Genomic DNA, 70,049 nt, shown 5'->3' on the forward strand with positions numbered 1-70,049 from the left:
AAGCAGAGGCTTGACAACCATATGTCAGGAGTGCTCTGATGGTGTTTCCTGCTTGGCAGGGGGTTGGACTCCATGGCCCTTGTGGTCTCTTCCAACTCTATGATTCTATGACTCTTCGTGACCCCATGGACCAGAGCATGCCAGGCACACTCTTAGTAATGCTACTAAAAGAAAGCCAACTAGTTTTTACTTTATTTCGCTTTTCTTGACTGGCAACAACCTTGCAGTCCAGCTTCCGTAACCTAGACATTAGGTGGTTTTAATCTGCCCTGTCGGCTACAGCTTTCAGGCGAGACCTTTTGGATTTACAACAGCAGCCTAAACTTTGTAACCTTAATGTAAGAACATGAGAAGAGCCTGCTGGATCAGGCCAGTGTCCCATCTAGTCCAACGGCCCACCCAATGCCTGTGGGGAACCTGCAAGCAGGATTCAAGCACGAGAGCAACTCTCCTTCTCCATGAAATTGTCTAATCCTTTTTTAAAGCCATCTAAGTTGAAGGCCATCACAGCCTCTCGTGGGAGAGATTTCCATAGCTTATCTATGGACTCAGCTACAGTAGTCAAAAAACAACGCTTTGGATGTGTTACAAGCATGCAACACCAGATGGTGCCAGAGAGCAAACAAAATTTCTATGTGATTTTTACATAGGGCTTCCCCCCTTTCATTATAACAATTTAGTTTCTGACTTATGTATAGCATTTCCCCCCCTGTGTGTAGATCCACCCTACGTGCTGCATGAACAAGTCTTTTATCCATCCTGAATCTTTCAATATTCAGCCGCACTGGATGTCCACCAGTTACGAGTGTTAGGAGAGAGGAAGAAAACCTTTTCTCCATCCACATTCTCTGTGCCATGCAGAATTTTACAAACTTCTATCGTCCCCTCGATCATTTTGGTGGCCCATTTCTGAACCTTTTCCAAGACTACAATATCCTTTCTGAAGTGAGGCGACCAGAACTGTATGCAGCATGGTCTCAACATAGGCTTGAATAATGGCATTACCGCAGTGGCGACTTTATTGCCAATTCCTTGCAAGGAATCTGCCTTTTTTTTTTTACAGCAGGCGCACACTGGGTCAACATCTTTATTGAGCTATCTCCTACGCCTCCAAGGTTGTCGTCAGCTTCAAGAGCTACACTTCCCCTGTTTACCCTGTTTAATGAATGCCAGAGACTGTAGTAGATGAACAGTGCCTCCTTTATTGCCTAAAAGTGACTTTTGCAACCTATGCACGATGCTGTGAGCGAGGATCACAAAGTGCGTAGGACCAGATTAAAAACAGCTAAATCTCCCAAGTCATCAGATGTCTTATTAGGGCTCTCTCCACTCGATTCTTCCTTCTGCTCACAGTTTCCCCAAGTGCTGAAGCAAAGCTTTTTCTGCGGTGAAGAATGATGGAAAGCATTATGCCCACTCAGGCCTCTGAAACAAACCCTGACACACACTGTCTTTCCATATGGGAGTCCAAATTAAGCAGGGGAGGGGGGGCAGGCTGGAAGAAGATAAATCACCCCCCCCCAACCTTTGCAGTTTCTTCAGCTGTGCAGCTTGGTTTTTTTCTGATTCCAGGCTGAAATTTAGAAACATGTGAGATGGACTCAGGAGTCCATGTTTGTGGTTAGAGGGGCAGAACGTTGAGCCTGCTGCTAAAAGTGTCCTTGTTAAAAGTGAGAGCCAGTGTGGTGTAGTGGTTAAGAGCGGTAGACTCGTAATCTGGTGAACCGGGTTCGCTTCCCCGCTCCTCCACCTGCAGCTGCTGGGTGACCTTGGGCCAGTCACACTTCTTTGAAGTCTCTCAGCCCCACTCACCCCACAGAGTGTTTGTTGTGGGGAAGGAAGGGAAAGGAGAATGTTAGCCGCTTTGAGACTCCTTAAAGGGAGTGAAAGGCGGGACATCAAATCCAAACTCTTCTTCTTCTTCTTGGATGAAGGGGGCTGTATACAGATTTGATGATGATGATGATGATGTTCACTGAGTGACCTTGAGGGCCAACCACTCTCTTTCAGCCTTACCTACTTTGCAGGATTGTTGCGAGGGTGAAATGAGGAGGAGGAAATCCATGTGCAGCACCCTGAGCAAATTGGAGGAAGAGTTGGCGTACAAATGTAACAAGCAAACAATAGCTTGGCTCTTGCACAGTCCTGCCCTCTTTCCCTGGCAACCCAGGAGAGCACTCTCACCTACCAGTCTTGCTCCACGATGCTGCCATTCATCATTTCTATCTAAGGCTGCCATTCCCAACTCTTTCCACTGAGTGATCATGAATGACCTCCCCCACCCCCACTTAAGTGTTGTTGTTTAGTCATGTCCGCCTCTTCATGACCCCCTGGACCAGAGCACGCCAGGTCCTCCTGTCTTCCACTGCCTCCCGCAGTTTGGTCAAACTCATGCTGGTAGCTTTGACAACACTGTCCAGCCATCTCGCCCTCTGTCGTCCCCTTCTCCTTGTGCCCTCCATCTTTCCCAACATCAGGGTCTTTTCCAGGGAGTCTTCTCTTCTCATGAGGTGGCCAAAGTATTGGAGCCTCAGCTTCAGGATCTGTCCTTCCTGTGAGCACTCAGGGCTGATTTCCTTCAGAATGGAGAGGTTTGATCTTCTTGCAGTCCATGGGACTCTCAAGAGTCTCCTCCAGCACCAGAATTCAAAAGCATCAATTCTATGGCGATCAGCCTTCTTTATGGTCCAGCTCTCACTTCCATACATCACTACTGGCCCCCCTTAAGCAGTCCCTTATAATTTGAACAATAAGAGGCCAAAGTTTTTAGGTTAACTGTTGTCTGTGTCTGTCTTACCCGTCCTGGTTAGCTGAGCCAAATTCTTCTTCGCTTGCCTGCACTCATTATCATACCAGCCCAATTTTCCAAAAATCTTGCTGGATGAGTGACCCGGTTTAGTTGAAAGCGGTCTTAGATCTTGTGGACAGAATGCCTTTAACAGGTTCTAAATGTCCATTAATTATGTTCTGATGCACACTCTGGCAGCAAGAGCTCCTCAAAGTGGGCTTGTACTGAGTGTTCAACCAAGGGGGGTTACTTTAAGCGTTTGCCCACAATTATTGTTCCCTCCCCCAAATCATTTGATGGGATGGGCAATTGAGGGCCTAAGAGGGAAATGGAGAGGGAGGTAAGTGATGCTGATTTCATTTATTATGGTCAAAATTTCCCAGCAGTCCAGGCACCTGTTTGCAAGGGGATTTACGCTTCCGGAACCGCGCGGTGGGGAATGACACTTGGAAATAATGTTGTGGAAGGAAACTGACAATGGGGGAAGAAGAATTAGACAAATTGATGGAGAAGAGAGCTATCATGCCCTGCCTCCACGCTTGTAGAAAACAACGCTTCCAAGGACCAGCTGTTGAAAACCACAGGAAGGGAGAGTTGTGCTTGTGCTCGAATCCTGCTTGTGGGTTTCCCATAATAGGCATCTGCTGGGTCCCTGTGAGAACAGGATGCTGGACCAGATCATAGCTGTCAAGCGTCCCTTATTTGGCGGGACAGTCCCTTATCCCAGCACCATGTTCCGCTGCTGTCCCTTATTGATGAGGCTTCGTTTGGCTGCTGGCTGGGCTTTCTGCCTTTGGCTTAGAGGGGCTCAGAAGTTGAACATACCTGTGCCTGGAAAATCCCTTATTTTGGCTACTGATCCCTTATTTTCGAGGCTGCTGGTCCCTTATTTTCAAATCTGTAAGTTGACAGCTATGAACCAGATGGGCTATGGACCTGATCCAGTGGGCTCCTCATATCTTCTTAATTAAGTACCCCCTTTCTCCACACCCAGCCTGCTCCTCCGTTCGAAATCCCAGTGCACCATAAATGCTGCTTTTCATTTTAAAACAGACCTCCTAGAACTTCATCGCCCACGTTTGTGCCTAAAGTGTAGCCTCCCCGCATTTTTCGTATTTGGTCTCCCAATGTGGCGAAGTGTATGCACAATTTTTTTTGGTAACCAAAGCAGAAGACCATTTGGTTTTTCTAAATTCCACCAGTCAGCAAGCCAGCAATAACAGCCTTCCTCGGGACATAATATTTGAAGTGGCAAGAGGAGAAAGGCTCCCTTGTGTTTTAAAATATAAGGCCCCTTTGGTTAGAGGCTTAGCATTCGCTCAGCAGAATCCCAGGTGTTTAAAGTTTATGAAAACAAAGACCGCCCGTTAGTGAAATATTTCCATTAAAGCAGTAGTCTTCAGCCTTTTCCAGACCCGGAACCCACATTTAAAAGCAATCAGGCATTTGGGGACCCTTTCCTTAATTTTCTTTTTTTAAACCACATATTTGTACGGTGGTAGGTGCTGCCGTGGCTCCTCACCTTAGATCAGGTTATGGCTTGCTAGTGGATCCTCTTGTCCCTGCAAGTTAGAGACCAAAGCATTCAAGGTATGCTGGGCCCTGGCCAGCTGGGTGGCATCAGATGCAGGAGGGCACACCCGACTGTGCCCCTAATTCCTCCTCCTTCGGACAGACCCTTTCCCTGGGCCTTGGACTTATCATAGAGCACAAATACAGCCCCTGAGCCTCTTCTGACAGACCTTTGGGACTCTTCACAAACCTCACCCCCTCCTGCCTGTGCTTTGCATTGATTTATCTATTTATAAAAATATTTAATATATCAAAGTGGTTTATAGTGACCAGTTTATACATGAAACTGTACCATAAAAGCTATATTTAATCAGTTAAAAGCAGGCATCAATTAACCATCGTTGTCAGGGGCAGGTGGGACGCTGTTGAGTGTGCCCCTGGGTAAGGGGGCCTGGGGTCGGTAGAGGGGGTCAGTGAACTGGAGGTGAGAGTTGGAAGCAGGAGAAGTTTCAGAGCTGAAGGGTGGTGTTAAGTTGTGGGTGAATCCGTGACCAGGGAGAAGAGTCGGCAGAAGAAGATTGGAAAAAATTTAAGGACTATTTACAGAAATATTGTAAAATTAAGGAAAGTTAAATGGTGTTGGATTGAAATTAAGTGGTTTCTAGCTGTAATGATACAAAGGAACATAGATGAGAAAAAAAAGGGTTTGGAAAATAAGGTAATATTATAAGCTGTAATGCTTTAAGTGAAGGATTTGCTGAACAAATAATTTTAATTGGAATATGAGGAGGAGAAGTATGAGGAGGTCTGAGAAATTTGTTATTGGAAAGTATGTTTTATGAACTATATGTCTTTTTTAATTTTTTGTTTGTTCTGTTTTCGTTTGTTTAAAAAAAAAAGGAAAATTTAATAAATATCTTTTTAAAAAAAAGTTGTGGGTGAACATATCAGACGACACAGCGATTTTTCAAACAGTTCTTGTTTATTCACAGGCCAGGACAGAACTGAACTGAAGGGCTCAGTCAGCCTGCTTATATAGAGCTCCAGTACCACGTTACTGTAACAACTTTCTAAAACTATCCAATCACTGAACGTCACTTTCGATCCTTCATTTGCATAACTATCTACAGTATCCCCCTGCTGGCCCAGGGTGAGAACTTCAGTACATAACAGGTGGAGCACAAGATGGTTTGGAAGAAGAGGAGGGAGAGGCAGGCGAGGCAAGGGAAGGGTCAGGGGCTGACCCCCTCTCCTGTACCACTGTCTCCCAGATCCAGCCTAGGAGTCATTCTGGACTCCCAGCTGTCCATGGAAGCGCAGGTCATTTCTATGTCCAGGGCAGTTGTCTCCCAGCTCCATCTGGTACGCAGGATGAGACCCTCCCTGCCCGCTGTCTGTCTCGCCAGAGTGGTGCACGCTCTGGTTATCTCCCACTTGGACTACTGCAATGCGCTCTATGTGGGGCTACCTTTGAAGGTGACCCAGAAACCACAACTAATCCAGAATGCAGCAGCTAGACTGGTGACTGGGAGCGGCCGCCGAGACCATGTAACACCGGTCCTGAAAGACCTACATTGGCTTCCAGTACGTTTCCGAGCACAATTCAAAGTGTTGGTGCTGACCTTTAAAGCCCCAAACGGCCTCAGCCCAGTAGACCTGAAGGAGTGTCTCCACACCCATTGTTCTGCCCGGACACTGAGGTCCAGCGCCGAGGGTCTCCTGGCAGTTCCCTCACTGCGAAAAGCGAGGTTACAGGGGACCAGGCAGAGGGCCTTCTCGGTGGTGGCACCCATCCTGTGGAACACCATCCCTTCAGATGTGAAGGAAATAAGCAGCTATCTTATCTTTAAAAGACATCTGAAGGCAGCCCTGTTTAGGGAAGTTTTTAATGCTTGATGTTTTATCGTGTTTTTAATACTGTATTATTTCATTTTTTTCCCAAAAAAACCCCACTGATGAGGACCATCTTCAGATACCGGAAGGCCTGTCTCATGGAAGATGTTCTTTGATGCTCCAGAAGATAGGACCCAAACCAATTAGTTCAAATGAGAAGAAAGGAGATTCCGACTAAACAGGAGGAAGAACATTCTGACAGTAAGAGCCATTCAGCTGTGGAATGGACTGTCTCAGAAATTGGTGGACTCTCTTTCATTGGAGACTTTTGAGCAGAGGTTGGATGGAGATCTGTCATGGATGATCTAGTTGAGATTCCTGCATTGCAGGGGACTGGAGTAAATGAAACTTCCAGATCTACAGTTCTAAGATTCTGTGAAACAGGGTCTTCTTGACAAGTGAATGGGGTGCAGCCAATGGCAGTGGCAAGAATACCTTGGACTGGGTGCTGGTTTCTCTATATAACTAAGGTTCAGGTGCAGGCTTAAGAAAGAATCCAGCACACCTGGACTGTAGGTGGGGGGGGTCAGCACTGCTCAACAGCACAGTCTCTGTCTCCAACGCTCTAACCACCCAGATGAGCCTGCTGTGTTCCTAAAATACAGCTGTCTAAAAAGTTTCCACGAAGTGGTTTAGTCTCAGCCACCTCATGCAAAAAGAAAAAGAAAAAAAGGAAGCGGTTTAGAACCTGCCAGATATTTCCTCTCTGATTCTCCCTGATTCAGTGGTCACAACTCTGCTTGTAATATCCCTGACATGTTCTCTGGCACCCGGTCGATGATTGGGCTCTGCTACTTTGATCCTTTAAACTGTAAAAGGTAAAGGTAAAGGGACCCCTGACCATTAGGTCCAGTCGTGGCCGACTCTGGGGTTGCGGCGCTCATCTCGCTTTATTGGCCGAGGGAGCCAGCGTACAGCTTCCGGGTCATGTGGCCACCATAACTAAGCTGCTTCTGGCGAACCAGAGCAGTGCACGGAAACGCTGTTTACCTTCCCGCCAGAGTGGTACCTATTTATCTACTTGCACTTTGACATGCTTTCAAACTGCTAGGTTGGCAGGAGCAGGGACCGAGCAACGGGAGCTCACCCCATTGCGGGGATTTGAACCGCCGACCTTCTGATCGGCAAGTCCTAGGCTCTGTGGTTTAACCCATAGTGCCACCCGCGTCCCTCCTTTAAACTGTAGAGGCCTATATATATTTAAAGGGCATAGCAAGCCCAAGTCCAGGGGTTGCTGGTCAATTTCCCCCATGGAACGCTTGACAATTGCAGGCAGACATAGAATCAGAAAACAAGCTTGCTCCCTCTTTTATATGACAGCCCTTCAGATGTTTGAAGATGGCTACTGCGCTAAACATACCCATTTCCCTCAACTGTTCCTCATCAGGCTTGGTTTCCAGACCCTTGATCATCTTGGTTGCTTTCCTCTTAATACCTTCCAGCTTGTCAACATCCTTCCTAAATTGTGGTGCCTAGAACTGGACACAGGACTCCAGGTGTGGTCTGACCAAGGCAGAACAGAATGGGACAATTACTTCCCTTGATCTCTAGACACTATAGTTCTGCTGATGCAGCCTAGAATTGCATTAGCTTTTTAGTTGTTGCTGCTGCATCACACTGTTGACTCAAGCTTAAGCTTGTGGCCTTGGCAGACCACCTAATGTTTTTTCTGCCTCCTGTAGTAACTGCGCTGTGCCAGACACTGTCGTGTTTTGAACTGTATTTTTATAGACAAGCCATAGCTCACCTGAGTGCAGCTCGCAGACCACTGGTCTGCAGGCCTCCTCTCCTCTCTGCCCCCTCAACGTATAGAAAGACCACAAGAGGACTGATTTCTAATTACCGTATTTTTTGCTCTTTAAGACTCACTTTTTCCCTCCTAAAAAGTAAGGGGAAATGTGTGTGCGTCTTATGGAGCGAATGCAGGCTGCGCAGCTATCCCAGAAGCCAGAACAGCAAGAGGGATTGCTGCTTTCACTACGCAGCGATCTCTCTTGCTGTTCTGGCTTCTGAGATTCAGAATATTTTTTTTCTTTTTTTCCTCCTCCAAAAACTAGGTGCGTCTTGTGGTCTGGTGCGTCTTATAGAGCGAAAAATACGGTATTCCTTATTGTGCCTTGGAATGTAGAGCCGCCTTATGCAGAGTTGGACCTTTGGTACTCCCCAGCATTGTCTATTGTGATTGGCAGTTGGTGCTACAGGTGTCTTTCCAGGCTCTGTTTGAAGATGCTGAGGCTTGAACCCGGGACCTTTGGATGCAATGCATGTGTTCTACTACTAAGTGTCAGAACCAGGTCAGCAATAACTCACACGGCTTCAGTGAACTCTTTCTCCAAAGACGCATGACAGCTCAGGAGGCCAGGCCTAGACAGCACAAGAACTATTCCCAGTAGATCTTGCCGCAATGAGGCAGCTGTGGGGACTGAAGGTCCCTGCCTTAATTGTCTAAGTCTCCTCTTCCCCTGAGTCCTTCCCAAGCAATCTGAGACTCCGTAGACTTGTCTACCTCTGCCCTGCCCTCTTCATACCTCTCCTGGTCCTGTGTGACCGTGGGTGGTGGAGAGCTGGTTGCAGCCGGAGGGAGAGACCCCCTGGCTTCTTCACCAACGTGATGCATCTCTGCCTTTTGGACTCCCTTCCTCTCCAGCCTCTGCCTCTGCTTCTTGACTGTTCTCTTCCCCAGCCATCTTCCCCTGGGGGTTCCCCAGATGCTGGCTCCCACCCCTCCTCTGCTTCCAGCCAGTCCATGACACTAAACTATAGGCCTTGCAATGGTGCAGAAAAGGGCAACCGGAATGATTAGAGGATGGAGCCTTTTTGCGAGAAAAAAACCAGCTTGCTTTTTTCCTCCTCCCTCCCAAGCCCCTTTCCTTTTGTGTCGTGTCTTTTACATTATAAGCCTGACAGTTGGGACCATCTTATTACCCTTTGTAGCACAAGGCTTAGGAAGCATTTATTTCTTCAGCTGAAGAGTAAGCTAAAGGAAACAGCAAATAAACAAATGAATATTCCCTACAATGAAAGGGTCAAGTGTCTGCATGTTTTTAGGGGCCATGTGAGGGACCTGATGGTTCGTTATTAAATTGTATATATTGGCGAGAATAAAGGGATTTTCACAATTCCACGAGAAGAGGGATTGTAAGACCACTCTGGCAAGGGCTCAGCTCATATCTTCTGGAGTAAACAGTTTTCAAGGATGGAACCAGACGCGGGACAGTTAGCAAATCTGTCTGCGATCCGGTGGTCATTCGCTGCCCACTGAGCTAGCACTGCCAGGTGCCTTGGAAACAAACAAAATCACTTTCCAGCTGACCCAGCTTGGTTTTAGTGTACCAGGGCTTGTTGCTGCAGCAGCACTGGCTGGACTCACAGAGAAGACCTCCTCTCTGAGCATGTACTGAGCTCAGCACAAGGAAACAAAGGGAAAGATGCAGCAGGAGGTGGAAGGCAGGAGCCAGCAAGGCCTTCTTCTTCCTACCTGTTATGACTGCGTCTTTCAGCAAGATGATGCTCTCCAAATGGTCTCCAAATGGTCATAGAATCATAGAGTTGGACAAGACCCTGAGCGTCATCAGTCCATTTCCCTTCAATACAGGAATCTCGACTAGATCATACGTGAGGGGTAACCATCCAACATCTGCTTAAAAACCACCTTCCGAGGGAGTCCATTCCATTGTCGAACAGCTTTTACCTCCAGAAAGTTCTTCCTGATGTTTAGAATCTCCTCCCTTGCCACTTGAATCCATTAGTTCAGCTCCCACTGTGCTGGGCCCGGGGGTAACCCGAAAAACGCAGTCCAGGACTGGTGCAGGAATTGAAGGTTCCGCTAGGAGTCAGTCCGACAGGGTCAAGGCAGGACACGAGGCAGGAAACCAGGCAAGGGCAGGTGCAGGATCTGGCATACAGCAATGTTGCTCCCACAACCTGGGGCAAGGTTCGACAGCCTTTATCTCTGTTGGGGGTAACGGAAGGTCCTGATCCCCCAGTGACTCACCTCCCTGTTTCGCCCCAAGGTGAGCACTCCTCCTGTGAGTACTCAGGTCTCTCCTCTCAGACCTTAGTCTCTGCAGCTCGGTGGGTTGCTAGACCCAGGGGCCGCGTTAGCCTCCCCTGACCCAACCGGTAGTGGAGCAGCTGTAAGCGATGGCCCAGCTGGAGGCAACAAGGTCATTCCCACATCTGGAGCCAGGGCAGGCTCAGGCCCCGGACTCGGCCCAGCTGGTGCTTGTTGCAAGGGAACCTGTGCAGACTGGGGCTGTTCAGGATCAGGCCCCAGACTTGTTCAGATGATGCATGAGGCAAAGGATCTGGTGCAGACTGAGACTCCTCTGGTTCCGAGTCCGAGCCTGAGTCCCAGGCCATCACACTCACCAGCTGGAGCAGCAAAAAACAAGCCTGCTCCATCTTCCGTGTAACAGCGCTTTGGATATTTTAAGATGGCTCTGATATCCCCTCTCAGTCTTTACTCTTCCAGGCGAAACATACCTAAATCTCTCACCTTCCACCTTGTCAATATCCTTCTTAAACTGTGGCGCCAAGAACTGGACACAAACCAATGGATTCAAGTAAAAAGGAAGGAGGTTCCATCAGGGTGGACTTCTGGGAAATATTTTTTTTTTTAAAGAATATTTATTAGATTTTCCAATTTTTTAAACAAACAAACAAAAACAGAACAAACAAAAACATTAAAAAAGACATGAAGTTCATAAATCATACTTTTAAATAACAAATTTCTCAGACCTCCTCATACTTCTCCTCCTTGTATCCCAATTAAAGTTATTTGTTCAGCAAATCTTTCATTTAAAGCATTACAGCTTATAACATTACCTTATTTTTCAAACCCTTATTTTCCCATCTATGTTCCTTTATATCATTACAGCTAGAAACCACTCAATTTCGATCCAACACCATTTAACTTTCCTTAATTTTACAGTATTTCTGTAAATAGTCCTTAAATTTTTTCCAATCTTCTTCAGCCAACTCTTCTCCCTGGTCACGGATTCTGCTCGTCAATTCTGCCAGTCCCATACAGTCAATCAGTTTCATCTGCCATTCTTCCAGAGTGGGTAGATCCTGCGTCTTCCAATACTTTGCGATGAGTATTCTTGCTGCTGTTGTAGCGTACATTGGACTTCTGGGAAATAAGAGCTGTTTAATGAACTCTCTTGGGAGGTGGTGGACTCTTTGAAGCAGAGGTTAAGTGGCCATCTGTCATGGATGTTTTAGCTGAGATCCCTGCATTGCAGGGGTTGGACTAGATGACCCCTGGGGTCCCTTCCAACTCTACAATTCTATTATTATTCTAGTGTGCATGTAGGTGTTGCAATCTCAAAGATGCACCCCTGAGCTGCGTGTTGTACTACCTGGCCCTGTTCCATTAACGAAGTAGCCTCTGGCAAGGGTTTAGTTCATATCTTTTGGAGGGTGGCGCCAGACACAGGACCGATAACCAGATTTGTTTGGGACTTTGTGGGTGTGTTGCTCCCTGCCCACAGACCTATCCTAGCCTGGCGCCTTAGAAACAAACAGAATCCGTCTCCAGGGCACAGACCCAGCTTGGTTTTGATGTCAGGGCTTGCAAAAGAACGTAAGAAGAGACAGCTGTATCAGGCCAATGGCCCATCTACTCCAGCACAGCCACTTCCGCCCTTCTGAGGAGGTGGGGTTGCGGGCTTCACGGCCCCACCACACGCGCGGTGGGTGGAGGCCGGCCCCCACGCGATTAGGGGGAATCCCGGCTGCGTCACCCCCTGGTCGGCCAGTCGGCTGGCTCAGGGGGCGTGGCCTGCCCTATAAAGGCAGCAAGCGGCCGGGGATCTCCCTCTTTGCCGCTCATCCGCTGTTCAGGTTTTCCCACCCTCCCGCCCTATAAGGTTTTGTTCTTTGACCTTTGCTATGGATCTTGGTTGGTTGGTCGCTGTTGAGGGGCCTGGTAGGAATTTTTCCACTTGGCAGATTGGCACCAAGCACTCAGTTTTCGCTTTTGTTGTTGTTTAGTCGTGTCCGGCTCTTCGTGACCCCCTGGACCAGAGCCTGCCAGGTACTTCTGTCTTCCACTGCCTCCCGCAGTCTGGTCAAACTCATGCTGGTAGCTTCGACAACACTATCCAACCATCTCGTCCTCTGTCATCCTCTTCTCCTTGTGCCCTCCATCTTTCTCAACATCAGGGTCTTTTCCAGGGAGTCTTCTCTTCTCATGAGGCGGCCAAAGTCTTGGAGCCTCAGCTTCAGGATCTGTCCTTCCAGTGAGCACTCAGGGCTGATTTCCTTCAGAATGGAGAGGTTGGATCTTCTTGCAGTCCATGGGACTCTCAAGAGTCTCCTCCAACATGGTTTTCGCCTACCTCGTAGCAAATCGTCACAACTTTCTGGGTATTGACGGTTGGGCATTGGTATTGTTCTGTAGATGGAAGAGGGGAGGAAGCGCCATCACCTGCCCCCCATATTGAAGGGTAGCCCGATAAAGGATTCCAGGGGGCGTGGCCCTGTCTGAAGCCTGGGGAGGTGAGGGCCCAAGGCACGCCCCCTAATGGTGACCTCTGGGGTCCTAGATTGCTGTGCATCAGCAGGACCCCCCCTAATGGTGGTTAACCCTTCCCAGACTTCACGCGGACGGGCTGAAGTTGGTTAGGATCAATGCCTAAGCCAATACCGCTCATCACCTGTAACCAATAAATTTGTGGCCTTTTTTAGCCCATTAACCTTAATAATTGTGTCATGAGTCATTATTTCCACTGGGGGGGGGGGAATTCGCCACGCAACCTGCTTTCACCAGAGGCGTGTCGGACACGAGTGCAACAGCGCTCTCCCCTCCTGCAATACCCAGCACAGAACTGGAGGGGACCACGAGGGTCATCCAGTCCAGCCCCCTGTAATGCAGGAATCCTTTTGCCCAACGTGGAACTTGAACCCACAACCCTGAGATTAAGAGTCTCGTGCTCTATGGACAAAACAAAAAAATTTTTTTGTTTTGACTATGGCAGACCAACACGGCTACCTTTCTGTAACGTGCTCTATGGACTGAGCTATGTCGCTGGTCAGGGGGGCAGCCCTAAAGGCATGTAAAGCCAGAGCAAGTTACACCTTTAAGCCGATCCATGCACCCGATCCAAACTCAAGAGCATGGCTGCACAAACCTTGAAAACAGAGTTTGACTTAAACCACCCTTTTTGCTTTCTTAACTTGCGTCAGGTTAAGAAGCCTCGTGATTGACCTAAACAGGCTCAGGATTTGCAACCTCCCAAACATCCACTATACATCAAATCTGAAACAGAGATGGAGGCATCAGAAATAGAAGCATGAGAGCCGCAATTCATGCTGCAAAGACCTCCTGAACCCTTTTAACCCGGCGCCTGAAATGTAGCAAGGCCAGTGCTTGGCTGCAGAGTTTCATAGCGTTGAGCCCACAACATTGAATGTACAAAAACAAACAAACCTGGGTGTGAAGCAATGATTTAGCAACTGTGCCTAGTTAGACGCAGAATGTGGACCCAGAAAAGGGAGGAGTATTGCTGCCACCTAGAGGCACACCTAAATATGACAATAAAAGTGCTCCGGGAAGAAGGCCAGGTAAGTCTTACCTGTAAGCACAGGGAAATGATTTGCTCCCCTGGCCTGATGGTGCCCTCGGCTCCCGTTTCATCTACCTGGAGCGGCAAACAAGTATGAGTTGTTCGCTGTGCAGGGGAAGCCGTAAAGAGTCAGACCAGAAGCGAAGTTACAGGGAACCAGGCAGGGGGCCTTCTCGGTGGTGGCGCCCGCCCTGTGGAACGCCCTTGCATCAGATGTCAAGGAAATAAGCAACTATCTGACTTTTAGAAGACATCTGAAGGCAGCCCTGTATCGGGAAGTTTTTAATGCTTGATGCTTTATTGTGTTTTTAATATTTTGTTGGGAGCCACCCGGGGGGGGGGGGGAGAATTTATCCAGTTTTTGCTTCAGAAAACTAGGTTCACTGGAAAGAAAAGAAGATCAGTCTTTAACATCAGCAGTAACATCTAGACCATGGGAGCGTTTCAGCCCTGTTCTTGAGTTTGTTTAAAATCTAAAACAGCTTATCTTGTATTCCTTTCTTTGAATTTGTGCCATTTAGGTTTTTTAAATCTTTTTTGTAAAGGCAACACTAGAATTTTCACAACTGAGTCCTCAACTCTTTATTACTGTGCTTTGCTTTCTTTAAGTTGGGCTTTGTCTAAAACTTGCCATTGAGGTTTTCAAACCCTTTTTTTTTGTAAATTCCGTATTAGAAACTGTACCTTTGAGTCCTCAGTCCTTTATTACTGCGCTTTGCTTCACCTCGGTCAAGCCAGGATTATAATACTTCAGAATTTTTGGGAGTTCTACCCCCTTTTTTTGAATTTTGGTCATTTAAGGTTCATGATTTTTCTATTTCCTTCTGAAGAAACTGAATAGTTCGGTGAAACGAGGTTTGTAGCCGGCATTCCATTAAGGCTTTATTCAGTTTTAGGTTTTTCAAATTTTTTCCTTAAACTTTCTGATTTATTTCCATAAGATAATATTTCTAGTCGATTACTTCTCATTTCAGGGATTTTCACGGTATTTCATTTGTTTTGTGCAATTTCTCGGTTCCGTGACTGTCTTTTTTCTACTGGTCTCTGTTAAGTTGTGGGTGAACATATCAGACGACACAGCGATTCTTCAAACATCTCTTGTTTATTCACAGGCCAGAACAGAACTGAACTGAAGGCTTCAGCCAACCTGCTTATATAGAGCTCCACTACAACGCTACAGTAGCAACTTTCTGTAACTAGCCAATCACTGAACGTCACTTTCAATCCCCTATTTGCATATGTGGACCTGAGTGAAAACTATCTACAGTATCCCCCTGGTGGCCCAGGGTGAGAACTTCAGTACATAACACCCTCCTGCAAGGGCTCATCTTAGCTGCCCCCACAACCCCAACCTGAACGAACAAGAAATGAACTCGCACGCAGGATGGCGACTTTACAAACGCTTTTATCCAGTTTTCGTTTCACAAAACTAGGTTCACTGGAAAGAAAAGGAGAAGCCTGTGAGACCCCCCTTCAGATATCGGACACGGAGAGGAGGGTGGCCGTGGGAGAGGAAGCAGGTCGCCGGCTCCCGTGGATCTGGCATTTCCAGTGCAGGTCTTGATCCGGATCCAGAAGCTCCACAGAATCCAGCATGTCGGGAACTGGCAGGGAAAGAAAATAACAGATGGTATTTAACTCTGAGTAGACTTGCTAAGATTTATAAGTCCCAATCAGAGAAGTGATGGAGATGCAAAGAGGTGGAAGGAACCTTCTTTCATATGTGGTGGACTTGTAAAAGGGTAAAAAGACTACTGGGAGATGATCCATAATGAATTGAAAAAAAATGATTAAAAGTACTGTCCCAAAAAACCAGAGCCCTTTCTGTTGGGGATAATTCAGACTGAAATCCCCAGGTGTCAAAAAAGGTTATTTATAAGAGTACATCCGTTTGTAAAAAAAGGAATATACAACGGGATAGACAGGAGGTCCAAAGTGTTGGTACATGTATGAATTTGGAATAGTTATTTGACCTTGTTTTTTTTCTGGGTGAGGATGAAGCGGTCCCAGGTTTCCCTTCACGCAACTGTGAATACCTGGCCACTGTTGGAATATAAATGCTGCCAGAAACAGCTGTGGCAGACCTCTGCTCAGGGAATACAGGGAGAGATTTATCCAAGACTCACCTATAAAAGTGGTCACATGACGCAGCGCCCTTCTCAGGTAAGCACACGTTGACGCCTTACCTGTTCAGCATCCACCCATCTACCCCAGCAGCCTTCTCTGCCCCTCAGTGGACCACTGCAGAGGCTGGCTGGACCACTGGGACCACAGCAGGAGATCTACTCACTTGGGATCTCCACCATCCTCTCTTGGCTGTTCATTTGCCAGCTAGATTTCTTCTTGCCAACCTGGAAGGAGGCAGTGGGGAAAAGACAGTCACGGAACCAAGAAATTAAAGCTAAAGGTAAAGGGACCCCTGACCATAGGTCCAGTCGTGACCGACTCTGGGGTTGCGGCGCTCATCTCGCTTTATTGGCCGAGGGAGCCGGCGTACAGCTTCCGGGTCATGTGGCCAGCATGACTTCTGGCAAACCAGAGCAGCGCACGGAAACGCCGTTTACCTTCCCACTGGAGTGGTACCTATTTATCTACTTGCACTTTGATGTGCTTTCGAACTGCTAGGTTGGCAGGAGCAGGGACCGAGCAACGGGAGCTCACCCCGTCGTGGGGATCTGAACCACCGACCTTCTGATCAACAAGTCCTAGGCTCTGTGGTTTAACCCACAGCGCCACCCGCGTCCCTAAGAAATTGAGGACTCAGCTGTAAAAACTCTAGTATTGCCTTTACAATACAATACTAACAAAAAAACTTACAAATTAATACGAGATAAGCCGTTTTAGATTTTAAACAAACTCAAAAACAGGGCTGAAATGCTCCTGACTGCTGATGTTAAAGACTGATGTTAAAAACCTGGAAGGAGGAGCATCGCTGAATGGGAAGGCTATGCACAGCAATCTTTGTTTTCTGCTGGGCCTCCTCGATTTGTCCCTAGTCCCAAAAAAGGGGCTGCAACCTTGCTTGCCCTGCGCTTGGGTAACAGAATCACAGAACTGCAAAGTTGGAAGTGACCCAAAGGACCGCCTAGTGTAGTCCAACCCCTGCAATGCAGGTTTGCAGGAGCTTCTCCTCATATTGTCAAGACCTCAGGCCTTCTCCCATCCTGTCTACCGCAACCTTTCCCAAAGGCTGCGCTAGCAGGGGCTGATGAGAGGGAGATACCATTCAAAATAGCCAGAGGGCACCAGGTTGGGGTTAGGCAGGTCCACTCGCCACATTGCAGCTCTCAAAGGCCATAGACAGGGCTCCTCCAGGCAGCGTGCTCAGCATTCATCCTGATCATTCTGACCCCTGTGGCCTATGCATTAGTAAACTTGAGGCTAGGTTACTGGAATGCCTTATTTGTGAGGCTGCACTTGGGCGTGGTTTGGAAACTCCAGCTGCCGTGTTTTGTATTATTATTATTAGTAGTAGTAGTAGTAGTAGTAGTAGTATAAGTATACTGCTCTTCATGTGTAGATCTCAGGGCAGTGGCCACAATGCGGACGAGGACATCTGGCCGAAACCATTTGGCACCATTGTTAAAACAGCTGCACTGGTTGCTCCTCTGCTATCAAGCCAGGTCCAAGGTCCTTGTATTAATTTACAAAGCCCTGAACAACTTAGGAGCAGGGTACCTCAAGGGATCGCCTGAACCTTCTACCCCAGCTCAGTCACCTAAGGAAAATTAACAACACCCATCTTAAACTTTCCAAAGTAACAACAGACTGAAAACAGATTAAAAGTCGCACCAGCTTCCTAAACATCTGGGTAAAGGTAAAGGGACCTCTTTACCTCTACACATTTGCCTCTACACATTTGCTTCTACACATGACTGTGGCATGCTGGGATAGCCTCGCTGCCAAGCTTTGTTTCTGTACATAATACTGCACAAACCGTTCTTGGGACATTCTCTCATCATCCCAAAATGTTCCAGTTCAGTTTGAGTTCACGACAACATTACACTCTGATACACTTTGACCTGTTCCTTAATGCTTAGTTGACCACATATATTGAAATGTAATTGTTTTAGTCTTAATATATTAATCATTGGTTATATTTTAATTAGGAGGCTTTCATGCCTGTCTAGTTCCAGCTCCGTTTCCCAGCCTTTAATCTATTGGTGATTAATGATCATATGTAATTCCCGCCTTGTACTTATGTTAACCAATCAGCAACAAGTTGCTTTGTGTTTGTATCAACCAATCAACCACAAGCACACCTGTGGCAATGTTTGTAATATTCAATAAAAGAGAGTTCCCGGGGCTTGCCCCGGCAGACGCCTCTCACATGACACCTGCTACTCGTCTGTCGTGATTTCATTCCTACACATGACAGTTAAGTCCAGTCGTGACCGACTCTGGGGTTGCAGCGCTCATCTCGCTTTACTGGCCGAGGGAGCTGGCGTACAGCTTCCGGGTCATGAGGCCAGCATGACTAAGCCGCTTCTGGCGAACCAGAGCAGTGCACGGAAACGCCGTTTTCCAACCTGCCATATTGTTGTTGTTTAGTCGTTTACTAGTATCTGGCTCTTTGTGACCCCCTGGACCAGAGCATGCCAGGCCCTCCTGTCTTCCACTGCCTCCCACAGTTTGGTCAAACTCATGCTGGTAGCTTTGAGAACACTATCCAACCATCTCGTCCTCTCTCATCCCCTTCTCCTTGTGCCCTCCATCTTTCCCAACATCAGGGTCTTTTCCAGGGAGTCTTCTCTTCTCCTGAGGTGGCCAAAGTCTTGGAGCCGCAGCTTCACGATCTGTCCTTCTAGTGAGCACTCAGGGCTGATTTCCTTCAGAATGGAGAGGTTTCATCTTCTTGCAGTCCATGGGACTCTCCAGAGTCTCCTCCAGCACCATAATTCAAAAGCATCCATTCTTCGGTGATCAGCCTTCTTTATGGTCTAGCTCTCACTTCCATACATCACTACTGGGAAAACCATAGCTTGAACTATACAGACCTTTGTTGGCAAGGTGATGTCTCTGCTTTTTAAGATGCTGCCTAGGTTTGTCATTGCCCATCCCGCCGAAGCGGTACCTATTTATCTACTTGCACTTTGACGTGCTTTTGAACTGCTAGGTTGGCAGGAGCAGGGGCCGAGCAACAGGAGCTCACCCTGTTGCAGGGATTCGAACCGGCTTGTCTAAACAAGAATGTTTTTAGCAGGCACCAAAAAGAGCCCAGCGAAGGCACCTGCCTGATATCAATAGGCAGGGAGTTCCAAAGGCTAGGCGCTGCCACACTGCAAGTTTGAGTTTTTCAGATGTGAAACAGGTGCTGGGTGGCACCTGAAAGTTCCACTGAAATATATGGGGCAAGTGATCTCTTAGGTGAACTGGTCCCGAGTTGTTAAGGGCACCTTGAACCTGGGAATCAAAGGGCACGCAATGGGTACCTATTCCACATCAAACTGAGGTGCGGACGGGCCCATGCGTCAGGCAAACAGCAATCCCACAGGCATATCTTTCCACCCCCTGCTCACCTGCTTCTCTGTCTTTTCCGCCGATGCTCCTCCCAGCCTGGGACCCTCTCGGTGCAGAAGGCTCCCCATGGCGGACAGGAAGTGGCGCCAAGCCTTGAGCACCTTCTGCTGGCGGGACAGGTCTTGGGAGCAGCTGTGAGGGCAGGAGCCGGGGATGGCCGAACCCATGCTGGAGACCCAGGGGACGTGGCAGAGCTCAGCGGCCTCGGCGGCCCCCAGGGCCATCACTCCGGAGGACCTCACTCTGTACCTGCAAGAAGAGCATGAAAAGGAGGGAGGTGCAGATGAAACTGGGTTGTTTGGGTGTGTCATTGTGGTGGGAGGGACTATTTTCTGACTTAAGAGCTCCTCCAGGCAACCTGCTCATTGAGCATCCTTCCTACGTGCTTGTGCAAAGCTTGTGTGAAGGCGGTTAGATTGCACCCGGTATTTACTGAGCGCTTCTTCTAAAATTCAACTTCTGCAGAGTGCGCCACACGGCCGCCGCCTCCTCCATGCCTGCCTGTTATGTACTGAAGTTCTCACCCTGGGCCAGCAGGGGGATACTGTAGATAGTTATACAAATGAAGGATCGAAAGTGACGTTCAGTGATTGGATAGTTTTAGAAAGTTGCTACAGTAACGTTGTACTGGAGCTCTATATAAGCAGGCTGACTGAACCCTTCAGTTCAGTTCTGTCCTCGCCTGTGAATAAACAAGAGCTGTTGAAGAATCGCTGTGTCGTCTGATATGTTCACCCACAACTTAACACTGCCCACTCCTCGTGAGCGTATAGAGGGGAGGTCCAAAAATATCTACATGGTGCCTAGGGAACAACTTGCATCTTAATATCAGCAAGACAAAGGAGATGGTGTTGGACTTCCTCCCTCCCTAAAAACCAAGGGAAACGGGGGGAGGGCAGGAGGGAGCTTTGCGCCACAGCACTGGGTATGCTTAAGATGGCCCTGGGTACCACCGTAATAAAAGCAAGCAAGGAATTCGATTCTGTCACCTGCCAGCTAAAGATTTCCCCTATCTGGATGGCAGCCCCTAACCCTCAACACCCGGAGGTCATCTCTAACGAAGGATGGCTAAGCCCTGAGTCCCGAGTCACACACTTGGTTCTGTGCCTCTTGCACCACCCCGAGTCCTGCCAGTTCAAGGCCAAAGGTTGCTTGAAGGACAGAGCCTGTGGAGAGAGATGAGGGAGGTCAGTGATGGAAAGGGAAGCAGCAGCAACAGGCAGCCTCTGCTGGGCTCGGGGTCAAGGGCTCGGGGAGCTCTCCAAGGTTGGGGGGACCCTGTCTTGGCCGCATGCAATGGTGCACAGTGGCACACACAGCTCTGGCCGCCATCCTTTGGTGCTCTGCATCCCCAGGAACTCAGACCAGGCGGCTCCACTCACAAAGAGCAGTCCCTCTCCTCCCGCCTCCGCCATGTTTGCCCCTTCATCTGCACGCGGTACCTGGAATTTGCAGCTGTGATGAGCAGTTAAGATGTATCTGATCTGGGTGCAAACCAGGAGGAGCAGAGGCACCATGTAGAATGCGGTGGGGATGGTCACCAGCACTCTGGAAGCACCGGAGTCAAGGAAGACGGACAGATAATAATAATAATAATAATAATAATAATAATAATAATAATAATAATAATTTAGTTGTACCCCGCCCATCTGGCTGGGTTTCCCCAGCCACTCTGGGCGGCTTCCAACAAAGATTAAAAATACATTAAAATATCACACATTAAAAACTTCCCTAAACCTTCAGATGTCTTCTAAAAATCTGGTAGTTGTTTTTCTCTTTGACTTCTGGTGGGAGGGCGTTCCACAGGGCAGGCGCCACCACCGAGAAGGCCCTCTGCGTGGTTCCCTGTAACTTAGCTTCTCGCAGCAAGGGAACTACCAGAAGGCCCTCAGTGCTGGACCTCAGTGCCTGGCAGAATGATGGGGGTGGAGACGCACCCTCAGGTCTACTGGACTGAGGCCGTTTAGGGCTTTCAAGGACACAAGGGAGAAACGTGCTAAGAGGAAGGCATGCTTGGCAAATCCACACCGTGATCAACTCCCGCCCGGATACCAATGTTCCCACTGTGAAAGGACGTGTGGATCCAGAATTGGCCTCCTCGGTCACTTACGGACTCATTGTTTAAACCGTGTTTATGGAAGACAATCTTACTCGGCTACGAGGGATCGCCGAAGAAGAAGAAGAAGAAGAAGAAGAAGAAGAAGAAGAAGAAGAAGACACATTTAAAGCGCTGTGATACCACTTTAAACAGTCGTGGCTTCCCCCAGAGGATTCTGGGAGCTGTTAGGAGACTCCCCCATTTTCCTAATAGAGCTACAGTGGTACCTTGGTTCTCAAACGCCTTGGTACTCAAACAAATTGGAACCCAAACGCTGCAAACCCAGAAGTGATCACCAAAGAAGAAAGAAAGAAGAAGCAAAGAATTGTAGTTCTGGGAGGGGAATCTGGGTCTCCTAACAGCTCTCAGCACCCTTAGCAAACTACAGCTCCCAGGATTCTTTGAATCCCAGCGTTACAGAAGAGGGAGGGGAACTTCTCTCTGAAGGATACGTGCAGATCTTTTCCACGCTGAAAGCCTGCTGGGAGTTGAATGCCAGGTAGACCAGGCAGGAAGCCAGCACCGCCAGGTCGTAGCCGCTCAGGAAGGCCACAAAGAAGATGAAGAAGCGAAGGTTGTGGTAGCCAATGCAGTTGTTGACCCACATGCAGTGGTGGTCGAATTCCTGCAGGTGATATACAGTATAATGAATTGAAGAAAATGTTGAAAATAACTTTTGTAAAAACAACCAAAAGCCTTTTTATTAGGTATTTTAAGCCAAGATATACTGAAAGAAAAGAGGACTGTTAAGTTGTGGGTGAACATATCAGACAAAACAGCGAGTCTTCAAACAGCTCTTGTTTATTCACAGGCCAGAACTGAACTGAAGAGCTCAGTCAGCCTGCTTATATAGAGCTCCAGAACAATGTAACTGTAGCAACTTTCTAAAACTATCCAATCACTGAACGTCACTTTCGATCCCTTATTTGCATATGTGGACCTGAGTGAAAACTATCTACAGTATTCCCCTGCTGGCCCAGGGTGAGAACTTCAGTACATAACAAGGACTATATCCCTGTATATCACTACAGCAGCAAGAATGTTGATTGCACAAAATTGGAAGACTGGAGAAATACCAACTAAAGAACAACGGCAAGAGAAGTTGATGAACCATGCAGAACTGGCAAAAATGACAGATTAAGAATAGAACTGGGATAAATTGTGTTCGCTGAGCCCGTATTTTATACAGTTTGTATATGATGTGTGTTTGTTAATGTGTGGTGTGCTATGCCTAATAAAGGATTTTGAATTGAAATTGACAGATTAAGAGAAAAAGACAACAGAGACTTTGAAAAAGAATGGGAACCATTTATATTAAACTTGCAGAAACAAAGAAAGTCTATAGACTTGATGGTAGGATTTAAATGAACCTCCACATTATTAGTATTAGAAAATGTGTAGAAGATAGAGAAATAATATGGTGTATTCACTGTTATTTTTATGTTTTTAGGTTTGATGTTATTGTATAAATATATTATTAGTATTTTTTTCTTTTAGGAGGCAGCACAGTGGGTGAAAGGAGAGGAAGGAATGTATAGCAAATGTTATGAATATGAGATGTGTGTAATGGACGAAAAAGAAAAATGAATAAAATAAAACAAAAGAATTCCTGTAGGTGGGGCCGGAGAGTTAGGACGCGGCACTTCGGGGAACACCCCAAGGCCCTTTGAACTTCCAAGGAGCCTTCTGTCCAGCTCAGGTGCAAAACACTTTTCCTGTATGCATTTTTCACTAACATACATATTTTCACAAGTAATATCCCCAGATATATTGCCTTTTTGCATGTTATCTGCACACCTTGCAGCAGTATATGCATTGTTGCACACAGAGCTTGACCGGAGAACTGCGCTGCAAAATTCTGAGGCGTGCCAAATTTTGAATCGTGGCTGCATTTCAGTTTGCACCGTGCTCCAGAAAGTGCAAACTAGGTAACTGGTTTTACTTTAAATGCGAACCAAGTCGAGCTCCTCCTCTACCCCTAGGGGCCGCTGTCGTTCTTTACCTCCACACAGGTGTTGCACCAGGAGCAGTGGAAGGTGTGCTGCAGGCAGTAGAGCTGGCATTTGTTGCACCAGTGCTGGTTGAGGTCTTTCATGGTGAAGGCCTGGTTCACCAGCTCTTCTTCAATGCCTGGCCGTAGAAGGAAGCAGAGAAGTTGAGAAAGAGGCTTCAGAGTAAGGCCATGCGCACACCACACATTTAAAGTGCCGTGATAGCACTTTAAACATTCATGGCTTCCCCCAAAGGATTCTGGGAGCTGTTAGGAGACTCCCCCATTTTCCTAATGGAGCTACAGTGGTACCTTGGTTCTCAAATGCCTTGGTACTCAAACAAATTGGAACCCGAACACTGCAAACCCAGAAGTAAGTGTTCCGGTTTGTGAACTTTTTTCAGAAGTTGAACGTGCGCTGATTTGAGTGTTACACTTCCGTTTTGAGTGTTACTTCGCGCCGGGCTCCGGAGGCACGGAGCTGGGCGAAGCCCGGGACTGCAGGCACCACCGCGCAGCCGTCGGGAGCCCAGCGCGACTTCGCGCCGGGCTCCTGGGGGCTGCGCAGAGCTTCCTGAAGCCTAGAGAGCGAGAGGGGCCGGTGCGTACTGATCCCTCTCGCTCTCCAGGCTTCAGCGAAAGCCTGCATTCGCCCCATAGGACGCACACACATTTCCCCTTCATTTTTGGAGGGGGAAAAGTGCGTTCTATAGGGCGAAAAATATGGTACCAATGTATAATTCTCCGATTCACTTGACAATCTTTGATCCAAAGTCTTCCATTTTTAGAAATAGTGTTACAAAGGTTGGGTGCCACCCTCACTCTCTGCAAGATCCCAAGGGGTTCTAGGGCACTCATGCCAGGTCTGTGTTCCTTTGGAGGGTTGAGGCACAGCGGAGACTGTCGTAGCCTTAAGAAATATGGTTTATTCACCTATTTACACCTTCCGTCTGCATGGAGAGAGTCCAGATCTTGCAGCTTGGTCATAGGGTGGCAGGGTGGAAAGGCAGCCCCTGCACACTTACCTTTGTGGAGGATTCCAGTGTCTGTGAAACTGGTGAGGAGGAAGTAGATAATGGTTGGGATGAAGAGGAGGCCGCAGATGGCGGGGAAGGCCCAGGACACATGGAGGGCCAGCCAGCTGCACCTGTGGGAGGAAGCAGGTGGAGGTTGGGGCGAGACCTTGGCTTCGGCCCTCAGAAGAAGCTAACCTTGGAAGAAAAAGGTCCTGTGCCCACCACAGTTTAAGAATCATAGAATGGGAAGGGACCCTGCGTCTCATCTCCTCCAACTTCCTGGAATGCGGGAATCTCAGCTCAAGCATCCATGACAGTCGGCCATCCAACATCTGCTAAAAAACCTCCAAGGAAGAAGAGTCCACCACCGTCCGAGGGAGACCCTTCCACCGTCAAACAGCTCTCACTGTCCGAACGTTCCTCCTGATGTTAAGTCAGAATCTACATTATTGTAACTTGAAACCTTTGGTTCGGGTCCTACCCTCCAGGAGAAAGGAAACTTGTTCCATCTTCCATGTGACAGCCTTTTAGATATTGACAAGCTGGAATGCATGCAGAGGAGGACAACCAAGATGACCAAAGGTTTGGAAGCCGAGCCTTATGAGGAACGTTTGAGGGAGTTTGGCATGTGGAGACTGAGAGATGATAGGATTTGTTGTTGTTGTTTAGTCGTTTAGCCGTGTCCGACTCTTCGTGACCCCATGGACCAGAGAACGCCAGGCACCTCTGTCCTCCACTGCCTCCTGCAGTTTGGTCAAACTCATGCTGGTAACCTCGAAAACACTATCCAACCATCTCGTCCTCTGTCATCCCCTTCTCCTTGTGCCCTCCATCTTTCCCAACATCAGGGTCTTTTCCAGGGAGTCCTCTCTTCTCATGAGGTGGGCAAAGTACTGGAGCCTCAGCTTCACAATTTGTCCTTCCAGTGAGCACTCAGGGCTGATTTCCTTCAGAATGGAGAGGTTTGATCTTCTTGCAGTCCATGGGACTCTCAAGAGTCTCCTCCAGCACCAGAATTAAAAAGCATCAATTCTTCGGCAATCAGCCTTCTTTATGGTCCAGCTCTCACTTCCATACATCACTACTGGGAAAACCATGGCTTTAACTATACGAACCTTTGTTGGCAAGGTGATGTCTCTACTTCTCAAGATGCTGTCTAGGCCTGTCATTGCCCTTCTCCCAAGAAGCAGGTGTCTTTTAATTTCGTGGCTGCTGTCACCATCTGCAGTGATCATGGAGCCCAAGAAAGTAAAATCTCTCACTGCCTCCATTTCTTCCCCTTCTATTTGCCAGGAGGTGATGGGACCAGTGGATGATAGGATAGCCATCTTCAAATATCTAAAGCAGGGGTCAGCAAACTAAGGGCTGCGGGCCAGATCAGGCCCAGTTGCCTTCAGGATCTGGCCCATGGACTGTCCGTGGATCGGCGTGGGGATTCTGTTTGTTCAGGCTGCAACATTTTCCCCCCTGCGCCATCCCCCCCCACACCATGGCGGCGCCTCCTCCCTCCCTCCTCCTGGCTTCTCCCCGCCCTGCCTAGAGGAGGAAGGGGGCTGGGCTTTGTGGGTTCCAGCCCCTCTCCAGAGCCAGCCCTTTTGTGCTGCTCATCTTCCCTCTGTCGCCGTTGCCTTGGTGCTCCTGTGGGCCAGAGAGTGAAGCAGACAAGCTCGCTCTGCCTACCCATGAGAAGCAGCGGCGGTGGCAGCCCCTGGGAAGGTAAGTGCAGCTGCTGGGGGGGGGACTGCTTGCCCCCCTCGCCTCTTCTTCCAGCTCCCCACCCTGGCGCTGCTTCTCTGGCCCGCCACAAGGTCTGAGGGACAGTGGACCAGCCTGTGGCTAAATTTTTTTGCTGATCCCTGATCTAAAGGGCTGCCCCATGGAAGATGGAGGAAGCTTGTATTCTGCTGCTCCAGATTGTAGGGACTAAGATATTACAAGTGCAGAGCAGGTATTATGTAGCACCTCTAGGTAGACCATTTGTTGGGATCTAGTGAGACCAGCTGACCCTTTGGGTCTGATCCAGCAAGCCTCTTACCTCTGCTGCCCTACCCTAAGACGGGATCGTTCAATTCAAAATGGCCAGCCGAGCGGAATTGCCAACTGCTGCTCCTTGACTCGGACATCCCGGATCCGCCTTCATACTTACGGGAAAGTAAAGAAGAGGCAGCTGAGACCCATCAAAGTGCTGAAGTGGAAAGAAGCAAAGATGCTGGAAGTGAGAGATTGGCATCCATCTTGGGCAAACCCCATGCCTCGAGGGGAAGAGCCAGGGAAAGCTGTTGGAGCAGTCACTGGGCCCAAGCTGGATGGAACCCCCTTGGTCGGTTGCCAGGGCGATGTTGTGATGCGGCAAAGGAGATCGAGGACAGAAGCGGAGGGTCTCCCCTGTTGTGGAACGTCGCCACGGTGGCGGAAGAAGTCCATTAATGGGCCCACGGTGCAAAGGATGCTGGGAGCTGACACCTGCCTCTCAGGTGGCTTATTGGAGGCTGCCCTCATTTGGGAGTGCTCCGTACAAGACTCACCCTAAGACCACCTTTGGGGGGTGGGGTTATTTATTCATCACAAATAAAGCAGTTCCTAGAGAAGAGGGGGAAAGGGATGCGGGTGGCGCTGTGGGTTAAACCACAGAGCCTAGGGCTTGCCGATCGGAAGGTCGGTGGTTCAAATCCCTGCGATGGGGTGAGCTCCCGTTGCTCGGTCCCTGCTCCTGCCAACCTAGCAGTTCAAAAGCATGTCAAAGTGCAAGTAGATAAATAGGTACCGCTCTGGCGGGAAGGTAAACGGCGTTTCTGTGCACTGCTCTGGTTCGCCAGAAGCGGCTTAGTCATGCTGGCCACATGACCCGGAAGCTGTACGCCGGCTCCCTCGGCCAGTAAAGTCAGATGAGCGCCGCAACCCCAGAGTCGGCCATGACTGGACCTAATGGTCAGGGTTCCCTTTGTCTAGAGAAGAGGGAGACAGTATAGATTTACAACAGTGGTTTGCAGAAGGTCATAGATCAGAGGCTGGGAAATACTGGGAGAGGAGCAGGAGGAAGAAGCGCCAGGGGAGAGACAGCTGACAGGCTCTGTGTCTTTAGAAAGCATCCCCTTTTCTCCCAGAACCCAGCGGGCATGGAAAGGAGGAGAGCAGAAAGCTCAGAGGCAGGAGGCAGAGATCAGCCAATGTAGGGAAGACGTGTAATAGGAGAGGCGGAAGGGGTGGGGGTTTACTTGGAGCAATGCCATCATTGCAAGAGAGGCACTTTTCAAAGCATCTCTCTGTGAATATTGAATAAAAGACTTGGTAAGAACTCTCTTTGTTTATCTATTTCTTGGCCAGCCACCCTGGGAGGGACTGGATTCCCGGAAGCCTGACACATACCAGCCGTTGCTTCTCCAAAAGCATTTCCATTAGGGGTTGACTTTTGGGGGGCGTGCTTTGTCAGTTTGCCATTGAACCTGCCAGGCCCGCTCGGCCCCCAATGGCTAGCTCATCAACTGTGGGACTCACTTGCTCTTGTGCCCGGATCCTGCTTGCAGGTTCCCCATAAAGGCGGAGCCTCCAATTGCCACGAAAATGCCGGGACCTTCACGAAAGGAATCACTGCTTCTCACTTTGTCCTTCAGAGTCCCGGATTTCCAAATAGCTTTCTGCTACAAGTGACCTTGGAGTCGTTTCCTTATAGTAATCAAACAATTTCAATGCAAACCATAAAATACAATTATTGTCTCTCGAAGCAGCACACATCAATAAAAACCGGGTGGGTGAGTGGCGGGGAGAGGCGGTCCTGCCACCAAGCTTACAAATTACTAAGACACACAAGGAGAAGGGGAGGAGAAGGGAAAGGAAGGCAGTAGAGGAGGATCAGGTCTTTGAAGCCAGAATGAGTTATGGCAATTGACAAAGGAGCTTCCATAGCTCAGTGGCAGAGTGCAATAGGAAGCCCTTAAATTCAGCACCTTAGCAATAATAATAATAATAATAATAATAATAATAATAATAATAATAATTTATTTATACCCCACCCATCTGGCTGGGTTTCCCCAGCTACTCTGGGCGGCTTCCAACACAATGTTAAAATACAGTAATAACTCAAACATTAAAAGCTTCCCGAAACAGGGCTGCCTTCAGATGTCTTCTAAAAGTCTGGTAGTTGTTTATCTCTTTGACATCTGGTGGGAGGGCGTTCCACAGGGAGGGTGCCACTACCGAGAAGGCCCTCTGCCTGGTTCCCTGTAACTTGGTTTCTCGCAGTGAGGGAACCGCCAGAAGGCCCTCGGCGCTGGACCTCAGTGTCCAGGTAGAACGATGGGGGTGGAGACGCTCCTTCAGGCATACTGGGCTGAGGCCGTTTATGGCTTTCAAGGTCAGCACCAGCACTTTGAATTGTGCTTGGAAACGTACTGGGAGCCAATGTAGGTCTTTTAAGACCGGAGTTATGTGGTCTCAGCGGCCACTCCCAGTCACCAGTCAAACTGCCACATTCTGGATTTGTTGTAGTTTCCAGGTCACCTGCAAAGGTAGCCCCACATAGAGCACATTGCAGTAGTCCAAGTGGGAGATAACCAGAGCGTGCACCACTCTTGTGAGACAGACAGCGGGAGGGGAAGGTCTCATCCTGCGTACCAGATGGAGCTGGTAGACAGCTGCCCTGCACACAGAATTGACCTGCGCCTCCATGGACAGCTGCAAGTCCAAAATGACTCCCAGGCTGCGCACCTGGTCCTTCAGCGGCACAGTCACCCCATTCAGGACCAGGGAGTCCTCCACACCTGCCCACCCCTTGTCCCCCCAAAACTGTACTTCTGTCTTGTCAGGATTCAACCTCAATCCGTTAGCCGCCATCCATCCTCCAACCGCCTCCAGGCACTCACACAGGACCTTCACCTCCTTCATTGGTTCTGATTTGAAAGAGAGGTAGATGTTATTGGCTAGCTGAACTGAGATATGGCAAGGAGAACGGAACAGAATATTTTGGCAAAGTTGAAATAAGAACGTACAAAGAGCCTGCAGGATCAGGCCAATGGCCCATCTAGTCCAGCATCCTGTTCTCGCAGGGGCTGACCAGTGGGGAACTGGGAACCTGGATCTGAGCAATCTCAGCTCCTGTGGTTTCTAGCAACAGGCATTCAGAAGCAGCGCTGCCTCTGACAGTGTAGGCAGAGTGCAGCCATTCTGGCTAGTCACCATTGATAGCCCTCCGCTCCAGGAATTTGGCTAATCCTCTTTTAAAGCCATCCCAGTAAACTGCCTATCCTTGCCGTGGGATCACATTCATCCAGTGCTTTACCAGCTGCACTGGCTCCCGGTGGAGTACAGGGTCAGGTTTAAGGCGCTGGTTTTGACCTTTAAAGCCCTATGTGGCCTAGGACCCATGTACCTACGGGACTGCCTCTCCTGGTATGCCCCGCGGAGGACCTTAAGGTCCACAAATGACAACACTTTGGAGGTCCCAGGTCGCAAAGTGGTTAGATTGGTCTCAACTAGGGCCAGGGCCTTTTCAGCACTGGCCCCGATCTGGTGGAACGCTCTGTCACAAGAGACTAGGGCCTTGTGGGACTTGACATCTTTCCGCAGGGCCTGCAAGACAGAGCTGTTCCTCCTGGCCTTCGGCTTGGACTCAGTCTGACACTTATGTTTTCCCTCCCCTTATGGTCTTGATTTTTGGGCTACTTTTAAAATGAGGCTGCATTTTAAATTGCATTTTAACCTGTATTTTAAATTGCCCCCCCATTAAGTTTTTACTGTAATTTTTACTGTTGTTAGCTGGCTCGGCGGGGGAGGGCAGGGTATAAATTAAATTTATTATTACAGCATCTTAAAAAGCAGAGACATCCCCTTGCCAACAAAGGTCCGTAGAGTTAAAGCTATGGTTTTCCCAGTAGTGATGTATGGAAGTGAGAGCTGGACCCTAAAGAAGGCTGATCGCCGAAGAATGAATGCTTTTGAATTCTGGTGCTGGAGGAGACTCTGGAGAGTCCCATGGACTGCAAGAAGATCAAACCTCTCCATTCTGAAGGAAATCAGCCCTGAGTGCTCACTGGAAGGACAGATCCTGAAGCTGAGGCTCCAAGACTTTGGCCACCTCATGAGAAGAGAAGACTCCCTGGAAAAGACCCTGATGTTGGGAAAGATGGAGGGCACAAGGAGAAGGGGATGACAGAGGACGAGATGGTTGGACAGTGTTCTCGAAGCTACCAGCATGAGTTTGACCAAACTGCAGGAGGCAGTGGAAGACAGGAGTGCCTGGCGTGCTCTGGTCCATGGGGTCATGAAGAGTCGGACACGACTAAACAACAACAACAACAACATTATTATTACTATTGTAGTCTAACAATGCGCTGCATGAAGAAGCCCTTTATTCCTTGTCCCGGCCAAGTCTTGACTCGGCATCTGGTTTTTAATAAGGACACGGGATGGGGAATCAAAGGCTGGCAGAGAAAGAGAGAGAATGTCCTCTGGAAATGTGGTTTCCTTGGCACGTTGCCTGTATGACGTTGGACATGCCTTTCGCTTGCCGCTGCCCCTTCCTGGGTCATTAACCCCGGAGTGGCATGTTTGCTGGTGCCGCGGCCTCTCTGTCAATGAACTTGCTGGCGTACAAATGCCAGGGAAGAACCGGAGAAGAGAGGGATGTGAGTCAGTCCAAAAGCAGCCTTGAGCAGCGGGACTCTGACCTCGCTTTGCAAACACAGCCGCAGGAGAGGCTATGCTGGGGCTTGGGATCAGAAGGAGTCGGCTGCTTGCCTGATCCAGGATTGACAGGACCCCCGGAGGAAGCTGCCCATATGGAAGGAACCATGGAGTCGCTGGACTTCGTGGAAGACCCACGGTAAGAAACCAGGGACCTTGTTCTAGGTGGAGCCGCTTTTGGGTTCCAGACCCTCCACGTGTCCCTATTTTCCAGCGCCAGTCCTGCATTTACAGAAGCTGATTTGATCCCAGAATGTCCCGCTTTTCCTTAGGACATCTCTGTTTTCATCAGAGAAATGTTGGAGGGTATGGAGTTATGCGACCCCCAAGCTAAGGAGATAAGGAACTATACAACCTTTAAAAGACACTTGCAGGCAGCCCTGTATAGGGAAGGATTTTTTTAATGTTCAGTGTTTTATTATGTTTTTATATTTGCTGGAAGCTGCCCAGAAAAGCTGGAGTAATCCAGTCAGATGAGTGGAGTATTATTATTACACAGGACGTCCCTATTTTATCAGAAAAAATATTGGAGGGTATGGGTATTCCATCCATGATGATGGCTGGAGTTTTGAGGTGCATTGGTCAAGAATGGGGGCAAGGAAGGTCTCATTTGAGAGGGGTCTCTACACAGGCTTGGCCCCAGAACGTGTTCCTTGGACGCAGACAGTATCTGCTAGGTCTGTCAACCAGCAACCTAATTTGTAGCCCATGAATCATCTTTCTCTAACAAAATGTTGGTCAGGTCATCAGTTAATTATTTTCAGGGATAGTTTCCTCTGTGTCTAAAACCTTGTGATCTCTCCAAGATGCTGAAAGAAGCATGAGATAAATCATGACAAATTGAATCAGGGAAGGTTACTGCTCTCAGACTGAAATTATTTATTTATTTATTTATTTATTTATTTATTTATTTATACCCCGCCCATCTGGCTGAGTTTCCCCAGCCACTCTGGGCGGCTTCCAATCAAGTGTTAAAAACAATACAGCATTAAATATTAAAAACTTCCCTAAACAGGGCTGCCTTCAGATGTCTTTTAAAAAGAAGATAGCTGCTTATTTCCTTCACATCTGAAGGGAGGGCGTTCCACAGGGCGGGCGCCACTACCGAGAAGGCCCTCTGTCTGGTTCCCTGTAACCTCATTTCTCGCAATGAGGGAACTGCCAGAAGGCCCTCGGAGCTGGACCTCAGTGTCCGGGCTGAACGATGGGGGTGGAGACGCTCCTTCAGGTATACAGGACCGAGGCCGTTGAGGGCTTGAAAGGTCAGCACCAACACTTTGAATTGTGCTCGGAAACATACTGGGAGCCCATGCAGATCTCTCAGGACCGGTGTTATGTGGTCCCGGCGGCCAGTCCCAGTCACCAGTCTAGCTGCCGCATTCTGGATTAATTGCAGTTTTTGGGTCACCTTCAAAGGTAGCCCCACATAGAGCGCAAGCAGGACTACTAGCAAACTAGTGTGCCCGTAATTTTTGTCCCTCTGTTTAAAGCGGTCCCAGCTGCAGAGGCAGAGCAGGGCTGTCCTGGCTAGTAGCCCCCAATAACCCCCCTCCATAAATTCATCTAATCCTCCCTTAAAGCCATCTAAGTTGGTGGCCCTCACTGGTTCCTGTGGCAGTGAGTTCCATAGTTTAACTCTGTGCTGGGTGAAGAAGGACTTCATTTTATCTGTCCTGAATCTTCCAACATTCAGCGTCCTTGGATGTCCACAAGATCTAATATTATGAGAGAAGGAGAAAAAAAAAATTCTCTGCCCACTTTCTTTATGTCAGGCATCATTTCACAAACTTCTATCATATCACCTGTTCCTGACATTTCTCAAAACTGAAAAGTCCCAAATGCTGCATGGGGAGTTCCTCCATTCCCCTGATGATTTTGGTGGCCCTTTTCTGAACCTTTTCCAACCCTATAATATCCTTTTAGGGGTGAGGCGACCAGAACTGTACACAGCATTCCACCATAGATTTGTAGAACATTGTTATGTTATCGGCAGTTTTGCTTTCATTTGCTTTCCTAATGACACCCAGCATGCAATTTTCCTTCTCCACTCGTTCATGCTACTTGAATAATAAAGCAAGAGCAATGGTGTGCATGCACAGAGTGCATAAAATGATAATATCCCTTTTTTGTTTTTGCTTTTTGGACACAATCTAGTGGGTGGGAAGCTTTTAATGTTTGATGGATTATTGTATTTTAATATTTTGTTCGAAGCCGCCCAGAGTGGCTGGGGAAGCCAAGCCAGATGGGCAGGGTATAAATAATAAATTATTATTATTAATGAACCAGCCTCTGAAGGTTACCTGGCAAAGGCATCTCAGTGCTGCTCTGCGACTTGTTGGAGAGGAGCAGAGCTTTCAAAGTCCCTTATCTCACGGCAAGAGGGGGGGTTCTTTCATCTCCACCACAGGTTTGCCCCTGAACTGGTCCACCTGCTAATCCACAATTTCAGCATCCCGGTCGCCTGCTTTTCCCACCCACCGAGCGCCCTGCAGCTGCTGCAGCGTAAGTTGGCAAAGCTGGAGGGGTTTGAAACTACAAAAGAGAGAAGGAAACATTGGCTCCCTTTGCTTTGCGGCAAAGTATCTTGCAGAATCCTGCGGAGGAGAGTCACCCGCCTCCTTGTGGCACCAGAGGACCTGAAATTGAAGGGGTGCAGAGGAGGCGAGGGGCAGACCACTTGAGTTACATGCAGAAGATCCCAGGGCTGAAATATTGGAGAGCTGCTGAAAGTCAGTGTAGACAGTACTGGGCTAGTTGGACCCAATGGTCTGACTTGGTATAAGGGAGCTCAGAACAATGAGGACTGGAATCTTGTTCTGTTTTTAAGTGTAAGGTTGTAGCTTAGTGGAGAAGCATCTTCCAAGTTCAATTTTTGTCATCTCCAGATAGGCTGGGAAAGACTCCCTTGCCAGCCAGTGTGGACAATATTGAGGTAGATGGAGCAATGGTTTGCCTCGATACAGTGTGGTTCAGGTCTGTCGAAGAGTCAACTTCTTTACCTGCAAAGGCAGAGAGCATCCCTAGAAGCTCAGAGGGGGCCCTTTTCCCACTTGGATCCTTGGATGATTTTCTGGGGACCGCATGACAGAAGTGGGCGGAGCCAGAGACAAACAAGAGTGGCAGGTGTCACTCACACTTCCATAAGGTCCAGAGGCTCCTATAGATGCTCACACCTCTTTGATCTGGCCTGGGAGGGGGTGGAGACTGGGAAGCATGTTGACAGACAGACAGAGAAGCTGGTAGGGTTGCATTTGGCCCACGGCCTGAGGTCACCGACCTCTGTCTTAACTGGACATTAACCCGCAGTCTGTGCCACCCCCAGACCACCCCCAGTTGCGCCACCAGTGCCACCCTTTCCCATCAGAGGATCAGGGCACAGGGCCAGGGCGAGGTGGGCTCCCCAGACTTCTCCATGGTTCAGTCCTGATCCTCGTAGGACCCAACTCTGGAAAGAATTATGGTGTCAGGAAGGATCTATTACAGGGTTCAGCAAACGTTTTCAGCAGGGGGCCGGTCCATTGTCCCTCAGACCTTGTGTGGGGCCAGACTATATTTTTTGGGGTGGGGGGAATGAATGAATTCCTATGCCCCACAAATAGCCCAGAGATGCATTTTAAATAAAAGGGCACATTCTACTCATGTAAAAACACGCTGATTCCCGGACCGTCCGCGGGCCGGATTGAGAAGTTGATTGGGCCTGATCCGGCCCCCGGGCCTTAGTTTGCCTACCCATGGTCTACTACCTAATGGGCCAGGCGTGGGGGATATTTGCAGAAAGAAACCTATAAATGGCAAGTGACTGCAATTGGGGGGGGGATTTTACTACGGCGGAGGTGACCATCATAGAATTGTAGAGATGGAAGGGACCCCAGGGGTCATCTAGTCCAACCCCCTGCAAGGCAGGAATCTCAGCTCAATATCCTGGAAGGACTGCATTGCAGGTGTCTGCCTATCCACAAGGACCAGTGCAACTGGGGGCTGATTTTCTCATATATACATAAAAATGTATGATGTCGTCACGCTGTGCAGTTTGTGCAGTGTGAGGAACTTGCAGCTGGCCCAGATGGTCTGTGGGACAGAGTCTGGGGGAGTTTCAGCAAGCCCTTCCCTCTGTGAAACACGTCTCCATCGGAAGGAGGGGGGCCCTTGCATAGTGCCTCCCCTCGCCCAAAAATTTTAACGGAGCAGAGAGGGTCTTCACAGAGCGGTTTAATAAATTGATGTGTGGAGCTGATGGGTGGGGCTTGGGGGTCAGAAGGGAGGGGCTTGTGGAGATCAGGGTGGGCAGAATGGAAAGGGGGTGGTCCGGTGCGGAGGAAGGGCAAAGTGGGAGGAGGGGTTGGTGAGCCGAATGCGTTTGAGCAGCAGGCCCCAGTTAAAGCGACAGAACTGGAAGGGACTGTGGGTGTCATCTAGTCCAGCGGTTCTCAACCTGTGGGTCCCCAGATGTTGTTGGACTACAACTTCCATCATCCCTGAGCTCTGGCCTTGCTGTTGTTGTTTAGTCGTTTAGTCGTGTCCGCCTCCTTGTGACCTCCTGGACCAGAGCAGGCCAGGCACTCCTGTCTTCCACTGCCTCCTGCAGTTTGGTCAAACTCATGCTGGTAGCTTCGAGAACACTGTCCCACCATCTCGTCCTCCATCGTCCCCTTCTCCTTGTGCCTCCATCTTTCCCAACATCAGGGTCTTTTCCAATGAGTCTTCTCTTCTCATGAGGTGGCCAAAATATTGGAGTCTCAGCTTCAGGATCTGTCCTTCCAGTGAGCACTCAGGGCTGATTTCCTTAGAAATGGAAAGGTTTGATCTTCTTGCAGTCCATGGGACTCTCAAGAGTCTCCTCCAGCACCATAACTCAAAAGCATGGGACTCTCAAGAGTCTCCTCCAGCACCATAACTCAAAAGCATCAATTCTTCAGTGATCAGCCTTCTTTATGGTCCAGCTCTCACTTCCATACATCACTGGCCTTGCTAGCTAGGGGTGATGGGAGTTGTAGTTCAACAACATCTGGGGACCCACAGGTTGAGAAAGGCTGATCTACTCCAACCCCCTGCAATCTAGGACTCTTTTGCTCAACGTGATGTTCGAACCCGTGACTCGTGAGTCTCGTGCTCTACCTAGAGATGTTTCTTAAGAGCTCCCACAAACATTGGCTCACTGTTCCTTGCAGAGCTGAACCTCGTGGACCTTGCCATCACTGGCATGGCGACCTTCCTCACGTTGCTGTCCGTCATCATCTTCGTGGAAGACGCCCTGTACCTCTCTAGAAAGGTCCGCTGCTTCGTCAAGATGAAAACCCTCATCTGGAGTAGCTCTGCGCCCACCGTAAGTGCCCGTCCCTTGGTTACCTCTCTCTGGGAACCCCCCCCCTTCTAGACTACTGCAATGGCAATCCATGGGGCTTCCCTTGGTGGCACCCAGGGAAATGCATTCAGTACGTAGAGCAGTAACTGCGGTCAGGATGATCCTGGGCTGGGGAGATCCTGGACCAAAATTAGTGGCGCCTTGGAAGATGGCAGACTCTTGTATCTTATATAGGATTATATAAGATCATATTGTAGCAACCACACCATATTAGCAGAACTTGAGTGATACTTGTAAACACAACAAATGCCGTTTGTGGAGTAGACGGGAACAATATTAAAGAATATAAAACTGCGCGAAAAACACGACAGTATAAACAGTACAATGAGAATGATTGGAAGACTCGTTTTGTCAGAAGTCTTTTTATTTAAGTGTTTATTTAAGTATTAATTCGGAAGATTAAGTTTTTTTATGCACATAAATCTGCTTTTTCTTCTTTCTTTTTTCTGTATTTTCTTCCTTTCTTTTTTCTCGGTTGTTTTTCCTTTAATTTTCTTTTTATAGCATAAGATTGTAAATTCTTTGTATATGTGTAATTTAAATTAATAAAGATTATTAAAAAAAAAAGGAAGATGACAGACTCTCCTGGGTTGGGGGTTTTTAAGCAGAGGTTGGGTGACCACCTGTGGGGGGATTCTTCAGCTGTGATTCCTGCATTGCGGGGGGTTGGACTAGATGACCCCTGGGGGTCCCTCCCAACTTTTATGATTCGATGAGTGGGGAGCAGCTGCTGTTGCGCTCAGGCCCTGCTTCCAGGCTTCCCTTTGGTGGCAGTGAGAGCAGGATTCTGCCCCCACTGGACGCCTTGGGTCTGGATCCAACTGCTGCTGCTCCTTTTGCATTCTCAGCCTTGCCTCCCTTTCTCTGCCAGGTGGTCTCGGTGTTCTGCTGTTTCGGGCTCTGGGTTCCCCGCTCCCTGAATGTGGTGGAGATGGCCATTGGCGCGTGAGTACCTCCCTGGGAGACCCTCCCATTCCACCCAAATTTTAATTTGACAAAATTTTAATTCCACCGGATAGTGACAGGCCAGAACAATAGCCCTGTTCTTAACATCCTTTGCTGAAACTTTACATAATCTCCCAGGCATTTGACAGATCGTGATGACTGGCTGGATGATACGGTTTGCACTGAAAGTGGTTTTTTGCTGTTTTACTGTGTCTGTTCTATGGGTTTTTGGATTGAGTTTTATCGCAATGTTTTGTAAAGCCCCAATCTCCAAGCGGAGAGAGACTCTAGGGGTTCCTAGCACTTACCTGGTTTCCGTTTCCTTGCAATGAAGGAAGACTGTGCTGCCCTAAGGATATATGGCTTTATTGGCATGTATATCTCCATTCGCTTCTGTGGCACAGGGCATCTTCTTTGGCTATGCCAGCTTGTGGCATTTAACTAGCTGCCAAAACCATTACCTTGACAAGAGAACTAGTTTGGCTAGCTTCCCCTTGTCCATGATCACTGGAAATGGTGACAGCAGCCACGAAATTAAAGGACGCCTGCTTCTTGGGAGAAAAGCAATGACAAACCTAGACAGCATCTTAAAAAGCAGAGACATCACTTTGCTGACAAAGGTCCGTCTAGTTAAAGCCATGGTTTTCCCAGTAGTGATGTATGGAAGCGAGAGCTGGACCATAAAGAAGGCTGATCGCCAAAGAATTGATGCTTTTGAATTATGGTGCTGGAGGAGACTCTTGAGAGTCCCATGGACTGCAAGAAGATCAATCCTATCCATTCTGAAGGAAATCAGCCCTGAGTGCTCACTGGAAGGACAGATCCTGAAGCTGAGGCTCCAAGACTTTGGCCACCTCATGAGAAGAGAAGACTCCCTGGAAAAGACCCTGATGTTGAGAAAGATGGAGGGCACAAGGAGAAGGGGAAGACAGAGGACGAGATGGTTGGACAGTTTTCTCAAAGCTACCAGTTTGACCAAACTGCAGGAGGCAGTGGAAGACAGGAGGGCCTGGCATGCTCTGGTCCAGGGGGTCACGAAGAGTCGGACACGACTAAACAACTAAACAACAACAACATACGTACGATGCAGGGGCTCACAGCATCAACACCCCAACGGATCTTGCTTCTCTGTTTGGTTTCTGGAGAAGCCCCAAAGTCCAGCACACAGCATGCAGGTTTCTGTGTCTCCTGCTTCCAGCCGGCCTCCATCTCAATCACACACAACACTGGCTGTTATTCTCCTTCCTACCTAGCAGCTAAGTGAGGCAGGTGTCCTTCAAGGCCCACCCATTCGCTTCTATGGCACAGGGCATCTTCTTTGGTTGTGCCAGCTTGTGGCATTTAACTAGTTGCCAAAACTATTATCTTGACAAAGGAACTAGTTTGGCAAGCTTCCCCTTGTACATTCTAACCTCGACAATACAGAATCCCAGGTTTGGAAGGGGACCCCTGGGTATCATCCAGACTGACCCCGCAAACTTTTTCCGTTCCTCACCTTTTGCCTTAAACCACAGAGCCTAGGACTTGTCGATCAGAAGGTCGGCGGATCAAATCCCCGCGAAGGGGTGAGCTCCCGTTGCTCAGTCCTGGCTCCTGCCAACCTAGCAGTTCGAAAGCACGTCAAACTGCAAGTAGATAAATAGGTACCACTCTGGCAGGAAGATAAGTGGTGTTTCCATGTGCTGCTCTGGTTCTCCAGAAGCGGCTTAGTCCTGCTGGCCACAGGACCCGGAAGCTGTACGCCGGCTCCCTCGGCCAATAAAGTGAGATGAGCGCCGCAACCCCAGAGTCGGCCACGACTGGACCTAATGGTCAGGGGTCCCTTTACCTTTACTTTACCTTTTGCCTTTTAAAAAAATTGTTTTCTGTTCTTAAGTGACTAATAATATAAAGAGAGCAATAAATGCAATTATTAACATGGCTTTCCCTGTTCCTCTTCCAGGTACTTTGCTGTCTGCTTCTACCTGCTGATGCTGATCATGGTGGAAGGTTTTGGGGGCATGGAGGCTGTGCTCAAGGCCTTGAAGGACACCCCGATGGTGATAAGCACGGGGCCCTGCTGCTGCTGCTGCCCCTGCTGCCCTCGCATCACTATGACCAAGTGAGTGGAAGGCTCCCAGATCCCACTTATGGGGTTTTTTGGCTTGATCCAGCAGCCACGATCCCCACCCCCATCTGCCTCCTTCTTTGCAACCAGTCTGGGTGCCCTTGGGCTCTGGCGCCACCTGCTGTTGGTCCTCCCGCCGCAACATACAATTACAATATAAAAAGCACAAAATATGCTCTACCCACTGAGCCACACAGCCCTCTCCCCAGTGTTGTTTCGGGGTGGGTGGTTTTGGGAGAGGGAGGAATCCCCCTTGCCTCTTCTTCCAACACAGCGAAAGGTTGCTTGAGCTTTGACCGGGACGTGGGCCTTTCCTGGGCACAAACACCCGTCTCCTCCTCCTCCCTCCTCTCTCTTAACCGCAGGCGAAAACTGAAGCTGATCATGTTGGGCAGTTTCCAGTACGCCTTCCTGAAGGGAGCCTGCATCTTCCTGGGGCTCGTTCTGACCACGGAGGGCCTGTACGACACCTCTGACGTAAGTCCCACCACCTGCAGCCGCCTTGCCCTCCAAAATTTAGCTGGAGTCGGAAAGGGACCTCGGGAGATCCTCCAGCCCAACCCGGGTTGATACACCCGCCCCTTCTCCCTCGTGCGCCTGTGAAACTTCTCCTAAGACACAGCCAGGCACACGCTCACACCCAGCAGCGGATCTCCCCCTGTTCACCCAGCTGCGGTTCCGCCTGGATCAGGCCACAAATTTCCGCTGACTGCACCATCCTGCTTCCCAGCTGGCTGGCTAGACGACTCTGGGAAGCCCAAGAGGAAGGCAAAACAGCCCCTTCCACTGTTGCTGCTCAGCAGACGTCACATGGAGAAGCCCAGCCAGATGGGTGGGGTATAAATAATAAATTATTATTACAATTATTACCCTCGTATCTACAGGACCGCCTCTCCCGGTATGCCCTGCAGAGAACCTTAAGGTCCATAAATAGCAACACCCTAGAGGTCCTGGGCCCTAAGGAAGTCAGATTAGCCTCAACCAGAGCCAGGGCCTTCTCAGTGGTGGCCCCGGCCTGGTGGAACGCTCTGTCTCATGAGACCAGGGCCCTGCAGGATCTGATTTCTTTCCGCAGGGCCTGTAAGACAGAGTTGTTCTGCCTGGCCTTTGGCTTGGAATCAACTTGATCCCCTCCCCCTCTTTCCTTTTTCCTTCTGTGATGGAACTCCTGTTTGGGGACTTCCCTGGCTTTTTTCTGACCCATGTAGGGCCAGTCTGGATAGTTAGCCTTGGTGAAGACTTGACGTTTTCATCCCCCCAAAAGTTTTTGATTTGAGTTCCTACTGAAATGAGGCTGCATTTTAATGTTGTATTTTAATCTTGTTTTTAAGTTGTATTGTAGCCTTATGAGGCTTTGCCCTCGGGTGGGAAAAATATTGCGCCCGGGAATCTTGTTTTTAAGTTGTATTTCACTCAATTGTTTTTATATCGGTGTTAGCCGCCCTGAACCTGGACTTGGCCGGGGAGGGCGGGGTATAAATAAAATTTGATAATAATAATAATAATAATAATAATAATAATAATAATAATAATATCACTCTCCCTGGAGGCTCCACTCAGCCATGACGGTTAAATCTTTTGTGGATACGCAAGATTCCTGCACTGCAGGGAGGGTTGATTATCGATGACCCTCGGGTCCCTTCCACCTTTATGATTCTACAGCCATTTCTTTGGATCTATTATCCTCCTTTTGTTTATTTATTTTATACCATTTTCCCATTTGATTAAAAAATATATAAACATGCAGCAACAGCAACAACAAAACAATTCAAGATCCAAATTTTGAGATTACTCTGAATCTCCTGACTGACTCCCCCCCCCTCCCTTCTATGGTTCCTAGTGATAATATTTACAACTGCATATCAACACTATCCAGATTTTATCCTTCCGAATTATCCATACTTTCCGTTAATTTACAAGTGTGGTTAAAATCCTGATCATGTTTTAACCTGCTTATAGGGGTGGAGAGGAAATTATTATTGGCGCTCCTCCCTGAGTCTTCCTGGCCAAGCCTCGTGTGTATTTTATTAATCAGAGTCCAACCCTTCCTTTCTTTGGAAATGCTACAAGGATAGATTAAAGGAAGGACTTCTTCAGGCAGCATGTAGTTAAACTATGGAACTCCCTGCCACATGAGGCAGTGATATCCAACAACTTGGATGGCTTCAGAAGAGGAAAAGATCAATTCACGGAGGATAGAGCGATCAGTGGCTACCGACCAGGACAGCTCTGCCCTGTCTCCACAGCTGGAGGCAGCAATGCTTCTGAATGCCACTTCCTGGAAGCCACAGGAGGGGAGAGTGTTGCCCCTGGGTTCGAATCCTGCTTGAGGATTCACAACAAGCACCTGGTTGGCCACTTTGAAAACCAGGTGCTGGAGATGGGCCCCTGGCCTGATGCAGCCGGCTCCTCTTACGTTCTCGCCTTCTTGCCTTCTAGATATCAGCCACAAGCGTGGCTCTGTGGATCAACACCTCCCTGGGAGTGTCGACCTTATTTGCTCTGTGGGCAAACGCGGTCCTCTTTCGGCAAGCCAGAGCCCACTTGTCGGAGCAGAACATGGGCTGCAAGTTCGCCTGCTTCCAGGTAACCTCGGCTCTTTCTCTCTCCTCTCAGGTTCATGGTCCTTGCATTAATTTACAAAGTCATGATCAACTTAGGTCCGGTATATATGTCAGTATATATGAACTCTTATATCCCAGCTCAGTGACTCAGATAATCTGCATTGTCTGGTCCAGCTGGTGAGGCTCCTTTGATAACAAGGAGAAACCGAGCCTTTAGTGTCATCAGGCCAGTCCAGTGGAACTCACTGCCACTAGAAATTCAGCCGGCGCCTCCGGTTTCAACTTTTAAATGCCTGCTGCAAACTTTTTTTATTTCGCCAGGCTTATGTAGACAATTAAGAAGATGTATCTCCACAATAGTTAGCTGATTTCTGTTTTTAACTTTTGTTGTTTGTGTACCGTATATAATTTTAAAATACTTTTAAGTTCTATTATAGTGCAATTAACCATCATTTTTAATGTGCTTCTAGCCTTCTACATTGTGTCTGCGTCGTTTTAATTTGTGTAAGCCACCTTGAGTAATAAAAAAAAGCAGGGTATTAATAAATATAACACCAATATCGATTGTTGTCGCTATTGAAATTTGTATATCGCCCTTCGTCTGAAGATCTCAGTGCGGTTCACAGAATAAAACCACTCTGATTTATTTTTTTAAAAAAATATGAATAGTGATATATATATATATATTAAAAAATACATTATAAGTAAACAAGCCGACTTTCCAAATGAGATGCCCAACTCAGCCCGGGTGCTGACGCCCCAGAGGCTTCTCCAGCCGCCCCTTCATGTCCCTGGTCCTCATTGTCAGCGCTGCCTCAGAACACTTCCTTCTGTGCTTGTGCTTTCAGGTCCTCCTCATCCCTTTTTTATTTTTTTATTATATATATATATATATATATATATATATATATATATATATATATAAAAACATATAAATTATAAAATGTACCACAAAACTTATCACTTATACAATCTTTTTAGACTTCCATCAGCACCTCTGATTATCCACCGTTTTAACCGCTTCTTATGCATTTCTTAACTTTATATTGCCTTTACATCTCTTAACAAATCATCCTTCTCCATTTTTGCAATACTTTCAATAATACTCCTCAGAAAACTTCTTGCAAACCTACAAACGTCGTCTGATCTTCACAAATACTTTTCAAGTAGTCCGTAAATTTACTCCAGTCATCCGTGAATTTCTGGTCCCGCCGGTTTTGAATCCTTCCTGTTAGTTTATCTAGTTCTGCATAGTCCATTAACTTCATTCTCCATTCTTCAATCATCGGTAATTCTTCTTGCTTCCATTTTTGGGCCAGAAATATTCTTGTTGCTGTTGTTGCATATGAAAAGAGCTTACATTCCTTTCTGTTTATATCACTCCCCACAATGCCCAGTAAAAATGCTTCTGGTTTCTTTATGAATGTATATTTCAAGATTTTTTTTCATCTCATTATATATCATCTCCCAGAAGCATTTCACCTTTTTACATTCCCACCACATGTGATAAAATGTTCCCTCTTTTTCTTCACATTTCCAACATTTATTACTAACTTTATACATTTTCGCCAGGTCCTGCTCATTTTGACGGCGCTGCAGCCCTCCATCTTCAGCACCCTGGGCAATGGCGGCCAGATCGCCTGCTCCCCACCCTTCTCCTCCAGAGTGCGGTCCCAGAGTGAGTGGAAAACCGATTTTTTGGGGGGGGGGTGTCAAAAAGAAAGGAAGCATCCTGAGGCTGTGTTGTGGGGTGGTAGCAGTGGCCCTTGAGGAAGCAAATTGGATAGCGGTTAAGGATATCTGTCTACAAGTATCTCAAGGGCTGCCCCACGGAAGATGGAGCGAGCTTGGTTTCACCTGCTCCGCAGCGTAGGACTCGAACCCATGGCCTCAAGTCACGAGAAAGGAGATTCCGACTAAGCATCAGGAAGAACTTTATTATGCTTAGAGCCATTCCGCAGAGGAAAGGAATCCCTCAGAAGGCAACAAACTCTCTTTTATTGAAGGTTTTTTTTTTAAGCAGAGGTCAGGTGGCAAGAGGTCATTTGAGATCCCTGCACTGCAGGGGGTTGGACTGGATGACCCATGGAGTCCCTTCCAACTCTACAATTCTAGTGGTGCATGCTCTGGTTATCTCCCGCTTGGACTACTGCAATGCGCTCTGTGTGGGGCTACCTTTGAAGGTGACCAGGAAACTACAATGAATCCAGAATGCGGCAGCTAGACTGATGACTGGGAGCGGCCACTGAGACCACATAACACTGGTCCTGAAAGACCTACACTGACTCCCAGTACGTTTCCGAGCACAATTCAAAGTGTTGGTGCTGACCTTTAAAGCCCTAAATGGCCTCAGTCCAGTATACCTGAAGGAGCATCTCCACCTCCATCTTTCTGCCCGGACACTGAGGTCCAGCACAGAGGGCCTTCTGGCAGTTCCCTCACTGTGAGAAGCCAAGTTACAGGGAACCAGGCAGAGGGCCTTCTTGGTGGTGGCACCCGCCCTGTGGAACGCCCTCCCACCTGATGTCAAAGAGAAAAATAACTACCAAACTTTTAGAAGACATCTGAAGGCAGCCCTGTTTAGGGAAGCTTTTAATGTTTACTAGGTTATTGTATTTTAGTGTTTTGTTGGAAGCCGCCCAGAGTGGCTGGGTGTGTGTGTGTGTGTGTGTGTGTGTGTGTGTGTGTATATATATATATATATATATATATATATATATATATATATATATAATAATAATAATAATTTTAAGGGCCTTGCTGCTGCTGGACAAAGAAACTGAGCCTTTAGTATTAGCGGCACGGTCCTGCGGAACTCTCTGCCACTAGACTAGAGAGTCAGCAGTTGCCTTCTCTTTTAATGCCAGACATATTCCCAGGCATCCTGCAGCCGGGATGACTGGGGATGTAGTTGAAAACATCTGGATGGCACCAGGTGGGCAAAGGCTGCATTTGTGGGAAGCGGAGAAGCCAGTGACCTTCCCCTGGGAAAAGGGCCGCACTCATTCTCCTCCATCTTTGCTTGCAGTGATGCACGCGCAGCTCCTGGTCCTGGAAACCTTCGTCATGGCTGTGCTGACCAGGATGTACTACAGGAAGCCGGACGACAAGCCAGGCTGTTGCCCGGCCGGAAGTTTGCCAGAGAGCAAAGCAGAAATCGGTCTCTCGGCTGCCTAGGAACAGGAGTGCCCAGCAGGGCTATCGGAGGCCCCCAACCCTCTTGCCAACATTTGCTCCGGGATTTCAAGAACATGTGGTCTTCCTTGCAGGGGGAAGGGACAAGGGACTGATTCTGCCTTGGGACAGGCACATGGACATATGACCCTTTGTACAAGAATGACTTCAGGACAACTGTAATTTGTGCAGCTATAGTCAAAAGTGCCCGGGGCACATGGAATAAATCCATTTTATGCTGTGTTGGTTATTAATCCCTAGCCTGCTCCTAATATGAAAAGCAATCCCAGAGTGTCTTCTTTTTTTGCGATCCCTCATAGCCGAGTAAGATGGTTTTCCATGAACACGGCTTTAAAAGTGAGTCCGTAAGTGACTGTGGAGGCCAATTCAGGATCCACACATCCTTCCACGGTGGGTTTCTGGGCGGGAGTTGATCACAGCGAGGGTTTGCCAAGCATGCCTTCCTCTTAGCACGTTTCTCCCTTTTGTCCTGAGTTCGAGTCTCTTCAAAGTCTATGACACCTTTGAAGTCCAATTGGAGCGCTTACAGGCCAGTGTTTCCCACTTATCAGTGCTTATGTTACATTTTTAAAGATTTGTCTTGAGAGCATCTTTAAACCTCTTTTGTTGTCCACCGGTATTTCACTTTCCATTCTTGTGTTGGAAAGAGAGTAGTCGCTTTGGAAGACATCCGCACATGACCAGTCCAACGAAGTTGATGTTGAAGAATCACTGCTTCAACACTGGCGATCTTTGCTTCTTCCAGTACACTGGCATTAGTTCGCCTGTCTTCCCGAGTGATGTATAAAATTTTTCAGAGACACCTGTGTGATTAGAACCCCCTTTTGCATTCTCTGCACTGCTGGGTTTTTTGGGGACAGGTGATCCTGTCACAGTGTGTCTTTTGGAGTCACAGAATCATAGAGTTGGATGGGACCCTGGGGTCATCTAGTCCAACCCCCTGCAATGCAGGAATCTCCCATTTGAGCGTTTTGTGGTCCTCCTCGCCCTTGTGACCCAACGCTATGGGGACCTGTGCAAATCTGGCATGACTTGTGAGATGAGAGCTTGGCACCACAATATGGAAGCAGGGAGATGAAAGCTGATTTTTGACACATTAAGGACAACCCGAAAGTGTTTTGGGTAAAATGACATTTATTTGGCTAAAACGCATAAGTGGAAGAAAAAAGGAAGAATGCACAAAACAACCCCCATTCAGCTTGCAGCAGAACCGGGAGCTTGCGATTCACAGAGACAGGAAACTGGGACACTTAACACTGATTGAAAGAGGCATGGCTAGGAGAGGAAAGTCCATCACCACCAGTCTCTGTGGCTACAGAAAGCTCTGTTGAGGCAACCAGTTAAAGATTTCTGTTTGGGCGTTTTTACGTTGGCTTCCCTGCAAAGGACACCATGAATGGCCTTTGCCCAGCGTAGGAAATCTTGACATCATGCAGCTGAAATCATCTAGTGTCAAAACCTGGCTCCTTAAAAAGAGATCTTCCAGGTCTTCCCTAAGCCAACGAACAAGGAAGGTTGGGGAAACTAAAAAACCCTTAATTCTTCCTGTTTATTAGTGCTAAAAAACTGATAACTGTTTGTACTACAGACATGTTTGCTCCTCTCTGAAGCAGGAGAGCTAGCCTGGATGAAAGTTTACGATGCAGGGTGGTCACTGAGGAATTGAGCCGGTCTCAAAGGCCTGAATTAGGCAGCCTTAAGACTTGGCTAGAAACCCTGCGACAATGCAGTGATAGGACCAGATCTCATATGGCTTTTAGGAAAACGCAGCAGCTGTAATAGGGAACAGAAATTATGTGCCACTGAGGCCCCACAATGCAAGAAGGGAGTTTCACAAAGGCCCATTTTTCAAGTGGTCAAATGTACAAGATGTTTCAATGCTGGTATTTCAGGATGGACGGCTGTCAGAAGGTGCCTCAATTCTGCAACTCTTGCATGGCCAACAAAAGTTTAGTTTGGATGTTACTGGAGTGGCATGAAAGCTGCCCAAACACGGCTTGGGTCCCACGATGCTTCGCTAGCATATGTGAAGTACCACCATGTGGCTTTTCAAATCCATTATGGGACTCATAACAATACTGTCATTGGCCAGAGCACAAGGATTCTGCTCTGGGTGGAAACTTGGGACAGTCAGAGATTGCCCTGTGTAGCGGTTTCTCCCCAATTACGACCCTTTTTTTAAAAAAACAACAACCCTGTGTTGAGGACTAAATAGTTATATGAATAATGAGTGTAGCTGTATGGGTGGAAGAGTCCATTGAGATTTCCATCACCTGTTCAGTTGCAAAGGAAGGAAATGCAATTTCTGGCTAAATGCATATGGTGGCCCTGGAAAACTATTTGCTTCTGGATGCAAAGAAGTTAATAACCCTTGCCTATTTTCTCCCTCTGACTCTGGGAAGTATGGAAGTCTCCAAATATTGCTAAAAGGGGTGCATCACACAGTGCCCAGGTGAGTCCATTCAGAGGCAACAGGGCTGTGCTTTATGCATGACTAAATAAATCTGCACAAATGCTGCAAGCAGGTTGTTCTACCTACCTTGTGTAGCAACACCCGTGTAGGGGCCATCACTTACAACTACAGGTGTGCGAGATTTGTGCACGTCCCTAACCAAAACCCACTTTTGTGCAGTATTTTCGCAGGGCCGAAGTACTGTTAAGAGTACTGGCCTTTGGGCTTCTTTTGAAAAGGGCACAAAACAGAGTCAAGCACACAGGCAGCGATCTTTCAATGCTACCGTTACTCTACAAACCTACATCTTGTAGAGAGGGACCACTGGTATAATGCAATATGTAGCAGTCACTATTTCAGCACCCCAAATCCTGTTTTCTTAAAAGTCACCCAACAAATTTATCTGCTTCTGTAGTGACCTTTGCAAGTATCATTTCGGAATGGCTGGCCCCATAGGTGTCATTCCTTTAGGGCCGCTGACACTCCTGTTCCCAAAGCAGTCTCCAGGTGAGCCGGTTTGGGAGACAATTTCTGGGGCAGAAGAACCACCCTGAGGTGCCGTTCCCCTCCAACTCGCTGTTTTCATGGCAAAATGGTCTTTTGGAAGAGCTCCCTCAAAGGAAAAGACAGAAATTATCCAGAGGCCATGTGTACCACGGCAATTTTACGGCACTGGGGAAAACTTTCAGAAGCACATTTTACCGCATGAATAACATGGAAGGGAAATCTGCCTTGCGGCAACTCAGTTCCTGCGTCTGTGAATCAACTTTATACAGTGTGCAAATGTTCAGAAGTGTGTCTCAAAACAATCCAACTGAACACACTTTTGAAGAGTTAAAACGGGGCAATCCAGCATTTCCAGGACTCTCCCCTCTCCCTGTGGAACGGGAAGGCAGGCTGAGGAACAGAAATACGTTCTCCCTGATTTTTAAGACACCAGGGGAAACTCACAGGGAAGAGAGAGCACGGCGCTGTCTGCTTTGTGACCTCCCACCAAAAATCCTGACGGTGTATGGCCCAGACTGACCACCACAGTGGCAATCTGGCCAACACCTCCGTTCCTGTCCAGGGACAGTCTTGATGTCAGAAAATGTGTGGGCACCAGGATGCCTTGAAGCTGTCCCGCTGAGCTCACAGAGTGTGGCAGAGGCTGTCTGCCTGCTCCGTATTCTCAAAGCACGAATAATTCCTCCCCCCCCCCCCCCCAGACATTTCACAAGCTGATTTTCCTACAAAGAGACAACCTCTTAAGAAAAACATTAACTCATGAAATAACCCAGACGGGCAGTCGTCCATGGTCAAGGGACAGCTGGCATCGTTCTTGACAGGGAAACATCAGAAGCAGGGACTGAATCCAGGGAAAATCCATGCGGAGCTGACAGTTAACTCTGAACATTTATTACACAGTTAACAACAAAAGCCAACAGGAGGAGCACCCCAGACATCGGGCAGTTCACTGAAAGAGCAGCTGTTTTGCGTGATATTCATTTGCACCTTACTCAAGGCAGAGCTGAGAGTTGGCAGGGTTTGCACTCGAACACCCAGGAGGTTTGGAGGTGACGCAACGAGTGTGCCGCACCCTCTGAGCTGGATCTGTGCTGCTGCTGGCCTTTCCTGGGAGCACAGAGCAGACACTCAGCCATAGTTGCACAATGGGGCAGTTCCCCTCTTCCCCATGAAGGGGTGCAGCAAAGCCCTGACCACTGGGCATTTATGACAGACACAGGCAGGCAGGAGAGCAGAGTTGCAGGATCAGACAGAGCTGCACGGTGCACTTTGGAAGCTGGGAGGCAGGAAGGGGTTAGGGTCAGGTAGGGACGTTTGGAGAAGAGATGGTTAAGTCAACAAAGGCGAGATGGGTACGTCAACAAAGACCAAACACCCGGCGTCAGGAAAGGGGTCACAAACCTTTGCTTAAAGCACAACACGCAAAAGGGATAAAAATTTAAGCTTTTAACAGGCTCCCAAGTTTCCTTGTTTTCGCTGCCCGACAAGAAGTCTCAGAATGGGGAGAATCGGGGTCGCTTTTCCGGACACTACGGAATGAGTGCCACACATTCAGCTTTGCAATGCAACGTACATTCCACCTGAATGCTAGCCTGATGTTCTCCTCCAATTCGGCAGCAAGCAACTTGCCTTTGAAGCCTGGGGGGGGGGGTTGCTACTCCTGCTGCACATCCACAGGAACTTTAAGCCAACTTTGCCCATTTGGGAAGCGAACTGAATTTTTTCTTTTATTATTGTGTGCGCCAGAAGCAGGAAAAGGCAGCTGAGCAGACGACCCAACAACCTCACTGGGGTTACAGTGGGAATCTGCAGACATGTCCCCCCCCTTTTGCACAGCCTCCCCTCCCACTTATCTTCTTGAGGACCAGCAAACTGGGGGAACAGAAGGGGTTGCAAGGTGACCAACTGCCGCTCCGGCATCCCAAAAAGCATCTGGTGACTCCACAGCCAGCCGCCACCTCTCTCTCTCTCTTTACAGATTTTCTACTGTAACCGCTTCCTGCACTGCCGTGACTTCACACCGGCTCAAGGGCCTTGTGGGCCTTGAACTGGAAACAGCCTGTGAGGAGGCAGGGGGCACCCTGGGACTTGGGGACGGGCAGGCAACGATGCTCACCTGCAGGGCAGCCTCCCGGCTCTGCCAGCCCCATAACTCCCCCGCCAACCAGAGTGCTCATTTCCACGAGTGGCTCGGGCCGGTTAAAAGTTTAAAAGGAATACACCTGCTTTAAAATAAGAGCCACCTTCCCCCCGTTTCCCCCAAGAAACAAGACAGCAAATAACCAATGAAAGGGGAAGTGGGGAAGGCGTTCAAACGCAACAATGCGCCCCACTCCCCAAGGCACTAGTCCTCAGTGAGAGAGGAGGAGGAGGATGCTGCCCGGGTGGGCTGCCACGGCAGACCCAGCCCTCGGGCGGCGGGTTGAGGGGAGGCGCTCGCTCTCTGGAGCTCATCGTCAGCGGTTCTCTTCATGCCTGGAGGCGGGACTCATCAAGGAAGCAGCATTTGCAGAAATCCCTGCGGGGTCCAGGGTCTCTCTAGTCCTCCTCGTCCTCGCTGATGTCATAGGCCACCGCCGACTTGTTCCTGGGGACGTTGGCTGGAGACGAGGGGGGCGTCCGGGCAGTGAAGGGCCAGCGGAAGGAAGGGGAGGGGGAGCGGTCGTGGGTGGGGCTGCTGCTGGGGCTCTGCTTGGGGCTGATGGCCTGTAGCATGCGCCCCTTGCCCTCCTTCAGCATGTGCTTCTGGGGAGAAAAGGCAGAGCGCTGGTCAGAGACCTGCCGCAAAACTCGCACTAAGAATACTTGAATTAAGAATAGGAAGCTGCCTTAAGAATCAGACCCAGCGGTCCGCCTAGCTCAGCAGTGGGTCCTGCTGCTGTTGGACTACAACTCCCAGCATCCCTAGCTACCAGGAACAGCGGTCAGGGATGATGGGAGCTGCAGTCCAACAACAGCTGAGGACCCGGTCTGAGAAACGCTGGCACACTGGCCAGCCGCGGTGGCTCTCCAGGGTTTCAGAGAAGGGGCCCCTGCCAAGTCTACCTGGTGATGCTAGCGGGAGCTGCACCTGGGGCCTTCTGCATGCAAGGCAGGTGTTCTGCTGCTGGGTCTGGGTCCTCCCATGCAAAGGACTCGCACTGGCTCCAAGTTTCAGGCCTGCCCCATGCCACCTATCCAGTCACCAAACCATTAGTTCACCTGGCTCTGAATTGGCTGCAGCTCTCCAGAGGTTCAGGCAGGAGTCCTTTGGCTGGAGATGATGTTGGGGACTGAACCTGGGACTTTCAGTGTGCAAGGCCCCAAGGGTCATCTAGCCCAATCCCCTGCAATGCAGGAATGTCCTGTCTGAACTCACCAGCTGGGTTTGCTGCTAGCATGTGCAACAAGGCTCCCTTTATCGAGTTGGATCACCTGGGGCCCACCCAGTTCACTATTGTCTGCTCTGACTTAGCAGCTGCTGACCAGGGCCTCTTCCACCCTCCCCTCTGAGATCCTTCTAACTCAGGCGGACGGGGAGCCTCAGTCTCAGAGGCTGAAGAGAGCCAAGCCACACACCCCAGTCCTCAGACCACACCCCCTTAATGGTTCTCCTTTGTGCCTGGGTGGAACGCATCCTGGCTTTGAGTGACACCTGTTGCCCTGCCCACTTTTGCCCCAGCCCCGCCCACCAGGGGCTGCTCACGGCTCCTCCATGCTGCTCAATCCTCAGGTGCCAAAGACCAAACCTGGGCTGCTGCGGATGCAGAGGAGGGGCTCCACCTGTGACCTTGGGGTCTAAAGTCCTACGTAGGACGTGCAGTGGCCTTTCAAGCACGGCTGCGTTTGGCCCAGAGGGCGCAGGCACACGTGCAGAGTGCAGCTGGGCTCATAGCCAACCCCATGGGCATGGAAGCCCTGAGACTAGGCAGAGGAGTGGAAGGCGTCTGACGCTGCTGCCTCCTTACCAGAGCTCCTTCGGGGCCAAACATCTCCAGGAAGTTGCCAATGAACTCGCGGGACTTCTCTTCCCATTTCTGGATGAGGTCGATGCTTTTCTCCTCCACTTTCTGCACAAACTCCTTGGACTTCTCCTCGACGTCCTTCACCCTCTTCTTCACTTTGTCCACGCGCTCTTGCAAGTGGTACCTCTTCTCCTGCAATAAAAGAGAGAGGCCGTCATTGTCAGTACGCCGATGCGAACGACTGGGCTCAACAACTGGTTCTGCCCCGACTGGGCTAGGTGACTGGCGCACTTCCAGAGACCTTCCACTCCTGGAAAGCAGGTCTAAGTGCACTGGACCCACAACTGTCCACTGTGAGCACCAACCTCAGCAGAGTATGAACAACATGGAAGAAAGCTGTGAAGCGTAACTTCTTTTATTTCTAATAGCTACTGCAAACTAAAACTGAAAAGGCTACTGGCTTGCATGAGTGTTACAGCTCTCTCTCAGCCATCTCATCTCTACATAGATAACACACAGAGTCCACACAGAGTCAGGCAGGAGCGGAAGAAGCGAAGAGCAGTCTCTGCCCCCTGCTTTCTGAAAACATCTTATCAGGAGATTCTCGCAATGGGAGGGGGTGAAAATATCAACAGGCATCACGGGTTAGGGCTAAATTGGTGGCATCCGCTGAAAAACGGCAGCCTTGGGCACAACACCAGGCAGAAGGGCCAAATTCTGTATATAGAAAACACCTCACAGACTCAAAGCAGATGCAGAAATGTGTTTCTCTGGGTGGCAAGATCTGGATTTCATGGGATTTGGGGGGCCCCAGACTCACGTTGATGAAGCTGACGTTGAGCTCCTTAGCCGTGTAGCCTCTCTGCAGGTTCCGCCGGGCATAGACGTCGTAGTCGCGGACGATGCGAGTGATGATATCCGACGTGGAAATTCCTTCGGTTCTCTGAGTCGGTGCGAACATTCCTGCAAGCAGATGGAGAGAGGGTTGGGCAGTCAGTCAGTTGACCCCAGAAGGTTTCGTGCACATGGCGACATGATGCAATCTGGAAAGGCCCTGTACCCTTCTTGGAGGCTTCCCATTAGCATGATGAGAAAGACTGGGGATGTGGGGTGGGGAGGAAGGGAAAGGGGGGGGGACAAAGGAGGAGGAAGCAGGTTTGGGCTTCCCAGCCCCCAGCCCCTGTGTTCCCCTCCCATCTGAATTCACTGCTCTCCAATGGCCCATCTAGTCCAGCACTGGCCAAACAGATGCCAATAATACTAATACTAATACTTATTTATACCCTGCCCTCCCTGGCCAGAGCCGGGCTCAGGGCGGCTAACACCAGTAAAATTACAATAAAAACATAATAGGAAAAAAACCCCAATTTAAAATACAGGTTAAAATGCAATTTAAAATGCAGCCTCATTTTACAAGTAGCCCATAAATCAAAACCATAAGGGGAAGGAAACAGAAGGGTCAGACTGAGTCCAAACCAACAGCCAGGCAGAAAAGCTCCGTCTTGCAGGCCCTGCGGAAAGATGTCAAGTCCCACAAGGCCCTGGTCTCTTGTGACAGAGCATTCCATCAAGTCGGGGCCAGTGCTGAAAAGGCCCTGGCCCTAATTGAGACCAATCTAACCACCTTGAGACCTGGGACCTCCAAAGTGTTGTTATTTGTGGACCTTAAGGTCCTCCGTGGGGCATACCGGGAGAGGCAGTCCCGTAGGTACGAGGGTCCTAGGCCACATAGGGCTTTATAGGTCAAAACCAGAACCTTAAACCTGACCCTGTACTCCACCGGGAGCCTGTGCAGTTGGTAAACCACTGGATGAATGTGATCCCATGGCAAGAACCCCGTAAGGAGCCTCACCGCGGCATTCTGCACCTGCTGGAGTTTCTGGGTCAGCTTCAAGGGCAGCCCCGCGTAAAGCGAGTTACAATAATCAAGCCTGGAGGTGACCGTCGCATGGATCACTGTGGCCAGATCAGGGCGAGAAAGGGAAGGGACCAGCTGCTTAATACGATGGAAAATGCCACCTTTGCTGTGGCTGCAACCTGAGCCTCCATGGAAACCTGCGAGCAGCATTTGAGCCCAAGAGCAACTCTCCCCTCCTCTGGTTTCCAGCAACTGGGATTCAGAAGCATCCCTGCCTCTTACCTTATGGTTAGCAGCCCCTGACAGTCCTATCCTCTAGAGTGGTTTCCAAAACTTGGGTCTCCAGCTCTTTTTGGACTACAGTTCCCATCATCGGCCTAGGACCCTCGTACCTACGGGGCCGCCTTTCCCGGTCTGCCCCACGGAGAGCCTCAAGGTCCATAAATAGCAACACCCTAGTGGCCCCGGGCCCTAAGGAAGTTAGATTAGCTTCAACCAGAGCCAGGGCCTTTTCAACACTGGCCCCGGCCTGGTGGAACGCTCTGCCTCATGAGACCAGGGCCCTGCAGGATCTGATTTCTTTCTGCAGGGCCTGTAAGACAGAGTTGTTCCGCCTGGCCTTTGGCTTGGAGCCAATTTGATTCCCTCCCCCCCTTTCTTTTTTCTTTTTCCTTTCTCCTCCTGTGATGAGGCTGCATTTTAATATTTTAATGTTTCAATATTTTAATTGTTGTATTTTAATCTTGTTTTTAAGTTGTATTCATTCAACTTGTTTTTATTATTGCTGTTAAATTGTTTTTTTTATTATTATTGTTAGCCGCCCTGGGCCCGGCCTTGGCTGGGGAGGGCGGGGTATTATTATTATTATTATTATTAATAATAATAATAATAATAATAATAATAATAATAATCCATGCTTGCTAGGGATGATGGGAGTTGTAGTCCAGCAACAGCTGGAGACTCACGATTGGGAAAGCCTGCTCTAGAAGCATGTAGGGAAATAAAGAGGCTCTGCACAGCGCTGGCCTGGAGGGGAGCCAGCCGCAAGCCTCCCCAGAGGCGAGAAGCAAAGCTACAGGGAACCAGGCAGAGGGCCTTCTTGGTAGTGGCGCCCGCCCTGTGGAACGCCCTTCCAGCAGATGTCAAAGCGATAAACAACTACCTGACATTCAGAAGACATCTTAAGGCAGCCCTGTTCAGGGAACTTTTTAACGTGTGATATTTTACTGTATTTTTGGTTTTTATGGAAGCCGCCCAGAGTGGCTGGGGAGGCCCAGCCAGATGGGCGGGGTATAAATAATAAATTATTATTATTATTATTATTATTATTATTATTATTATTATTATTACGGGAAGGCTGGATGGTTCCACTGGAGAGACTCAAGCTCACCTGCTTCCTTTATGTGCTTATAGACATCGTCGCTGCCGGCAGAGGAATAGGGGATGTCGTCGTGGGCAACAAAGTCGATCTGTGGGATCGGACAGCAAGAGCCATTAGCAAAACAGCAGGCAGGAGACAAGGTAGCGGCACAAGCAGTGACCTGGTAGATGAGGGCACCAAGCAGGGACTGGCACAGACACACAGAGCAGGGAAGGCCTTTCAGCCCATTGTGCTGCCACTGGCCAGGTCTCTAGGGCACCCCCCATCGGAGGGCAGGAGGAACGGAGTTTGGCTCCAGTGTGGTGTAGTGGTTAGGAGCGGTGGACTCATAATCTGGTGAACCGGGTTCGCTTCCCCGCTCCTCCACCTGCAGCTGCTGGGTGACCTTGGACTGTCACACTTCTCTGAAGTCTCTCAGCCCCACTCACCTCACAGAGTGTTTGTTGTGGGGGAGGAAAGGAAAGGAGATTGTGAGCCACTTTGAGACTCCTTTGGGTAGTGATAAAGGGGGATATCAAATCCAAACTCTTTCTTGCCACGGCTCAGAGAATCCCACTTGGCCGTAAGGCTAAGGACTGGAAAAGCTACAAGGGACCCAGCCCCCTTCCCTCCAAACCACCTTTCACAGACGCTCTTTTACCCTGTGCTCAGCCAAGAACTCGGGCGTCAGGGTCCAGGGGGCGTTCCTCACCACCTCGTCCACGTAGCGGCAGTGCTGCACGGCGTCGTAGCGCTCGGCCTCGTTCATCACCGTGAAGCCCTTGAAGTTGTGCGTCAGCTCGTCGCTGCAGACTGCAATCGTGGAAAGGGCAATGGGGTGAGAATGTGCGCTCCGGGCCTCTTAAGCAACCCTGCCCGTCCTCGCTGGGGTGCCTCTTCCCTGGAGCTCCTGCCGAGAACACCCCGTGGCGTCACAGCGCCATCTAGGAAAGGGCTGCAGCTCAGGGACAGAGCATCTGTGCTGCATGCAGAAGGTTCTGGGGTCAAGACCTGACATCAGGGGGCTGCCTGAAAACCCCACAGAGCTGCTGCTGGTCAGTGTAGACTGTACTGAGTTAGATGGACCACAGGTCTGATTCAGGATATGTACATAAAGACTCCAATGGGAGAATAATAATAATTAGAATTAAACATAATAATAATAATAATAATAATAATAATAATAATAATAATAATAATAAATTTTATTTATATCCCGCCCTCCCCAGCCGAAGCCGGGCTCAGGGCGGCTAACAACAATAAAATAGTACAACATTCTAAAATCATTTCATTATAAAATTAATTCAACTCAAATTGATGGCAACCATTAGGCTAAAGTTCTATGAAGATTGCCAAAGGAGGGAGTCAGGCTGCGCCCTGACCAAAGGCTTGGTGGAACAGCTCTGTCTTGCAGGCCCTGTGGAAAGATGTCAAGTCCCGCAGGGCCCTAGTCTCTTGTGACAGAGCGTTCCACCAGATTGGAGCCACAGCCGAAAAAGCCCTGGCTCTAGTTGAGGCCAGCCTAATCTCCCTGTGGCCTGGGACCTTCAGGATGTTTTTGTTCGAAGACCGCAAGTTCCTCTGTGGGACATACCAGGAGAGGCGGTCCCGTAATTACTTCAAGGAGAAGTAATTATCCTAGTTGGAATATATGCACCCAATGAAAAAAAAGTAGAATTCTTCAAAGAACTAGGAAAAAATGTTGCTGGAATACACAGAAGAAAAAAATGATCCTCATGAGAGATTTAAATGGTGTAACAGACCCTGAGATGGACAGAACAGTAGGACAGAGAGGGGGAAAAAAAGGAAAGATGCCACGTAGTTTTTTCGAACTACTAGAAAATATGGATATAAAAGATGCATGGAGATTTAAACGTTTAACAGAAAGGGACTATACTTAAATTTTTCAGAACCAAATAAATCCGCCAGTAGAATAGTTGCCATTTGGATATCTAAAGAGTTACTTGGGAGAATAGGTAAGATACAAATTCTGCCAAAACTAGGTCTGATTCAGGATATGGCACCTTCCCGGGGAGCCTGGGTATGTTTAGCCTGGATAAGAGGAGATGGAGAAGAGATATGAGAGCTGTCTTCAAATATCTAAAGGGCTGTCATGTGACAGATACAGCAAGCTTGTTCTTTCCTCTGAAGGATAGGACCTGACCCAATGGATTCAAGTTACAAGAAAGTAGATTCTTGTAAGAAGAAGAACATTCTGACAGTGAGGGCTGTTTGGCAGCGGAATGGATTTAATCTGGAGGTTGTGGTCTCTCCTTCTTTGGAGGTTTTCCAGCAGAGTTTGGATGGCCATCTGTCTTGGACGCTATAGCTGAGATTCCTTCATTGCAGAGGGTTGGACTAGATAACTCTCAGGGTCCCTTCCAGCTCTATGATTCTATGGTTTTGGCTTAACCCCTTAAACTACATCTCCGGCTGAAACAAAGTGCACACGCTCCCATCAACCCCTTCCCTCCCCCCAACACTTCATGGTACAAAGGGCCGAGTTTTGCTTTTTCAGAAATCTCCGCAAGCCTGTATACAAGGAATGGCACTTTTTGGAAGAGCAGTATGCATTACTTTAAGAACTGTATAAACACTCAGAAATAAACTGTACAGAGAGCTAACTGCACAATAAAACTGTGCTAAAACGCTACAAAGTCAAGACGGTATCCCAGGAAAAGGAGGAAGGAAGCTGTCAGAGGCTCAGGAGCAGAAGCACAGGGGAGAGAGCAAATAGAGAGCGGAGGAGAGGAATCCGAGGGGAGCGTAGGGGAATACGACAGTGACCCGAGAGATTCCATGAGCTTCTCCAGCGAATCAGAAGATTCCCAGAAGGGGGCGCCTATGGTAAGGGCAAGGGGGGTCCCAGGGGGGACGCACCAGAAGCAAGGGACCAGCGGGGACTCCCAAGGGAGCAGCGGAGGATCAGGACCAGCTCCCCCACCAGAGCGCAGTGGGGGGGAAGAGTCACATGAGTCAGGACCAGCCTCTCCTCCAGCGGGGAGAGAAGATGAGTCAGGGGTGACCACGCCCCCATCGGAAAGTGGGGAAACGGAGGGAAGGTCAGGTCCAGCTAGCCTCCCCGAAGGAGGGAGCAGTGACACAAGTGTAACGGTCAGAAGGAAAGTGGGAGGCTGGGCGCGCGCGCCAAGTTCAAATGTGCAGGAGCGCGGGACAGCAGAAAACCCGGATTGGGAGCCAGGTCCTAAAGCCCGAAGGAGGGAGGGGGAAGAGTCAGGGGACTCAGCGTCAGAAGAGTCTAGGAAGGGTGAGACCCCGACGGGCAGGCGGACCCAGAGGAGGAAGGAACAGAGGAAGAGGTGGACAAGGCTAGAATCTTAAACTGGTGTCAGGGGGGAGGAGATTCAGATGGAGCTTCGGTGGTCTAAGGTTAGAGACGTAGTGTTGCACGCTGCGCGTGTGGAAGTGAAACTGGACTTCAATAAAGACTTTTATACTAAAGAACGAAGCAGTGTTGGTCTTGTGTGAGCTGGGACCTTGGGCAGCGCTGACAGAAGCTTTGCCTGGTATCGGGACCCCAGGGAGGGAACAGCCTCCCTTGTGACATCTGGTCAGATGGAACAGACAAAAGACAGCAGGATATAAAGACAGCCCAATATAGCCAACACAGGACTGCCATGATGGCAACTTAGAGAGGGGCCCACTTTCGTATTGGACAAACTTTAATGGAATGAAACCTGAAGTGCTCTGAAAAGTCAATGGAAGACATACTGGCTTGTTCGTTTTTTCTGCACAGGTGATACAGATCAGCTGTGGGTTCAATCAGTTTCAACTTAACACTCTCTGGGGTCCTACGTTTTAGACAAGCCTCCTTGGCTGTCTTCTGGGCCATGTTTTTCCTCCAGGGGAAAAAGTACTTTCTCTTGTCTGCTCTGAATCTTCCCCTGAATCAAGATCCCTGGCTGAATCTAACCAAGTCCTAGCATTATGAGAGAGGAAGGGAAAAAATTCCCTCTACTTGCTTCTTACATATCATGCGTGGTTCCCCCAGCCAGGTAGCTTTCCTCCAAAATGTTTATGGAGTCAAAGGAGCTCTGCCTTACCCCCTACAATCAGGTACGTGTTTGGGAAGAGGTTTTTCGCCTGCATCAAGGCCCGTGCGTGCCCAGAGTGGAAAAGGTCAAATATTCCGTCGGCGTAAACCCTGACTGGTCTGTCCACTAAGAAGAGGAGAAAGGAAAAGCTTGTTAGTGAGGTGCTTTAAGGCTTCCACAAGAGCCTGTTCCAACCCCAAATCCAATATTCTGTCTGCTACACTAGAGTGGCTCTCTTTGCAGCGACTTGAAGCACAGCTTCCTTTGTTCAAGTCCTCAGAGATCCTGGTTGCAGGCAAATCCACAAAGACAATGGCTTCAAGTTACAAGAAAGGAGATTCCCAAGGAGAGCAAGAGCTGTTCGACAGTGGAATAGTCTCCCTTGGGACTCTTATTCCTTGGAGGTTTTTAAGCAGAGGTTGGATGGCCATCTGTCTTGGATGCTTTAGCTGAGATTCCTGCAGTTGCAGGGGGTTGGACTAGATGACCCTCGGGGTCCCTTCCAACTCTATGACACAATCAGACCCAGAGCATTTGCAAAGGTAGCAGCAATCAATCAGGACAGGCGAGCAAGGAGACTTCCCTAATCTTTAATCACTGGAGAGCCAGTGTGGTGTAGTGGTTAGGATCAGTGGACTCGTAATCTGGTGAACCAGGTTCGATTCCCTGCTCCTCCACATGCAGCTGCTGGGTGACCTTGGGCCAGTCACACTTCTCTGAAATCTCTCAGCCTCACTCACCTCACAGAGTGTTTGTTATGGGGGAGGAAGCGAAAGGAGATTGTGAGCCGCTTTGAGACTACTTAAGGTAGTGATAAAGCGGGATATCAAATCCAAACTCCTCCTCCTCCAGCTTCAGCTCCTTGGTGCATCAGCAATAAGGACCCCCTTGGCTGTAAAGACTTTCTGGCACCCATTAGATTTTCACTGGTCATGAGAGATTTATTCAAATAGGCAATTTCCAGGGAAATCTCAGCATATGAAATACACCTGGAAAAACAGGTTCAATGTGGCACAGGGATTTGGGGAACCAGCATAATTGTGAGCAACTCCGCCCTGCTGTAAATTCAACCCCCCACTCCGTTCCTGGCTTCTGGGATTCAGAATATTTTTTTTCTTGTTTTCCTCTTCCAAAAACTAGGTGTGTTAAGGATATCCATGTGCAAGTAAGGGACCCTTGACTTGAGGAAATGGGGGAGACTGACCAAGTTCCTATAGTCAGTGACAGCCACCCAGTGACGGCCACCCAGCTATAAATGAGGATTACCGTATTTTTTGCTTTTTAAGACGCACTTTCCCCCTCCAAAAAAGTAAGGGGAAATGTTTGTGCGTCTTATGGAGCGAATGCAGGCAGGAGGCTCTGCTCAGCGCTCCCTTTAAAGAGCCGCGTGGAGCGTGTGTGCGGCTCTTCGGGGCTTTTCCCCGAGGAGGGAGAAGGGCTGCCCCCCCCACTCCATGCGCTCTTTAAAGGGAGCATGGCTCTTGGGGGAGACTTAGCCGCACGCAGCCTCTCCTGGGCAGGGGGATGAAGGCTCCCCTTGCCCAGGAGAGGTGTGCGCTGCTATCCCATAAGCCAGGACAGACAGCAGAATCGCAGCACAGTGATCCCGCTGGCTGTCCTGGCTTCTGGGATTCAGAATTGTTTCTTCTTCTTGTTTTCCTCTTCCAAAAACTAGGTGCCTCTTATGGTCTGGTGCGTCTTACAGAGCGAAAAATACGGTGAATAAATTCATGCAAGTTAAGTCTGCCAAGAGCTAGTAGCCACAATGCCTATGTTCTTCTTGGCCGTTGGTTGGGTGCCGGCTGCTGGGAACCCAGGGACTCAAGAGTTGCTTCTGCTCCCAGGCCGTTTGTGGGCTTCCCGCAGGAATCTGACTGGGCACTGTCCGAAGAGTGCCGAACTAGTTGAGCCTTTGGCCTGACCTGGCAGGTTTTCCTTATGTTTGTACAAATGAACATCGCCCAAAGCAGCAAACTGCCCGTGACCCCCAGTTCAAGGCTAAATCAGGGCCGTTTATCAAGCCTGGAGCCTGCAGATAAGGACGTAAGGGAAGTCTGCTGTGTCAGGCCAGTGGCCCCTCTCGTCCAGCAACTTGTTCTGACAGTGGCCGGTCAGATTCCTGTGTGACGCCCACAAGCAGGATCCGAGAGCAGGAGCAACTGTCATTTTGAGCCATGACACCTCCAACAGTGCAGGCGGACTGGAGCCATTGTGACTAGTAGCCATCGAGAGCCTTACCCTCCTCCATGAATTGGTCGAGTCCCCTTTTAAAGGCACCGAAGTAGTGGCCATCCCTGCCTCATGGGGGAGTGAGTTCCAAAGATTGTGCTCTACAAATGGTCTTGTAGAGGAGACCTTGGGGTGATGGGCACAGATTCACCTTGTGTGCCACTGCCCAGCTGTGGCCAAAGAAAGGAGCAGAAGGGAAACTGGCCAAGGAAGCCTCCTGCATTGCAGGGGGTTGGACTAGATGACTCCTGGGGGACCCACCCAACTGTACGGAGCTAGCATTCCTTTCACCAACAGGCTAGGCCAGGTCAAGCCATGACCTTTCGGAAGGTTTCCTTGCTGCTTCTCTGAGCAACTGGGGATCGTCTTCTGCCTTTATGCCTCCTCTCCCCTTCCTTGGCCTTTTCCTTGCTCTCGGATACACAGGAGCCGGGCACCGCCCACCTGCTGAGGCCACAAAGCCGCTCTTTGATCTGATGACTGAAAGGGCAAGCTCAGCCTCACCTCCCATGACTTGGCAGGTATTAGCAGAGAGATTAAGGGGATTTCGCAGCTGCATTGTGAGGTGGGGCTCTGCACTTTGCACTCAAGTCAGCAGAAGGAAGCCCAGAGGCAAACCCTCCCTTTGCCTTCCTGAACTCTTGACTGGGGATTAGGAGGGCAAATCTCTGCTGAGAAGGAAGCTGGGAGGGCAGAGAAAAGGAAAAAAAGCGCATCTTGCTAAAGGCTGCTCCAGTTTTCATAGATCCAGAAGGGCGTTTTGATAAGAATTAAAATATAGCCCTTTGAGATCACAGCATCCTTGATAGGGACAATGAGCGAGTGTGGGAGCAGCAATTTGTGTTTTGCTATATATATGGACCTCTCAGTTGGCACCCACCCAGACGGGGTGGAGAAGGGGATATGGGAGAAAGACGAGGGGATTATAATAAATGTAGTGGTTTGGGTTGCAGTAGGACAGGGGTAGGTAACCTAAGGCCTGGGGGCTGGATGTGGCCCAATCCCCTTCTAAATCCAGCCCGCGGATGGTCCAGGAATCAGCCTGTTTTTACATGAGTAGCATGTGTCCTTTTATTTAAAATGCATCTCTGGGTTATTTGTGGGGCCTGCCTGGTGTTTTTACGTAAGTAGAATGTGTGCTTTTATTTAAAATGCATCTCTGGGATATTTGTGGGGCATAGGAACTTGTTCATCATTTCCCCCCCCCCCCAAATATAGTCTGGCCCCCCACAAGGTCTGAGGGACAATGGACCGGCCCAGGGCTGACAAAGGTTGCTGACCCCTGGAGGAGGACCTTGGAGACTAGGGTTCGAAACCCCACTCAGCCATCAAGTTCGCTGAGTGACCTTGGGTGCCAGTCACTGCCTCTCAGGCTAAACTACCTCACAGGGTTGTTGTATTTCCATAAACCACAGATCCCTTCAAGTCACTGCTGAGAGGGGCTGGACTGAAATAAATCCCTCTCCCCACCTACTCAAAACTGGGGGCTTTGAGAATTACTTACATGGCGTCCCCCTTAACGCTTCATCAAACGTTACTCGGATGTATGGCTTGCTGTAGTCCACTTCAAGCTCATCGGAAAATGGAGCGGGCTCCCGGAGACCCTAAATTATGAAAGGATATCAAGAAAGTAAGTGAGCTTTAACACAGAGGGGCAATTTACACCACAAAGAACTCATAACCCACCTACTCTCAGCAGCCAGAAACACCATAACCAGACACTGGAGAGACCTGTCAGGAGTAAGCATGGACCAATGGTACCAAATAGTATGGGAAACAGCCCTACTGGAAAAATTAACTAATAAACTGAAACTGACACGGGGACAAACAGAAGAAGACACCTTCACCCCGGTATGGCTCCCCTTTATCACATACACAGCCCAACAAGACAATGACAATAATCCACCAACAGCATACAAATCAATATGGCTAACCTGATCCAAAACACCCACCCACCCCATTCACACATGAAAACAAAGACCACCACAGCCAACCACACATGAACAACCACACTCTAGGCCAACCCCAACCTCTCTCACCACCAAAGGAACACAAGCGAACAGCAGAGAACCTGCACAAGCGACGCTGACACCAAACCCCACATATATTAAGTATAATAGAAACATCGCCACCTGACCCCACCCATCTTCCCTCCCTCCACCCCTTCTTCTTCTTCTTCTTCTTTTTTCTTTTCTCCCCCTAATTTCTCAACAAATGAAACGGATTTGTAAAAATGTTACATGGAAAAAATATGAGAGAAATTACACTTCTGTGAAACAAGAAAATCTTTAATAAAAATATATATATATAAAAAACAAACCACAGAGGGGCAAAAGGGCATCTTGATTCAGCACCGAATCAGACCTGAAAACAGACTAACTGGGCACCAGGCCCAAGGCTATGGAAGGATTGCAGCAAGTGAATGTCTGGAGGGGTCACAGAGCTCACGCTTTCAGAGAACGCCACGTCCACTTCATCCGATGAAGGTGACTGTTGGGAGATTCAGGACAGAAAACAGAAAGCCCTTCTTCATGCAGCGCATAGTTAACCTACGGAACTCACTCCCACCAGGATGCAACGATGGCCACCAATCTGGATGGCTTTAAAAGATGAGACAAATTGGTGGGAGATATGGCTCTCAAAGACGGACGCCTTCTCTCTCCACCGTCAGCAGGCAGCGTGTCTCTGGACGCCAGTTGCTGGAAGTCACAAGAGTGGAGGAGCTGCTGCTGCTGCACTCTGGCCCTGCTTGGGGGATTTCCAGAAGCACCTCGCTGGCCCCTGCGAGAGCAGGATGCTGGACTAGAGGGGCCTGATTCAGCTACAGGGCTCTTCCGTTCCTGGGTAGCAGGAAAGTCATTTGACTGATGTTTTGAAGAGCCACTGTCAGTCTGAGAACAGGATGACATGGCCCAGTGACCCAACTTGCTGAAGTGCAGGGTTATATATATACAGTGGTACCTCGGTTCTTGAACGTAATCCATTCCAGAAGACCGTTAGACTTCCGAAACGTTCGAAAACTGAGGCGCAAAGGGTTGGCTGCAAGTTCAATGGGAAAAACTGAAAAACACACAACGGAAGCTTTTTGACTTCCGAGGCACGTTCGAAAATGGAAGCAATTACAGTGGTACCTCGGGTTAAGTACTTAATTCGTTCCGGAGGTCCGTTCTTAACCTGAAACTGTTCTTAACCTGAAGCACCACTTTAGCTAATGGTGCCTCTTGCTGCTGCTGCGCTGCCAGAGCATGATTTCTGTTCTCATCCTGAAGCAAAGTTCTTAACCCGAGGTACTATTTCTGGGTTAGTGGAGTCTGTAACCTGAAGCATATGTAACCCGAGGTACCACTGTACTTCCGGGTTTTCGGCGTTCGAAAACCAAAACGTTCGGCTTCCGAGACACTGGGAAACAGAGGCACCACTGTATTTGCAATTCAGCTTCTCTTGCTGTGGAACATGGGAACTAATTCCACATAAAATCCAGAAATTCCGAAGGTTTCATATACCACTGTTGTCTTATTACTCCTTTTTCTGGAACGAACAAAGGAACCTCTTTCGTCTCTTTTCTTTCTCTCTCTCTCCATTCTCCGCTGCCACCCCTTTCTTGTCCTGGCATTCAGAGTTGGAATCCTGATAAAAAAACTAAGGAGCTGTAGGCATAGAAGCTTAACATGCATTTTCTCTACAAATTCCTCCTCAAAACCCACAAGGGCCTCTCTCTGGCGCTGTGTTTATCAACCTTCAGTGTCCCCATGCTGTAAAAAAATGGAGTCAATGAGAGAGAAGATGGGAGGAATCACGTATTTTTCTGTGTGTGTGTGTGTTGGGGGTGGGGACCTCCAAGTGTACAGAAGTCACGGCCTAGGACCCTCGTACCTACGGGACCGCCTCTCCCGGTATGCCCCACGGAGAGCCTCAAGGTCCATAAATAGCAACACCCTAGAGGTCCCGGACCCTAAGAAAGTTAGATTGGCGTCAACCAGAGCCAGGGCCTTTTCAACACTGGCCCCAGCCTGGTGGAACGCTCTGCCTCATGAGACCAGGGCTCTGCAGGATCTGATTTCTTTCCGCAGGGCCTGTAAGACAGAGTTGTTCCGCCTGGCCTTTGGCTTGGAGCCAATTTGATTCCCTCCCCCTTTCTTTTTCCTTTTTCCTTTCTCCTCCTGCGATGAGGCTGCATTTTAATATTTTAATGTTTCAATATTTTAATTGTTGTATTTTAATCTTGTTTTTAAATTGTATTCATTCAACTTGTTTTTATTATTGCATGTTAGCCGCCCTGAGCCCGGCCTTGGCTGGGGAGGGCGGGGTATAAATAAAAATTATTATTATTATAAGATCTCTAAAATGGGGCTGAGCAGGCTCACTGGTCCCAGGAGCCATGGAATCTTGATTGTTAAGCTGGAAAAGAAAACAGGGAATCTGAGAGGCCGAGAGTGAAGTGACTCACTCAAACCCCTCACAGCTTATTGCATCCCAAGGGAGGAGATGTCTGTGGAGAAAGCATGCGGGGAAGATGCTCAAGAGAGCCTCTCAAACCCCCTTCCTTACCCAATTGCAACACAACAGCCCTGTAGTTGGGTTTCACACTCTGGCAGTTGCTGCTGCCACCGCTGTTGCCCTGTTTTGGTCACCTTCACCCCTTCTCTAAAGCCACGGCTAGCAGGCTGGCATTCAGGAACAGCAACACATCCTGTGCAACCTTTCGTTGCAGTACTTAGTTGTTAAGAACGGTGCTGCCTGGGAAAGATTGTGGAAGAAAGGGGTCAAGTTCACCGCATGTACTGTGTTAAAGGAAAATATAATGAAAATGATGTACAGATTGTATTTGACTCCTGTAAAATTAGCAAAGATATATCATAACTGTGACAATTTATGTTGGAAATGTAAAAAAAGGAAGGAACCTTTATCGTATGTGGTGGACCTTCCCCAAGGTGAAAGACTTCTGGGGAAAGATTTATAATGAATTGAAAAAAATGCTGAAATACACATTTATAAAGAAACCAGAGGCCTTTCTTCTTGGAATAACAGATTTGGAATTGCCCAAGAAAGATGTTAAATTATTTTTGTATGCCACAACTGCTGCTCGTATTTTGTTAGCTAAAAAGTGGAAAACCCAAGAATTACCAACGATAGAAGAATGGCAGATGAAGATGATGGATTTTTCGGAGCTAGCCGACCTAACCGGAAGAGTCCACGACCAGAAGGAGGAGGAGTATCAGGAAGAGTGGATTAGTTAAATATGTTAAGTTAAATTAACTGAAAACAGCTTGCAGATAATTAACTGGCTTAGGATTTTATTTATGTTTTTTTTAAAAAATAATATTTTTATTAAGTTTAACAATAGAAAAATAAGACAATAAAAACACAGAAAAACAATATAAAACACAACAATACAAACTTTCACAATACATAAAATACAAACATTTAACAAGAGAAAAAAAAAGAACAATCAACACACAAAAAATAAAATAGGAAAAAACACAAATCACTCTTTTCTAGTTATTTATCTTCAATTAACTTATTTTCCTGACTTCCCCACGCCTCCCTTTTTTATATCCCTTTTTAACAATTAGTTCAGCAAAATCATCTACTACTTTGTCCTTATATATTTTACCTCCCAAATTTCAAATTTTTATCTCTTATTACTAGAACCCCTTCATTTTATTTCAATGTCATCAGCATTCATACATTTTACAATACTTCTGTAAATAAATTTTAGGATTTTATTTATGTTAAGTGATGAATTAATATGTTTAATTTCATAATGTGAAGATTTAAGGATGTTAATGTTTAAGTTAAATTTTATAAGAACTGTGATTTCGAAAACCGTTAAAAGGATATGCAATGAAATTCAACCAAGGGGAAGCGAGGAAGTCACTTAACAATGTTAATAAGTGTAATTTTCAATAAGGCTATGATTTATGTTTGTTTGTCTTATGTGTTTGTTTGTTTATAATGTTGTGAAAACCAATTAACATTTTTTTTGGGGGGGGGAAAGAACGATGGTGCCTCTGGGACTGGACCAGTCCACTTGGAGAGATTCCAGCTCCACAACCGCTTCGCAGCCCTGCTTTCCAGTTTGGGTCAGAGGCACAGTCAGTGATCAGGGGAGAGACAGCCGAGAAGGGCAAAGCGCTGCAATCCGATATGAGGAAGGAAGGTGACCGGGTGCATCAGCTGAGAAGTCCTAATCTGAGATGACAGCTAGAGAGAATGATTGCTAGAATAAGGGATTCTTCTCTTGAGAAGGGACGGTAGGGAGCCATCACGTTACAGCAGTCTTTGCCAACCTGGTGCCATCCTGATGTTTTGGACTACAACTCCCATCAGCCCTTGCCAGCAGGGACATATCATGCGTAGGCTGGCATGAGTGTGGCCGTGAAAGCTGGGGCTGACGGGAGTTGCGGTTCAAAGCATCTGGAGGGCAATGGATTGGCAAACGCGACATTATGCACATTAAGCAAGGTCTAGAATCACTAGACCTTGCTAGTGGATGCGGGTGGCGTTGTGGTCTAAACCACAGAGCCTAGGACTTGCCGATCAGAAGGTCGGCGGTTTGAATCCCCGCGACGGGGTGAGCTCCCGTTGCTCGGTCCCTGCTCCTGCCAACCTAGCAGTTCAAAAGCACGTCAAAGTGCAAGTAGATAAATAGGTACCGCTCCGGCGGGAAGGTAAAGGGCGTTTCCATGCACTGCTCTGGTTCGCCAGAAGCAGCTTAGTCATGCTGGCCACATGACCCGGAAGCTGTACGCCGGCTCCCTCGGCCAGTAAAGCGAGATGAGCGCCGCAACCCCAGAGTCGGCCACGACTGGACCTGACGGTCAGGGGTCCCTTTACCTTGAATCACTTTGGCACAATGTGCAATCCAGAGCCCTGGCTGTTAAAAGAAGCAGGAAGCAAAACAGCAACGCCCACAACTCTGATATTGCTTTATTATTTTTATTTTTTAAAAACCCTTCTTTAAAATCTATCCTTGGTAAGTGTTGAGGAGGGTTGCTCAGCATGCGTCATTAAGTTAAACATTAAGCAGAAACTTCCTGCCAGAATTGTCCATTTTTCTCTTACTTACCAAGCAGTTCCGTGGCATTTTGGAGGGGATGCCATCCGCTTCGGCCGCCCCGTTGGGGCCCACCCCTTCTTTTCTCCTTTTCCTGGAATTCAGCCTGGCTGAGCCCTGGGGTTCCATCCCGCGAATTGCGTCCGGCAGCTCAGCTGGAAAGACCTGCGGGAGCGAATGAGGCGTGGTTGTTTTAAAAAATAAAATAATAAAAAAAAGAAGGGTGGGAGAAACCAGCAGCCAGAAAAGGACTCTGTGTGTAGTGGGTTGATCAGAGGAGCAGATCGTCTGAGCTGCCAAGAGCCAGCTGGCTTTCAGCGGAAGAGGGTCAAGGTGGGAATGTTTTGAGTCCTCCTCTGAGCCGCCTCTTATCTGCCATAGTGACAAGAGGGCAGTAAAAACCAGCTGGCAGCAAGGAAGGTCTTTCTCCCATGACCCAGCAGGAATGCAAGAACAGAGAGAGAAGGGGGTGTGGAGAGAGAGAACTCAGTGGCAGGGCTTATTTTAGCACTCAGTTAAAAGCAGTGGGCAAAAGATTGAGCTGTTGTGTGTGTGTGGGGGGGGGACACACAAAGCAGAGACCTTAACCAAAATGAGCCAAGGACCTGTCTCTTCCAAAGGTCCCAGCGACATGGCAGAACCTTTTCAGCTTCCTCTGCAGTTGCAGGATTCCCTGGTGCCTTCCACAGACTCTATTCTACATAGGAACATTGGGACCACAGTGAATTAGCAGGCTTCTCACTGACCGCAGCACAATTAGCAGTAGCTCAGCGGTCCCAGCGCCTGCCCACCTAGCAGTTCGAAAGCACCCCTAAGTGCAAGTAGATAAATAGGTACCGCTTTATAGCGGGAAGGTAACGGCGTTTCCGTGTGCTGCGCTGGTGCTGGCTCGCCAGCCGCAGCTTCGTCACGCTGGCCACGTGACCCGGAAGTGTCTTCGGACGGCGCCGGCTCCCGGCCTCTAGAGCGAGATGAGCACGCAACCCCAGAGTCGGACACGACTGGCCCGTACGGGCAGCGGTACCTTTACCTTTACCAGCAATGGAAGAAGCAGACTGAAATGCCCCTCAAGTTATGGGGAAATAGTATCTGGGACGCAGCAATGTCTGAGTGTCTCACCAGACACAAGAGGGCAATTAAAGGCATAACGGATAGAGGCAGCTTCCAAGAAACGTGGACCCCTTTCTTGAACTATGTGAATGGCTAAAATCAAGACCTTCTTACACCAACCGCTCAATAGTCTCAGTGGAGAGGTTATGCTAAGTAACCTGTTTGAATGTTGAATGTGTAACCGTATGCCCAGAGACAATGGATCAAACAAACACCGTTAGCTATACTGCTGGATAAG

General features: G+C 48.7%; 3 protein-coding genes across 4 annotated transcripts in view; 1 reads left to right on the forward strand and 2 right to left on the reverse strand.

The window, feature by feature from the left end:
• Window positions 1-15,151: 15,151 nt before the first annotated feature.
• Window positions 15,152-26,699, reverse strand: ZDHHC19 (zinc finger DHHC-type palmitoyltransferase 19). The gene is made up of 9 exons (XM_053387380.1): window positions 26,535-26,699; window positions 24,398-24,519; window positions 23,385-23,512; window positions 21,835-22,007; window positions 20,727-20,832; window positions 20,380-20,450; window positions 19,284-19,533; window positions 16,055-16,115; window positions 15,152-15,368 (listed from the first exon to the last, which is right to left on the reverse strand). Exons 1-9 carry the CDS (start codon window positions 26,636-26,638, stop codon window positions 15,238-15,240), a joined length of 1,146 nt encoding a protein of 381 aa, XP_053243355.1. The 5' UTR covers window positions 26,639-26,699; the 3' UTR covers window positions 15,152-15,237.
• Window positions 26,700-30,935: 4,236 nt separating this feature from the next.
• SLC51A (solute carrier family 51 subunit alpha) lies at window positions 30,936-45,460 on the forward strand. The gene is made up of 9 exons (XM_053387379.1): window positions 30,936-31,205; window positions 33,474-33,568; window positions 36,235-36,389; window positions 37,300-37,373; window positions 39,316-39,474; window positions 39,846-39,957; window positions 41,920-42,066; window positions 43,617-43,722; window positions 45,073-45,460. The coding sequence occupies exons 1-9, from the start codon at window positions 30,958-30,960 to the stop codon at window positions 45,219-45,221; spliced, it is 1,245 nt and encodes a 414-aa protein (XP_053243354.1). The 5' UTR covers window positions 30,936-30,957; the 3' UTR covers window positions 45,222-45,460.
• A 4,438-nt stretch (window positions 45,461-49,898) lies between these two features.
• PCYT1A (phosphate cytidylyltransferase 1A, choline) overlaps window positions 49,899-70,049 on the reverse strand; it is a 32,696-nt gene continuing 12,545 nt past the window's right edge. For both annotated transcript variants that reach the window (XM_053387372.1, XM_053387373.1), the window contains exons 2-9: window positions 68,714-68,866; window positions 63,149-63,248; window positions 59,425-59,541; window positions 56,022-56,173; window positions 55,391-55,469; window positions 52,963-53,105; window positions 52,146-52,334; window positions 49,899-50,943 (exon numbers count right to left, since the gene is read on the reverse strand). In XM_053387372.1, coding sequence (XP_053243347.1) covers window positions 50,737-50,943; window positions 52,146-52,334; window positions 52,963-53,105; window positions 55,391-55,469; window positions 56,022-56,173; window positions 59,425-59,541; window positions 63,149-63,248; window positions 68,714-68,866 — 1,140 coding nt within the window. In that variant the 3' untranslated portion in view covers window positions 49,899-50,736. The remainder of the gene's footprint in view (window positions 50,944-52,145; window positions 52,335-52,962; window positions 53,106-55,390; window positions 55,470-56,021; window positions 56,174-59,424; window positions 59,542-63,148; window positions 63,249-68,713; window positions 68,867-70,049) is intronic.

The sequence above is a fragment of the Podarcis raffonei genome, chromosome 5, assembly GCF_027172205.1.
Source record: "Podarcis raffonei isolate rPodRaf1 chromosome 5, rPodRaf1.pri, whole genome shotgun sequence".
Taxonomy (NCBI): Eukaryota; Metazoa; Chordata; class Lepidosauria; order Squamata; family Lacertidae; genus Podarcis; species Podarcis raffonei.

Bases quoted from the DNA above. Each gene is read 5' to 3' on its own strand.
- ZDHHC19 (XM_053387380.1), bottom strand. From the start codon at position 26,638: ATGGGGTTTGCCCAAGATGGATGCCAATCTCTCACTTCCAGCATCTTT. The intron at 24,520-26,534 runs GTAAGTATGAAG...TTCCTCCCACAG, and splicing joins TGCCTCTTCTTTACTTTCCC to GTGCAGCTGGCTGGCCCTCC. The intron at 23,513-24,397 runs GTAAGTGTGCAG...TTCTACGGCCAG, and splicing joins CACTGGAATCCTCCACAAAG to GCATTGAAGAAGAGCTGGTG.
- SLC51A (XM_053387379.1), top strand. From the start codon at position 30,958: ATGAACTTGCTGGCGTACAAATGCCAGGGAAGAACCGGAGAAGAGAGG. The intron at 31,206-33,473 runs GTAAGAAACCAG...TCTCCACCACAG, and splicing joins GACTTCGTGGAAGACCCACG to GTTTGCCCCTGAACTGGTCC. The intron at 37,374-39,315 runs GTGAGTACCTCC...TTCCTCTTCCAG, and splicing joins GTGGAGATGGCCATTGGCGC to GTACTTTGCTGTCTGCTTCT.